Source organism: Aulostomus chinensis, chromosome 11 (genome assembly GCF_037954235.1).
Source record: "Aulostomus chinensis isolate RoL2024-O1b breed Wild chromosome 11, RoL_Achi_v1.0, whole genome shotgun sequence".
Lineage (NCBI taxonomy): Eukaryota > Metazoa > Chordata > Actinopteri > Syngnathiformes > Aulostomidae > Aulostomus > Aulostomus chinensis.
The window spans coordinates 10,978,812-11,050,900 of record NC_141330.1 but is presented as its reverse complement, the minus strand read 5'-3'; the positions used below and the strand labels follow the sequence as shown (position 1 = coordinate 11,050,900).

At 42.6% G+C, this 72,089-nt stretch overlaps 2 protein-coding genes across 5 annotated transcripts in view; both read left to right on the top strand.

Annotated features, from left to right (window-relative positions):
• The window catches only part of adar (adenosine deaminase RNA specific), an 18,239-nt gene extending 1,692 nt beyond the window's left edge, over positions 1–16,547 (top strand). Inside the window, exons 1-16 of one of the 3 annotated variants that reach the window (XM_086218408.1) lie at positions 900–1,312; positions 5,552–7,284; positions 7,618–7,925; positions 8,122–8,317; positions 8,610–8,812; positions 9,583–9,718; positions 9,796–10,073; positions 10,421–10,577; positions 10,759–10,927; positions 11,094–11,187; positions 11,279–11,395; positions 11,565–11,692; positions 11,787–11,969; positions 12,538–12,650; positions 12,775–12,902; positions 13,714–16,547. In XM_086218408.1, coding sequence (XP_086074534.1) covers positions 5,689–7,284; positions 7,618–7,925; positions 8,122–8,317; positions 8,610–8,812; positions 9,583–9,718; positions 9,796–10,073; positions 10,421–10,577; positions 10,759–10,927; positions 11,094–11,187; positions 11,279–11,395; positions 11,565–11,692; positions 11,787–11,969; positions 12,538–12,650; positions 12,775–12,902; positions 13,714–14,038 — 4,131 coding nt within the window. In that variant the 5' untranslated portion in view covers positions 900–1,312; positions 5,552–5,688 and the 3' untranslated portion in view covers positions 14,039–16,547. Of the gene's footprint in view, positions 1–899; positions 1,313–5,551; positions 7,285–7,617; positions 7,926–8,121; positions 8,318–8,609; positions 8,813–9,582; positions 9,719–9,795; positions 10,074–10,420; positions 10,578–10,758; positions 10,928–11,093; positions 11,188–11,278; positions 11,396–11,564; positions 11,693–11,786; positions 11,970–12,537; positions 12,651–12,774; positions 12,903–13,713 lie in introns of those variants that run through there. The other 2 variants (XM_086218409.1, XM_086218407.1) reach the window with 2 other exon arrangements.
• Positions 16,548–26,040: 9,493 nt separating this feature from the next.
• kcnn3 (potassium intermediate/small conductance calcium-activated channel, subfamily N, member 3) lies at positions 26,041–71,297 on the top strand. 2 transcript variants are annotated; one of them, XM_086218406.1, is made up of 10 exons: positions 26,041–26,519; positions 27,129–28,285; positions 41,127–41,222; positions 51,083–51,379; positions 52,340–52,461; positions 54,732–54,873; positions 59,884–59,994; positions 67,575–67,702; positions 69,382–69,451; positions 70,087–71,297. In XM_086218406.1, the coding sequence occupies exons 2-10, from the start codon at positions 27,155–27,157 to the stop codon at positions 70,519–70,521; spliced, it is 2,532 nt and encodes an 843-aa protein (XP_086074532.1). In that variant the 5' UTR covers positions 26,041–26,519; positions 27,129–27,154; the 3' UTR covers positions 70,522–71,297. The 2 variants fall into 2 exon arrangements, with proteins under 2 accessions (XP_086074532.1, XP_086074531.1); XM_086218405.1 differs by having other exon boundaries at positions 26,041–26,526.
• Positions 71,298–72,089: the final 792 nt, after the last annotated feature.

Below are 72,089 nucleotides of genomic sequence, written 5' to 3'. Positions count from 1 at the left end.
TTGACAACAATAATTAAATATTCAAGATTCAAGATTAACTTTATTGTCTCAGAAGTGAGAAATTTGTTTTGGGCCAAGACCCATGCTGCCGCCACACCACACATACAATACAAACATACATCCAATACAGAAATATATCTATTACCAAACAGTACCCCATGGCACAACCACCAAATACAATTCTACAATTCTACAATTTCATTTAGCAGACGCTTTTGTCCAAAGCGACGTACAACACAAGCAAGAATTTAGACCTAATATAAATTAAATATAATTTATATTCAAATATAAATCTATCAGGACAACTCAGTGTCATTTAATAAAATGTAACATTAAAAGCGTACACACCACTGCTTGCTAACTTAGAATGTGTACATTTTAATAAGTTAATCCAGCAACAGGTCCCATGTGGGAACATTGATTGTTGTGTTATTTTTAGGCATTAAAATGTGTGTTGTCCCCTGTCCCGTGATCGTGACCTTGACATTATACAAATATTAAATATTTTTCATCCTTTAACAATCTTGTTACAAGAGCTAAGTGTACCATTTGTATTTTGATAATTACAAAATGTATTACACTACTACCCAACCCCTCCTCCTCCCCATTTTATTTTTAATGTGAGAAATTGATTTGACATGTGATGCCTGGGTGTTCTGAATACAGCGTCCTTGTTGCTCCACAGAAACACAGGCACGTTGTTTGAATTGGGCCGCAGGTTGGCCTCTTGAAGCATGGATATTACTGAAGAGCCACATAAGAGCTTTACTTTCCCCCCCAAATACTTCTCTTTAACAGACCCTATCCATCCCTGTTTCTAGTCTACCCTCGTGTAATGTAGCGTCTTCCGGTCACGTGACGTACATGTGAAACCTATCTTTTTTTTTCCTCACAAATGAAATCGAAACTCACCACGTTCCACGGCCGCCGTTTTCCTTTCTAACCTACCGGACCCAAACATTGGAATTTTCCTTTTTCGCGGTGTAATTGATAAACAACGTGTCCTCCAGAGCCGTGTACAGCATTTATAAGCGGGATAACTTTCATGACTCGAGTGTTTGGCATCGTGTAAGCTGTGGGAAAGACACCTCTCCGACAACTGCGCGGTTTGGATAGACGTTTGGAGCCTCCTCACTTATTATTAAGTTAGATCTGCTTTATAACGACTAGTCCGCATACGTTATAAACCCAGCGACTTTCGTTACGTTTGCAACTTGTTTTTCATTTTTATGATCGTCTCATCAGTGACGCTCCAGGAGCAGCAACAATAGAACTTCCCTCTTTTTTTCCCCCGCTGCTCGCCTTAAACTAGGTGAGGTGTACAATACTCCCCTGTGTAAGCAACAGATGGATTGTAATGTCTTGCATGAGCATGTCAAATATGTATTGCACCATATTTTGGTAGTGCATTTTTAAACTTATCTTGGCTTGGTTGAGAGACAAGTAGAAAATTCACAGTGACAAATTTGGGGTCACATATAACATAAATTTGTGGATAGGTGTTCCAGAACTGGCATGACAGCAGCTGATTCATCACTTTTCTTATGGTTTGTCTTGCCTGTTTCAAAACAGGCATGGTTTTAATGAAAGCAGGGTCAGAAAAACACGAGAGTTGTTGTTTTGGCTGTCAACTGTTGCCTTTCATCAGGGTCAAGATGATTCAGCTCCAGTCCTGTTCAGCCCCTGGGCTGCTGGCTCTGTCTTCCCTTATTACCATGATGGACCAACACATGGTGTTCTCTGTTAATGTGGCAACACTCAGGCCTGCTCTGACATATGAGTGATGCTGACTGAGCAAGAGGTGATGAAACCTGACTCAGTATTGGGTGACTCCTTGTTGACAGTCTCTCTGATACAGACATTATAAAGTGTTGTCAGATATGACATTTGAGGCAGAAACAGTGCTCTACTATATAGGGATTATTGGACTTGGTGATTTTGATTTTGCATTTCCTCTAAATGTGTATTTCTGTCTTGACCCTTGTAGCGTTGCTTGGAGGGAGAAATTATCTTACATCAGAAAACCTTGGTAACTCAGGAACCATGGGTTTGATTCCACATCTTATCACTGACAGGTGGCCCTTTTGTCCTTCTAACTGTCCTTTTTGTCTGCATCACTGTCTCACTTTCCCCCTCTGCCATGCATCCACATCCAGTAATAATTTGTAAGGCCAGAAATAAAACAGAATAGTCACAAGAAGGCCTGAATTATTAATCACCATCCTTTTACCCAGGGATTACATTTCAGGGTGACTGGGAGAGACGGTATGTCACCCTGGAGTATCCTTGTAGGCTTGCTTGGAGGTATACACAACAATGTTGACAATGTCAGTGTACATTAACAGAGCTGATGCTTGCCAATAGTGTTCCATAATTTTCCTAGTTGGTGTGACATGCACAAAAATGGGAGAATTTGACAGATAATGTTATGTGATGTTATAATTAATGTTATGTTTAATTTTCACTGAAATCCCCCCCCCCCCCCAAAAAAAACAAACAAAAAGATTTCATTCTGCTGGAGTATATGTATGTTCCTGCACTGTAAATAAAAATGAGTTCTAGGCTGGGAACATCTCAGTAGCACCACAGTCCCTCAATGTCTCTGAAGAGTGTTGGGCACCACTGTTTTCGTACTTATCATGATGCTGATGTATGGTGGGCATTTCTGATTTAATTGAATCTAAGTTACATTTTTGACTTCCAGTGACTATGAAAACAAGATGAAAAGGATTCTATGTCACATTGTATTTCATAGTGCTGCTCTTGTTTGTGATGGTAGGACATGGAGATTACCATTGGTCAACAAATTATGCTGTTCAGAAACACAGTTTTGAGTGAATTACCGGTAATTGAATAACAACAAGCAAAGAAGCATGATGCTTCTGAGGCAAATCAGTAATTTTGTTATATAATCATGATATATTTGTGATAGCAATGTCTCTTTTCAACCAACTAAGATCATTTTCTGACTTTATTTCCTTGAAACACATTTGCAAACAGTCTTAATATACTAATCTTGCCACAAGTAGAGAGCAAACAAATAGGTTAAATGCAAATATTTATGATCACACACAGTTGTGGGAGTTTGCTAGGATGTTACTTTTTGTTCCTGTTCCGAGGAGCAGTGTGTTGTTGGAGTAAAACTTAATAGACAGACTTCACCCACACACCTTCCATTGTAAGATGAAAAATAGACAACAGCCCACTTTGTTGAAAACCTGCTGTTGTGTTCACTTTACACAACGTTGTAAGATTACAAAATCCTGATGAAAAGAGTTTTTTACGTCTTAATACAGCTGACAAGCAGACATCATGCACTAGAGTGCAAGCGATATGGTAGAAGAAATTAATGAGTGCATTTTTGCTCATCTTCAATTTAGTACTTGATCAACAAAAATATTGTTGGTGTTAATCATCTAAGATTGTGGGATAACAAGATTAATTATATTGCTGAAATGAAATTTTTACCACTAGCTAGCACTGTGCTATATTTTGGTGGTTCTCAGCATGATTTTGTATCTCTCAGTCAGGGGAATATTTAACTCCAGCCCTAAAGTATTAGTGAAAATTCCTGGTCTATTAATTTATTCTGAAGATATTGCAAGTTAAATAATATGTTTATCGATTGTGGAGCCCTAGTTCCGTGGGCTGGCAGAGATATAATCATGTGCAATGTTTCCCACAGAATGAAATTTTACTTGGTGGTGGTGGCCCAGGGGTGAATACACAGGCTTTGCATTCACTCTAATATCCCTTTTATTTGTATTGACTCTATTTGCATTTTTACATTAACATTGCTATCATTTGTTTTTTCTAGCGGTAGAGTCTGGATTGATGAAACATCAGGAGGAGCTCTTTTCGGTCTCTGAAAGTACCTTTCAGTACTCTAGATGAGGAAGAAAACATTAAGCATCAGAGTGTTGACTTAAACTAGAAGCTTTATTCACCAACATGCACAGCCAAGCTATCAAAAACAGGTCACAGCAGCTCAGAGCAAGCGTAGCGGTTAGCTAACTTAGATTGGCGGTGCTACAATTAAAGGAGTGGTAGACGCTGTCTGCTTTTGTTTTTGTTTCTTTTCTTTATGTTTTCTTTTCTTGTTTTTAATTTAACAAAAGAAACACTATATGCAAACAATATGGCATAAATCTGTCTAAATAGTTTTTTGAATCATACTCTGATCATGAACTCCCCTCCTCGCTCCCACTTGCCCTCCCCTGTGAACTGTCACTAAATAGATCAGTGACGTTACATACCCTTTTGTTCTAGCTCACAACTTACATTGACAATAAATTACCAAAAATATAGTCTCTATAGCTAGCTAGCAAAGTGAGCATTTAAGTTTCTTACCTGTCCAAAGAGAGGCTGCTATTTGTGCGTCCATAGCTAAACCTTTTGATTCTTTTAGACTCCTCCAGTGAGCAAATGAATCCTCAAGAATCACTCGCATTGCACCGAACCTTTTATCCGTCTCCCTCTTATCTATTGCTTGTTCTACAAAAGACCTTTTTCTTTTTGAAGTGTTTTCTTCAGGATCCATGCCCGTCCTCCTTGATGCTGCTCATCCAACACCGACCCAACAAGGCGTTGATACCCACTTTAGCTTCCTGGTCTCAGCCTTTTGAATGACAGCTAAGCTGCCCAATCAGGTGCAGTCTGGTTTCGGCTGTTGATGGCCAGCTAAACAGGCCAACCAATCTAACTGGTAATGGTTTTTTATTGGGTCGAGGTGAATTTGGCTCTGCATCCCTTATGCATCAGGGATTTTGATGCTTCCTTTAAAAAAAAAAAAAATCGTTGTTTATTGAATACCATCAAGACATCATGACAAATTCAGGGTTTATAACAAAAAGTACATAGAAATCTGAGAGCTTACTCCACCTTTAAAGTGTTAATGTCTTTGACAACTAAGAATGCTGCTGGGTTGATGGCGTTGCCCATGTTGAGCTGCTTCTACAAACTTATTGTCAACACACACACGCTCTCTTGCTGTGTTTTTCCAAATGTCCTCACTTTAGCAGCGAAGGTTACTTTTCATCCTCCCTCTTAAAGAATGGGAACAAGCAAGCTGTCTTCTTTGCAAAGAAAGTTTTGCTCAGTCTTAAAGCCTTAGATACACTGTTCCTCTTCTTCATTGGTTTAACTGACAGACTAAAAGCCACATTGCCAATTACTAGAACTGATTATACAACACCATGCTTTTTACTGTCTGGTTCACTGTCTTGAGTTAGAACGGGATGCGTAGTTCCAAAAATAGAAAATCTTTATGTGGTAGACAGTGTTTCCATTGTAACAGATGGCCACACATCAATGAATATTAAAGAAACTGTGATATAAGATAATGTCCCCCAAGCTGGTATTGTTAATACTCTTGAGTTATCAAAGGACACTTTGGAGGTCTGCCAGCAGAGCCTCACTGTGTGTTTTAGCTCGAATGCCAGTTTCACCTACACACTGTACTGCTTATCCTTTCTTAAATAATTCAGTTAATCTTATTAGTTATTTCAAGTTTTTGAACATTCTCATTAATTATCCTTTGTTTATATTCTAGGTGCTCTCATCGTGTATCTGGCCTTCCTTGACCTCTAGTCAGGGTCTGCTGCTGGTGGTAGAGGACAGGACTCAAGCATTTATATAAAAGCTGCACAGCCAGCTAACCCGGCCCCCTCCACGCCCAACCCCTGCGCTATGAGCAGAGGTAGAGGAGGGTCTTACAAGGAACACTACCACAGACATCCACCATCCCACTTCCAGGCCAAGGAGAATTACTACAGACCTGGCCCAGCCTCATTCTTCCCTAGAACTGGACCACAGCAACCATTTCACAGTTACTACAACAGCCCTGCCTGTCCTGTAGTGCCCATACACCCCTCATCTCCCTCTCTCGTTCCCTCTGCTCCACCCATACCAGGCCACAGTAAAGTACCCTCTAGTTCTCCTGGCCCTAGCAGCTCACATAACCAGAGTCCTGGTCCCGGTCCTGCTCCTAATTCCTTTCAGTATCAACAGGGACAGTTCCTTAGAGGACAGATCTCTGAAGCTCCACAGTTCAGAGCCAGTCCCAGAGGAGGTGGAGTGGTGCGCTCATCTAGTTCCTCTCATCAGCCCCAGTCAGGCCACAGTAGATATCCAAACCCTAACAGTGGCCATTGGGGTAGAGGGTACTACAACCAGGAGCTAAGTTTTTCATGTCAACCCCACACAAGACCCCCACAAGTTCCCCCAGTCCCTCGCCATTCAACTCAAAACCATTTACAAAATAAGTACTACAACCAATACTCCAACAGACAATGGAGCACACCACCTGATACTCTGTGTAATAGTTTTCAGAGCTTGTCCTGCCGAGTTGGGCCTAACAGTGGAGCAGGCAGGTTTGACATACATTCTGGGCCTAGCAGTGGGACTCATTTCAAATGCTGTAAAGTAAATATCACTTTTAATCCTGATATCCAGGACCAGGTACATAGGGCTTTGGCTGCATTGAAACCAAGTGAGAGTATCTCTGCAAAATTGTTGGCCAAAAAGCTGCGTCTACCTAAAAAGATCGTCAACCAAGCTCTCTACTCTTTGGAGCGCTCACAAAAAGCCTCCAAGCAAGGACTTCACCCTCCTGAGTGGACTCTCTATCAGGAATATCTTGGAGGTCAGCTACATCATAACTGTCTGTCTGCTAGTTTAGACCATTATAAAAAACCTGAACCCAAAATTGAGCTTGAAACGGTAGGATACAGAACACAAGTAAAAGAGGAGGACTCGGACACAGAATCCACATCTTCGTACTGCTCATCTTCAGAGTCATCTGTCTCTGAGGAATCTCAGATACCAGCAAAAGATCAGGACCAGAAGAAACAAAATCCCTCCACAATCACCTCCTCTGATCAGGAACTCAAGCTTTCCACAATGACGGACCAGAAGGAGCTAGTTCTGCGGTACCTCCTGGATTCAGGGGAGGTAACTTCTCTTGTCATTGCTAAAAATTTGGGTCTTAGGAGTTCTAAGCAGGTCAATCCCACCCTCTATGCCCTGGAGAAGCAAGGTGAAGTCATTAAGAACAGTGAAGTCAATCCTCCCACATGGGAGCTCTCAGCCCACCGCAGAGAGAGGATGGAGAGGAGCCTCAAAGCCACACAGAGCATCCCAGCTGAGGGGAGTCGGATGGACGAATCCAGTGGAAATGAGAAGGCTGGTGGGCCTACCTTTGTGCCAGACGTATCATTACCATCAATACCAGGCCTTGAGCCACTTCCATTTGATGAAGGTTGGATGCAAAGTCAGAGTGAAGGGGTGAGTATCAATTGTTTGCTTCCCTTTGTCAATGATAAATAAGGAAAGAAAGGTCTCATTTCACTTGTATTAAATAAGTTTGCTTATAAAATTCTTAAAGGTCACAACAAAAAATTTCACTCTAGCAAGATGCACCTGATATTCACATCTTCACAATTAATGTCTCGATACCAGAAGGAAAATAATTTGATTCTCCTAAATGTGGCAATATTCTGTTTAGTAAAAGAATAAGACTTGAACTGTGTTTTCTCTATTAATACTCTACAAAGGTTACTTGACTTGAACTGTTACCTTACTTTTATTAAAACTTCTGCCTGTCCATCTGCTGTCCAGCCTCTCCCTATTACCTTAAAGAAAGAGGAAGAAACCAGTGAAGGACAGTGGGCCACTGATGATATCCCAGAATTCCTAAATGCCATTCGCAGAGAGACTGATGCTACGAGAGTGGTTGTTGACAAGACCGACACAATGGGAACTGTTGCTGTGTCACTGGCTGCCCCACCTCCCCAGAACCTGTGGGCCAAATTACAGGAGGTGAGGCTGAAGAACCCTGTGAGTGGCCTCATGGAGTATGCCCAGTATCTGGGCCAGAACTGTGAGTTCCAGCTGCTGGACCAGTCGGGACCCTCCCATGACCCAAGGTTAGTATTAAATCAAAAGATCAGATACAGAAAACATTTTGTTTGGTGCAAAAAAATGGCGTAAATTCATCTGTGATGTGTTTGTTCCGGGGAAGAAATATTTTGGTTCTCAATCAGGAAATGAAAATTGCTTTGCTTGTCACAAAACGGATCACAGTGACACTTTTGTATAATACTGCCATCCACCCCCTGCTAGATTCCGTATGCAGGTGATGCTCAACGGAAGGCTGTTTCCAGTGTCTGAAGCCTCCAGTAAGAAGGTCGCAAAAAAAGACGCTGCTGCAGCCACCCTGCGGATACTCATCAAGGAGATGCAGGGAGGTGCAAGCACAGGGGACGAAGTGAACACTGGCAATATGGACCAAGCGATGGACCTGCTCCCAGACACCAGTGTACGTTTGTGCTGCAGTGTGTGAGAATAAGCTGGTTTCAGTATTTCTTGGTTCAAATAAAGATTAATCACAGTATGTTTTATACTTAAGTCAGGCTCTTAATGTTTGATTAGGCTCATCTTCATCATCATCTCACAGAACTTAAGTAGGCTTTGTAGACTCCACTGTCATTAGCTATGGAAGCCTAATAGGTGATTGTTTTTATCTTAGCAGTCTTGGTAAAACAGGAAACTAATCAGCTGCTTTTTAATAATTGAATCATGTCATTTTTGTTCTGTCCGCTGTATATCAGGGGCCAGTTGAAGGTATGGGAGGAATATTTGGTACTGGTAGTGCTGAAGAGATTGGGATGGTGGAAGGACCCCGCCAGCCACTGTCACGCTCTCTACCTGGTGGAAAGAATCCTGTGTCTGTCCTGATGGAATACAGCCAGCGCAGCGGGAACCCCATTGAATTCATCATCACTGGCCAAGCTGGTCCACCACATGACCCTAGGTGCTGACTACTTCACTTCCCTCCGGATCTGTCCTTTTGAATGCTGTGTTCTCCAACTCCATGTGGCTTTCAGAATAAATTTCTTAGTAGTCAGAGATTTTCTCCTTTGGGAAGCAGTTAATCTGCTATTTCTGTTCAGTTTTGCCTCAGCACTGAAGTCAGCTGATAGACACAATACTGTCCTTTCACTCTTTACTACTTTCCATTTTTAATCCATCCCTTGAGGCAGGCAGCTGGCTGGGAACTGAAGTGCATTCTGGTGTTTTTCCACATTTATAGAAAACCTGCATGCACAAACCCAAATCAGTGGGTTTGTTAAATGAACATTAAAACAGAATGATTTGTATATCAATCTTCAGTGCTTAGCCGTGTTGATCTGTCCCTAATCCCACCAGAAATAATGGATTAGTCCTGGACAGCTGTTGATCTAGAACTTTTCTCCTTATGAAATTACCACGGCGATGACTCAACCACTGACATTTTGATTGAATGAGAGGATAATAACCAATAAATTGAGCAGGAGACTGCAGCCCTGGACAAGAGTTTGCCAAAGTAATCTTGAGCCCATGTGGTTCTATCAGCTATAGATGAAGAATGGCTCTTGATGCAGTGCAGGTTCCTTCAATCTTCTAATTTTGTTGAGCATCTTAGATGGTGAAATAACCAAATACCTTCCTTCTCGACAGTCTTGGAGAATGAAATAAAGTTCTCTAGACAGACACAACATGAACTCTTTCCTGTCCTTATAACTTTCTCTGTCTTGTGTTCAGGTTCATGTATCGGGTGAAGGTCGGGGAAAGTTTGTTTGCAGAGGCCTCAGCCCCAAGCAAAAAGGCAGCGCGCCAGCTGGCAGCCGAGGAGGCCGTCAAAGAATTAATGGCTGATGGGAGACTGCAGCTCAACAAGGTGAGAATTGTAGAATAACCCTTGGTGTTTATTTCTGAGGAAAAAACAACGTGTTTTCTTCTCTCTTTGCTCACTAGAGTCTACATCTCATTTTCTCAATCCACCCCCATCTCGTTCTCCAGCCCCAGTTGCCCCTGGGATCCTCTAGCGATAGTGATGGTTCTGGGACAACTTGCCCCTCTTTGCCTCCTCTGACAGCGGATGAGCTAAGAGCAGCACATGAGGCAGGGGTTGGGGATCTTATCAACCACCTGAACAACAATGCAGTGTCAGGCCTACTGGAGTATGCCAGAGCCCGAGGCTTTGCTGCTGAGATCCGTCTGGTGGGCCAGTCTGGGCCACCACATGAGCCCAAGTATGTTTGAGCTGCCCAGGCTCACACAGATCCATTCACTTAACAGCTGCACACTTGATTGCATTACACTGTTGAAGTATGCATGTTTCTAGAAATATCTTTCTTTCTGGTTTCAGAATTGACTTTGTTCCTTCATATTTTACACTTAAGGTCAATAGGGTGCTGCATAAGACCAGAAAGTTTTATACTAAAGGGATTTTCTGATTTAACAAAATAGTGAATGTAAAGCAAGCTGGCATGTTTGTTTTTTTTTATCTGTTTTTCACAAATCAAAACACTGAAAATCCCCTGTATTTGTGTTGGAAAATCTTGTTTTGATTGCCTTTGTCTTTGTCCCTCCAACTCAGGTTCACCTACCAGGCCAAGCTGGGTGGACGCTGGTTTCCTCCAGTTTGCGCTTCCAACAAGAAGCAGGGAAAACAAGAGGCAGCAGATGCTGCTCTTCGAGTTCTGATTGGAGAGGCTGAGAGAGCAGCCCGCACTGGGGAGCTTATCCCAGCTGAGGTACTGACATCTTACTGTTTTCATTTCATTGCTTTTCTGTCACGTATTCTTAGTATGCACCAACATTAGAACAACCTACAGTAATAAAGGCCAGTACACAACTGAGATAAATACTTTTGGCATAGAATGAGACTCAACCTAACTTGATTACCTGTCCTGTCCTGTATACGTCCCTCTCTAGCTTCCAGTCAGCGGCAGCACTTTGCATGACCAAATAGCAATGTTGAGTCACCAGCGGTTCAACTCCCTCACCACACGTATCCAGCACAGCCTTCTGGGTCGCAAGATTCTGGCCACCATCGTCATGAGGAGGGGGGAGGGCCTGGGAACTGTTGTCAGCCTTGGAACTGGTACATCTATGACCCTTAGCTCACCTATTGTGATAACAGGGAGTAGTAAGCACTCAAGTCATTTATATCTGAGCCATGTCAGAAAGCAAAATGGGAGTTAAAAAACAAAAAGAGCAGCTGCATTTTTTTTATTTTTTTTTTTTGCTGACATGTTTTTTCCTGGCAGGAAATCGCTGCGTTAAAGGGGAGGAGCTGAGCCTGAAAGGGGAGACTGTTAATGATTGCCATGCTGAAATAATCTCCAGAAGGGGATTTGTTCGGTAGATATTGATCTTTTTATCAATGTTTTTCCCCAAGTCCTAAATATAGCCTGTGGACATGACTTCAACTCACTGTCTTCTTTCCTCTCAGGTTTCTTTACAATGAGTTGCACAAACACTTTGATGGCACAGATGAAAGTATATTTGAGCCAGCGGAGAAAAATAAACTCCGGATCAAGTCTGACATCACCTTTCACCTCTACATTAGGTGGGAGTTTCAGATGTTTTCTCTCTCCTTGTTCTCCTCTCCTCGTACTCGCCTCTGTTTCAACTCGGTCCATCAGTCAGCTCAATCAATATTTACATCAATAGTGCCTCCTCTTTGATGTGTGTCATGTCAATACCTTACTCGTCTTCTTTTTTTGTCTATTACAAAGCACGGCGCCCTGTGGGGATGGTGCTCTGTTTGATAAATCCTGCAGTGAGACGGGAGATGAAGTGGAGGGCCACCAGCCTCTTTTTGAAAATGGCAAGCAGGGCAAGCTCCGAACAAAAGTGGAGAACGGTCAGACACAAGACTTCATCAATATCATACCTCAGTGTGAATGATTCCTCCTCCTGGTCTTTGAGCTGTGTTTGTGTGTTTGTCATTATCTCAGGTGAGGGTACAATCCCTGTGGAGTCTAGTGCCATTGTGCCCACCTGGGATGGCATCCAGCATGGCGAGAGGCTTCGAACTATGAGCTGCAGTGATAAGATCTTACGTTGGAATGTGTTGGGCCTGCAGGGGGCACTGCTCTCTCATTTCCTGCATCCCATCTACCTGAAGTCCATCACACTGGGTAAATCAGAATGCTGCACTGAGTCATGAGGAACTGTGCAAATATTTGAACACTAAAATACTAAAAAATGTTCCTCAGAGGGGAGACTCCTGACTCCCTCAGAGCCCTAATGGTGTTTGAAACAACCAGGCAAAGGGCAGTCGCACCAAATATTTATCAGGTTTATTGCACTTCCACCGATAAATCCTGACATTACTTTTGTTTCCACACTGCAACTTCAGAACTGTAAGCCTATGAAATTTACAACACTTCCAGTTTAGTCTAAACTGGATTGTTTTTGGTTGCTCTATCAACTTCCTGTGGCAGCCATGTTGGATCATCGATTTGTATACATCTTAAATATCATCTTAAGCGCCTTGATGGATTTGTTTCATATTTCAACAAGACACAGCTCGACATTTGAGAAATATATGCTCTGAAATTGTCACTCTGTTGAACAACAGCTGCTGTAACAGATATTTGGGAAAGTTAACTTGTCAATGAAGTGTGATTGTTTTCCTCTTTTACATTGCTCATAGTCTCAAATGTCTGTCTGCCTCACAACCTGTCTTCTGTTGTGATGTGTCAGGCTATCTGTACAGCCACGGTCACCTGACTCGAGCGGTGTGCTGCAGGCTGGCCAGAGATGGTGAAGCATTCGCCAAGAGTCTCCCTCCTCCCTTCATGCTAAACCACCCTGAGGTACATTACACAACTCATTTCACGTGCTATGTTTGGAATTGCTGATCCACATTACATCATACCCAACTCAATATGCTTGCTTCCCCCCCACCCCCCTCCCCCATACCACCTGGCTGGGCCATAGGTGGGCAGAGTGAGTGTGTATGACTCTACACGCCACACGGGAAAGACCAAGGAGTCCAGTGTGAACTGGAGCTTTCCAGACCAGCACAGTGTGGAGGTGCTGGATGGGACCAAAGGCAAACTTGATGGGTATGTAACTAAACAGAATCGAGCCGCTCCCGTGCATGTTAACATGCACAGTTACAGCCCAGTTGTCATTAACAGAGAAGAATTATTTAAACACTGGCAATATGACACACTTGCTTATATGAAGAAGCAGGACCACTTGTTTCAGTTTGCATACAAAGCTGCAGACTTGAAGTCAAACATTTCTGCAGAAAAAGTAAAAGATAACTGTAAGCTGACAGCATAAGGTTTGGCTCCTCCTCTGTCCAAAACTAAGTGTGTGTTGTACCATGATGACCCACCATGATGACCCACCATGATGACACCTTCCCCTGACTGTTCGCTGTTAGCACATGCACAGAACACTGGGCCAGGTTTGAGCTGACTGAAGCACATACATGCCAAAGGATTGATTCCTCACCGCACTCTAGGTGTGTTATTCCCACTTTAAATGTGTATATCATTTCAGTGTTTTTACATGTATTTGAGTCCAGTTATAATTTGACTTATTAGATGTTGCTTCTTTTACATCCGGTACCTGTACTGACTGTTTGTTACTTCCACCAGAAGATTGTGCAAAACCGCCCAGCCGATCTTGGTAAACCTTGGTGGAGGGGTGTGGTCTGGATTACTTTACGCTAACCTCAGTGACATGAGCTCGACGGAGTAGTGTTTGTATATTTTAGAGTAGATGGCAGGTTAATCCTTTGCCCCAGCAGAAATGAAAATTCTAACTGGTTTATCCAATTGCCAGGTACCATGGCAACATAGGAGGAGGATGTTTTGTATTATTTATCATGTCAACTAAAATGTGCTCCAAATGTCTTTCCTCCAGGAACAAACTGGCAGTGTCCCGCGTGTCCAAGTCCAACCTGTTCTGTCTGTTCCGCTCCTTATGCCAGCGGTGTGAACGCACTGACCTCCTCTCCCTGCCCTCCTATGCTCAGGCCAAATTATCTGCCACATCCTTCCAGTTTGCAAAGCAACAGTTCTTCCAAGCTCTCAGTGTCCACGGTTATGGAGCCTGGATCGGCAAACCACTGGAAGAGAAGAACTTTGAATCAGGAGAGGGTAAAGGGAACACTGGATTTGGTGTCCCGGTGGGACTCGGCGGCAGTCGAAATGGAAGCACACTGGAGTACAAGCAAGAGGAGGCATAGGGCGATACATGGTGACGTACATGGTCGTGTAGTCAATCCAGTACGCATGTGGGGAGCAAGCACAAGGCAGATTAAAAGGGAGGATGTGATGGGTAAAATGGACAATCAAACAAATAAATGCTTAAGCAGTGGCCACAACTGTAACTTCATCCTGATTTTATTATTTTTAAAAGTATCAGAGATATAAAGAGCAATAGTGAGAGGAGGGAGAGGATAGCAAAGATGAGCCTGAAGGGTGAGTTGGGTTGAATGTAGAAAGGGAGCGAGGCAGAATTTCAGGGCTGCAGTACATGAAAACAAATTAGTTTGAAGTCCGTAAATCACCACAAACGCTGCCCAGAGCTCGGTTTTGTCAGCTTGGAAGACAATGATTGTCAGACTATATTTTATAGCTTCTGATTGGTTTCAAATTAAATGCTTTTCAGTGGTAGTGTTTGGTATATTCTGTCATTATGACCTCTGCTAGGGAGGTAATGTTTCAGTGGCGTTTGTCTGTCTTATGGCAGGATTACACAAAAACTGAGGCTGAATTTCTTCAAATTTTGCAGAGGAGTGTAGCATCTGCCAAGGAGGAACCTTCGGATCAACTTTAAGGCACAAACATTTAACACGGCAAAAGGCGTCTCTTCTCTCCCCCCCCCCCCCTTTTTTTTTTTTACCTCAAGTTTGGCTGAGCTCACCTTGGCGAGTCTGCACCCTGGTCTAACAAATTCCACTTATATGTATGTAAGATATTTCTTGCTGGGTTTTTTTTGTTTTTTTTACTTGTTTGGGTTGTATTGTAGACCACGATGGTCTCATGACAGCAAGTCCCATTAATTTGCATTCAAGCTAATATGAGCTGCTATTGCTGCAGTGTTTGTTCATTTTTAGAAGATCTGCCAATTATTTTTTTTTCAGTTTCCTTTATTCTACAGTCCAGTAATACAAGCAGCTGATTTTGGAACACTGGGCAGAAATAATGGGACACCAAGCAGCATCTTTATTTTTTGACAATTCCACTCACTACTTTTGTTAGATGCCATTAGTAAACCTTGGTGTGAGTCTTTGCTTGGTACAGTGTAGCTTACAGTGTATATAAGAAGCTTGCAATGTGCATAACATCCACAAAACAAACATTCATCGTTTAAGATGTCAGAGATAGAGATCTCTCTCTCTCTCTCTCTCTCTCTCTCTCTCTCTCTCTCTCTCTCTCTCTCTCTCTCCCCCCCCCTTTCCGATTTAAATCAGCTATGTAACATTCAAAACCTACTGTGCTCCCCCAGTTATCCATCCATCTACATGTGGTTGCCATGGTTACCATTAGCACAACATAGGTCTGTGCACCTCTTTGATCAGTCCCATAATTTCTCCTCTTTTGTTTTAAAGAATTCACTGATGTCACAACCTCCAAGGAGTACAACATTACTGTCCCTGCGTGTTATTTATTTCTTCGCCTCTGACGCTGAGGTTGCCGGTACTTGGCCATGCTCCACAGTCCACGAGAGCCTCAACTGTCCTGCCTGCGTATCATTTTATATGTGATCTTATCGCCACATTTGTGGTGGAAAGGCTTCAGGGTTGTGTTGCATGGCCAGGTATTGAGGGCTGGTCAGTGGTTTTTTTTTTTGTTGTTTTTTTTGGGGGGGGTCTGAGATTGTGTAGTGTGATTCTTTTTTTTCTTTTCTTTTTTCATTTGGATGATGTAATCTATGCATTAAGTATATACAAATACATTAACACACAGACGTACAGGGGGGTGCAAAACATCTGAGCCGAGATCCAGGAAGAAGATCAGTCACACTTACCTCTCTGAAAGGTTTTATTTTCCTATAGTCCTGTTCTCTCACGACTGCACATTAAAACTGTTCTCAAGGGCATAAACACTGCAAAAGCCATTGCCTTTGGGAAAAAAAAGGAAAAATACCAACACAGCTGACAATATTGAACATCTTTCTTGACTGTAGGTTTTAGTTTTAATTGCACAAACCTCCCTCACATTCTGCGGAGCTCCTTTTTTCCCTGGCCTCCATTGATTAACTCACTTTTAATCAGATGAACTGTATCTGTGAACAGAAGTTTTGTTTCAATCGAAGTGAATTACACCTATAATTTGACAAAGCATTCATCATGTAGATTTTCAATTTTGAAATGTGCATGAATATTTTAAATAACTTTTATTCTTTCATTTTAAAGTATATCAGCAGTGGACTCAGATATTTGGACCCCTCTTTTATGCGCGTGTGTGTGTGTGTGTGTGTGTGTATATATATATATGTATGTATATATAATATATATTTTTATATATATATATATATATATATATATATGTATAATATAAACACATGCTGTATGTGTGTCTGTGTGTATATGTGTAGGTTTAATGTATATATTTTGTAAATCATCTAGAATGGCTTTACTATTATTTCCCAGATGTTTTAATTAAACTGCAAGTGAATATGTTCCTTTGTTTTCTACCACTGAAGTTCGAAAAGGAAAAAAAAAAAGATTAAAATCTGTAGAATTGTTTCAGTAGAGTGTGTATTTGTTTATTCTCATCTTTTATACAATATTCATTCATCACCTGCTTCTCCATTCCAGAGGGCTTCCTTTACCTGGAGGGTGTGTGTGTGTGTGAGAGAGAGAGAGAGCGAGAGAATAGAACCGACTCTGAAATGTCTTTAAGGATCATGGATATTGTGTCTGGGCTGTTTTTGGGATCTCATTTGTGCAGCAGCATCCAAGCGTCTGATTCTTTATTCATGATAAAACTGCAGATCACACTTGTGCAAGAACAATGACTGGAAAGATTGTTCTGAAAGTTTAAGTGAGCCTGAGATAGCAAATTTTTCATGCTGAGGTTCCTTCCCTCAGGGTGGCGTTCAGCTGCAGAGCCAGTTGCAATGCTCTGCAGGATCAGCAGATGGAAATGTGTTCACAGTTTCCAGCCAAGGGCTGTGCCTTTGTGGGGGAGACGGCATGAAATCAGGCCCGGGTGACCTGATATTCCTGATGCATGCAAAAGGAAATCTGCTGGTGGGTTTTCATCAAAACCAATGCAGTGCTAATGTTTATCCCACCCATATATCAGCATGAAATAATGGTGCCTCAAATTAACCACACAGCCATTGGTAAATTGATTGTAGCACAGGATTGTTTGGTCCAAATTAGATTTTATGTTTAGACTGAAAAGAATATTTTTCATATCTTGATTTAACCTTTTTCTAATCTTTAGTCTCTATTTAAAACCTGTAAACACGCATGTCACGTAGAACCCAAAGAGCTCATGCTAAAAAAATCACATGATCAATAAATCATTGATAGTAACTGGTTATCTAAGGAAGGAATTATTACATCAACAAAACAAGATGGAAAAACACTTCACAAATGAAGCAAACAACAGAGGTGAGCTGCAGGTTAATGAAGTAACAAGATAAATCTGTTGACAGGCAGTCAAATCTTGACCAGAGTGAAATTTTGTTGATTAATTCAACCTTTGGCCACTCAGATTGTTCCTCATTACAGCGCTCAGCAAGGTTAATGGTCTTCTCCCGTCACAGCAAGAGAAGACCTCCGCCGCTGATGGCTGCTCGATAAATCGCCTTGGACTGGACTCTGTGCAAGTCCCATTCGAAGAGGTTTGTTCTACTCATTCTCTCATTTATTCAGTTTTACTTTATAGTTAATCAGCTTGTTTTTCACTGAGAACTCCCAGCTCTCCGGGCTCTTAGTTCGACTCTCTCCTCCAGTATGTCCCACAGTCACGACTGAAACTTTAAGGAGTTGCTGCGTCACGACTGTGGAATCAGTCATTTACATCTAAGCTGAGACTCATTTCTATTCTTGAGCCTTTTTTTTTTTTTTTTTTTTTTTGGCCCACTAAACTTTTTGAACTCGTGTCTACAAATCTGTACTCTTGCAATCTCTTCATGTACATTCTTTCCTAATGTTTCCTAATTGAAACCCCAAACATCTGTATCTAAGGTCACTCCAGGACTCTCCCACTTGCTCTTCATCTGTCCGTCTGGGAGCTGTTCAACAATTTGTGAGTTTTGGAAAGGACGCTTTCACATCACCTTCTAATTTTGAACGTTGGAGTGTCCTCACTGTCTGTCCTGAATAGATTCAACAAAAGTGCACTCTTGTATGCATATAGGCTAAAAAGCCTTTTATCCCGCTTTCATTGAGGTTTGAGGTTTTTTTTTGGAAGTAATATGTGTGCGCACAAGAGTCAAAACAAAACTAAAGGTGGTGTCATTGGTGAGTTTTTTGTGTACCGGGCGGAAATACTGTTAAGGCGCTGTAACATCACGGTGCTGGATAATGAAACTGACACTCCGCAGTGTTTCGCAGAGGTCTTAATGGAATGAAACAACTGAACAAGCCATTTGGAGTCGTTGCTCAGTGTGACGCCTCCCTGGGAACAAATAGTGGCATTCTGAGTCTAATTCTGAATTCATTTTTATTTAGTATTGAATTAGATCTGGTCTCATCACTGGTTGATTGTTTCTGTCAGCAGACTGGGCAAAGACCAATTAGTGTCAATCCATGTCTTCATTGGAGGTATGTGTGTGTGTGTGTGTGTGTGTGTGTGTGTGTAACAAGGGAATCCCAATATTAATGACCAAAACACATATATATATTTTTAATGACATTTAAATTTAAAAAAAAAATCTAAAATTGAATTTCATGATTCTGCCAAATGATTTAGCTCCAAACTGTAATTAAGTTTTTACTTTCATTGCCAGTGCACACAGCCGTGTGTTGCCCAGATGATCTCTCATCAATACTGAGAACCTGTTTAAATCAGGACCCCGACCCATCAACTTATCAACTTGGATTCGTACTCTCTCCCAAGTCAAGTGTTTGGAGGAGGTGGGGGTTGACGACTAATGATTGAGAGAGAGGGATAAAGCACGAAGGAGGGAGGGGTGGAGGAACTGGGGATGCATGGAGTGAAATATTAGTTCAGACAGAAGTGCTTAAACGAGCCAATCGATGCTCTCCAAAGAAAATAAATGAGAACAGGGAGGGAGGGAAAATATGAAGGCTGAGCCGGGGAGTGAAACGGCTTAGACGCTATGCTGAAAAAGTACAAGATAATGAGAACCTTTTGAGAAGCTACACATTTATAATGGTCATCAAAGGTGTGACAGGAGGGATGGAGCCTCAGAAGCTTGGAAAAAGTACCACTGGGGATGATAGATCATATTTTCAGTTGTAACAAGCTCATATTTAATTGTGGGTTTGGCCTGAGTTTAAAAAAAAAATACAACATGGGGTCTCGATCGTGGTGCGGTAATGTAAGTGAACAGTGGTGCTGAGCGTAGACTGGGATTGTAGCTGACAGTCGGACTATATTGTTTATACTGACCAACACTTCACTCGCCAAAATGAAATATTGCCAGTGTCTTTACATCCATGATGCCGTTTGTTGGCTCCAATGTGTGAACGAACTTGTAAACAAATTATATTTTACATCATTAATGAATCAGTGGACGGTGGTGGAATATTTCAAAACTAATATGGCATTTTTAAGGTGATGATATTTCAGCAGTTTTAATTTTCATACCCCGAAAAATTGATCTGGCCGAATGGGTTGTAATGACTGCAAACTTAAGGGAAATTCAAGCTCCGAAATGGTCTCACACATCTATGTTGGTGACAGATGATAAAGCCCCGTGGTTCAAGAATGGAATTTAATGAAACATAATTACTGAATAAAAATGATTTTATTCTGCAAAAATTTGGTGTGTCATGTACAGTTTCTAATTTACAGTTTGAGTTTCGGAACCGAACAGAAAAGGAAGTGGGACACAATCGAGATGACGCCCCGAGAAAATGAAGTACATCTTCACAGCTGCCTGTTGGTGGAGCACGATCCTCTGTGGTACAGCGTTTGTACCCTTGGGCACATACATGCTCCTTTTGGGCCTTCAAGAAAGGACACATAGGTATGTTCAGGTCCAGGTCTTGGTCTGGGGCTAGGTCTAGGTCTGGGTCATACATGAGTGTAGCTTGTATCTTGGGGGACAGAATTTGACCCCTGTTGCTGAGAGTGAGGAGACTTTATTTTTAGCTGAAAGTTTGTGCAGGATTATATGATGCAATAGCGTTGTCATGTCTTGCTCTTCACTTAAGGTCACATTTTCTTTTCCACACAGTGCTCATATTTCCCTTATGTCTCTAGTGCTTATGCTCTATGCTATCATTTCATCTTTGTTTTCCTGTGTGTGTGTGTGTGTGTGTGTGTCTGTCTGTCTGTCTGTCTGTCTGTCTGTCTGTCTGTGTGTGGGTTAGCCTCAGAGTTCATCATGTTCTCTCTGGTTCCGTCTGCTCCTGATCAACCACCTGCGTAGCGAAGGCTTTTCCTCAATTAATTCCTTCGTCTTTGCCATGCATCTAGGTCCTTGCCAAGTGGCCTTGTTGCAGTATTTGGTAAATGAATGAGTCTGTTTGGGAAAATGAGAAGTACCGCGAGCATCAAAAGGAATCTATCGCTAATTAATGCTATTTTGCATTTACTCTCTTCCGAAAACTGGCTGAGTCCAAGTCTGACGTCAGAGAGGCTGAGAGACAAAACTTCAGCAGTAGACAAAAATGCATTTGGGCTGCTTGCTAGCTGTGCACTGCACTGGAGGCAGCTTCAGCTTTAGTTCAAACCTTTTTTGAAACTATTTGTGTGGTACTGAGATAAAGGTCAATCTTCTTTGTGCTCTGGCAAGGAGGAAATGTGATCGTTCAACTAAAGGATGAATTTTGGTGGACTTAAGTGTAAAGATACAGAATATTACAAGGAACAAACTCTTCACATTTGGAGGCGATCAAGTTCAAACTGTAGATCCCGGATCCCGAGGACGTTCCAGTTTTTGCCACGTATCAGCAGTATTTATGGACGTGTGGTTTTGAACACCAGTCCTTTAACCCATGTGAAATAGCTGAAAGGATAACGTTAAGGCTTCTGGGAACCATGTTGATCATGTTCTGGATCAGAATCCCCAAAAATCTTTGATGTAATGGTCAATCGCTCTGACGTGTTGAGCACATTTGAGGAAATTTGTTGATTTAAATGCACTTAAATCTTTCATAGGTGCACAATCAGATTCCAAATGTACACCTGAGAAGCAGTTCTGACCCCACAGTGACGTCACCTCAGTAAAGTGACACACACAGTCTGGGGTCATCTCATGAGAGCTCGGGGACAGCTGACTCAGGAAGACCACATTCATCTCAGATACACACAAAAAGCCGCCGCCCCCCCCCCCCCCCCACACACACACACACACACACACCAACTCTGCATTAGCTTTACTAGCATGCTGACATCCTAAAACAGTTAGCTTCTGAACTCTGTTAACGCTTCTAAATATTTGCATCAGGACAGCTGCAGCTGTAAAGCGCTCTTCAAGGCTTCACGCCATCATCCACTGGCTACTGTGCATTAAAAAAGGTCTAAATATGACAGAAAGGAAATCTGAGTTGAAGCCTCAGATTTTTGCCACCATTTCCATGAGCGGAAGAGGAGTTGCCATGAGGAAATCTACAGAGTTGCAGCTTCTCAGTAGTAGAGATCGAAGGATGGTTCCAGACTTTGAATCTTTCAAGTCTCGTGAGGGAAAGAAGGGAAATTGACCTGAATATTAATGTGACAGGAAGTGAGTATGAGTAGAAAACCGGCAGTGTCACTCATCTGCTGACTAGTGTTCTTTAGTCCACAGACAGCTGATCGAGAAAGCAACCACCCAGGGCATCAGTGTGACCACAGCATCCACTCTGCTTTCGTGCTGACGCGGTGAAACCGTAGTTAGCCTCTGAAGTCCTAACACGCACACACACACGCACACACACACACATACACACATATATATACACACTCCCAAATATTAAGAGCACGACAGCTGCACACACTTGTTCACAGCTTCTACAATCAGATATGATCTCATGGAATAAGGCTCGGCATGGAGTATTTTGTCAGTGTGTTAATACAACTTCTGGATGACACAGAGAGAGAGAATAAATGTCAATATGCTGTGTGTGTGTGTGTGCGTGTGTGTGCGCATGTGTGTGTGAGAGTGTCATTAAAAGGACCCTGCTGTTAGGAGGCAAGATGTCTGTACTGCTGGCTCCCCACTTAAAGAAAAAGATGGACAAAAGAGAGAATACCCACAGCTTCAGCTTTCTACAAGCCTTACCATCACACACACACACACACACACCCACACACACGCAAACACACTCACACAAACACACACTCATTCTCTGTATATTTTACCCTCTGTAATCTCCCATTCGCTGAAGCTGATTAGTCTTTTTCAGGCAGTCAAATCAGAGTGCTGTTTGCTGTTCAGGGATCCCTCTGCATACAAACAGGCAATTTTAGACTGGGTTTGCCCACACAGGTTCCAGATCCCTAATGCAATCTGAGCCATCAAGATGTGATGGAGCCAGTGCAGGGCAATGATTAAAGTGTGTCTAATAGAGTAGGACCAGCCCGGTGATCTATTCAAAAGAGAAATTCAGCAATGCAATACACTTACTCATCACCACTCTTGACATTTATCAAACATAAATCTGCTCAAAGAGTGTCTGATTTTAGAGACAGAGAGAGAAAAACCATGTATTTTTTCTTTTTCTCATTGACTGGCTTGTATCACAATGTTGTGGTATTCAGTAGTGGAAAGTTACGAAATATATTAATAGAAGTATTGTGCTTTGTCGTGATTTTAAACGTACGATATAATCCCGCATTATACTTGTACTCAATGACACTCTAGAAAGTCATATTGTACCATCACTACTACCATCTACAACTATAAAATGATACTGTTATGTTGATGCTGTCAATCAATCATTCAAAATTAAAATCTAACGCTCTGTAAGGGGCCATTCTCAACTTCTCCCTTACAATTACTCTACGTTACAGGACAATGTACTTGCAACACCGAGTTTTTACTTAGTTTTGATAGAATTTTAAATAAAGGGCTGGAAATACCTTATCAACATCTTACTGATAATATATAAATGAATAGGCTAACAAGGGGCTCTCCATTGATTTCCATGTTAATATATTTCCTGAGAAATAGATGGAAATGTCCAGAGACTTTGTGAAAACAGACATATCATGACTTGATTGACAGATCTGTGCGAGTATAGAGGTTAGTGGAAACTACAAATGTCAGTCAAGTGCTCTGTAAACACTACAGATATGAGGGAATCTTTGTTATTGGCAGATTTGTATCAGACTAGAGGCTCTAACTACACTTAGAGGTTGTCATAGCGATGCTAACCGCATGGAGTTTCCATTAAATGAGACAAGGATTAAGCTGAAGGACACCTCTCAAATCTGGCTTTTTACAGTACTTAAATGCTGTCCCTGCTATCAGACAGGACAGGGGACCATCCTGAACCCAGTGATAAGTCTGCCTTTTAGTTTCCCTCCTGAAAATCCTTCCTCCTGTCTACTGGAGGATCACGGAGCAAAATGTGTTTGTCTTTTGTTTGGTAGGAAGAAAAAAAATAAAAGATGAATTTGGGCAAAACATGAAATCCATGAGAACAAGTTAAATTATATTTTATTACAACTCTGAATGAGATGTCACCCACTCGATCCTCCAAACATCCTGTCAATTAAATGTCCTCCTCTCTCAAAATGTGAATAAAGAAGGGAACATGTAATTTGTCCATCACACCCTATAAATCAAGCCTGCTTCTAGATTTCAGGGGTTCTTTCTCGGCCTGTGCTCCATCCTTCAGCAATTTTCATGGAAATAGGAGCAGTTGTTCTTCCATGATGTTGGTATAATCTTGACAGATGGATGCCGGTTCAAAGAAAAACTTGTCAATGAATGTAAGAAAAAATATCCAGTATTTGAGCTTCAAACTCAGACGGAGACGGGAAAGAAAAAGACAGAGCCGTATAGATCAGGTGGAAGTTCATTTGTGTACCACAGCGTTGCCATAGAAACTGCCATCCCACTTTATTATTCCACTTTCTATTCTATTATTCACTTTCTTGTTCACATATTTCTCCTGCTATCCGTCTGACGTATGCTGCAGGGCAGGACTGTGGGCTAACCTTTCCATTCAATAGGCCTCATCATTTCTCCTCTCTGTCACTCCCTCCAGGTTTCATTGCCCAAACTCTCCATCTTCCTCTGCTGCCCTCTAACCTCCGTCCACAATATTAAGGCTCGTGGAAGACATAGAGTGTGCCCTCCTACCATTCCTACTTTCAGTCAGACCTAATGTCCCACCTGGCCCCTGGCATCCCCCTTTCCATTTCTTGTGCTCCATTGTATTGTAGTGTGTTTGTTAAATCTCTCTCTCTCTCTCTCTCTCTGTCTCTGTCTCTCTCTCTCTGTCTCCCCAGCTGTGTAGAAGCTGCTGCCAGAACATTAAAGTTCAGCCTAGATTATTATTCTTTACACAATTTAGACAAGCAGGCAACATTAAACAACAGACAAAATAGAGATATTTAGTGTGTGTGTCAGATCAAGACGCCACCGGCTACAAACACACATAAAACTGCACTTTTAAACTCATCAATTTTTGAATAATTATTTATTCATTTGTGATCTATCAAGTGTCAGTAAATAGTGAAAATACCCTCTAAAAATGTCTAAAGATATTTAGTTTACTGCAATATTGAACTGAGCGCATCTTTGTAATTTAATGCCTGGAACCAGAAAATGTAACCTAACTAAAATAAACCCAAGAAACATGATGTTGCCTGCTATTTTCCTTACGCTGTCTCTCCATTTCTGTCGTCTTATCCACAGTCAAGCTGGATAAATGGTTTTGATCTGTAATGGTGCAAATCTGACCCTTGACCTCTCCTCAGGCCTCAATGAAGAATGTGTGCTTGGTGAACCAGCCACTCTTCATCACTGACCCATGCATCAGCATTCCGCCGTGGGCAGGAAGGAACAACACATTACAGTTCCCCACCCCAACTCTCACGGGGAAAAAAGTATAATGTGCCAAATGTTTTCTTTTTCTTTTTCTTCTCTTTTAATGTACACAGAGCATTAACATCATAACAGAACAACAAATGCAAATGGACACATTTAAATGCTCTACTGATATAATATTGAAGGATAAACGAACGGCTTCCCTGCACATTGTCTGAGGTGTTGGCGCACACAAACACTTCTATCAATGATTTGCTTTGCTTTATTGATGCATGTCAGGTTGCATAATCACAGGATGGGCTGACCTGTTATAATGATAGGTTCTAATCCGCTCCCACGTCTGGGCTCATCCGATTAAGGGTGCACATAACGCACGCACAAACCCATAATATTCAGCCCATTACACCAAGAGGAGTAGTCTAATTATGTGGGATTACGCAGTATAGACTCTTTAGACTTACAATTAGAGATTGATTAGTCTGCAGTGAGTCACACACGTCATGCATCCATTTCTTTGGCATGATTTTAATTGCATTCATGATGAAGCTCATATTTTACCAGCTAGTTCCTCATTATAGGTTATCATAGACTACCGTGAGTTATTGCACCATTCAAAGGAGGGAATTCTGCGCAAGATTTCCAAAGCGGATGCGCACAAAGACGCAAGACTTCAATTCTTCTTCTTTTTCAACATCTTCAACACCATGCTGAAGATTTCAATAGATGCAACGCGATCAAAACAACAACAACACCAAAACAGATCTTTACATCACTGTTGAAAGAAACTATTTACGTTTCTGTTGTAGACTCGCCACTTCCTGCGTAACAGGTGAACAACAGAACAAGCCAGTGGCACGTTTTGTGCTGCTACTGCAACCTGCGCTGTGTAGTCATCAACCCTGTTACAATTCCGTAAAATAACACACACACGCACACATGTACATATGCACAAGTATTTTTCTAGAATAAATTCGATATGTGTTAGGCTCCATCTGACAAGCCCTGCCACCTGTTTTCAGCGCTAATTTCGCGTCTCTGCTTCCATCCAATCGGAGGGAACAGCAGGTCGGGAGGCGGAGAAAAGAGGGAGAGAAGTTGGAGGAGAGAGTGAGAGACAGATCCGGGAAGACAGAGAGATGAGGGCTGAGAGGAAACCGGTGTAGTCAGTCACATATTAAATCACCGACTTCACCGCTCATCTCTGCGTTCAGCTTGATGTCGCTGCAGATTTATTTATTTTCTGCATGTGCAGCCACAGGTTGACTGATTTAATCCACTCAACCATGGACTACTCACCTCGAGGCGATTGTAACTGACTGGATCGAAATGGGCATCATCGATAGATCAGTGATTATTGAGAAGGAAACAAACTGATCATACCAAGTGAGACGGGAGCAACATCTGTGTGAGGCGACGCACAGTTCCGAGAGGCGAGCGAGGACCTGTGGAGGGGACCTGTATGAGAGGAGGCGAAGGAAAAACATGATGGGATGGCATTGACAACATGAAAAAGAAAAAGTGTGGAGGTCTATTTTCATCCAGCCAGTGATTCAACACAACCGATCTGGGGGACACGGACTGAGAGAGAAGAGGTAGGAGGTAGGTAGAGACACAGACAGGGAGGAGGGGGCCGGGAAGGTGTCTGGTTATATCATACTAAAAGTAGGTTATTACATTTGATCAATCAAATGCATCCAAAAGCTGCCCCCTAATAGTTCACTGAGCCACACACACAGTTACAACAGATCCACTGGAATTATTATCCCATAGTCTTTGAGACTGATCTCATTTTCATGGTGTAAAGCCAGAGGATTTGCACCTCCTGGCGAACAACACGTAATACAGATGACATTTTATGGCATATATTGCTTGGAGCATTGTGAGAGGAAAGGACACTGGGAATCAGAGAGAGACAGATAGAGGGAGAGCGAGAGAGCGCGAGAGAGGGGCTGACTGGGCAGCTTACTCAAATGTGACTCAAGGATTAACATATTCCCCAATTATGGCCACTTTTCTTCACTCCGCTGCCCCTCTTTGTCACATCTTCAGCATTTAGACTTCATTTGTCCCGTCTTTTGTTTTAACTGTTATCCATCACAATCCCCCCAGTCTTCCTTCATCTACTGTCTGCCCTGTCTTCATGATTGCTATTCCTCCTCTGTGTCTCTTTACAGTTCATCTCTTTCTGTGTGTTCCTCTAGACAGGTGCGTGGCCACAGCCGTGACCATGGAGCCTCCCCCACCTCTGAGCCTGGCTCTGCTTGGAGGGAGTGAGGATGAGGACCAGCGTTTCCTCCTTCCCCTGGGCAGTATATCCCACGCCTCCAGCACTGGCAACCAGCCAGGATCAAACCACTCCAACCACATGGGAGGATCAAGCCTAAATCGTCTAAATGGCAGCAATCCGTCCCCATCCCCTGCCACGCCCAACTTGCCACCGGCAACACTTCCCAAGTTGCCCCTGTCCTCCTCTGGAGCCCAGCCTATGCCCCCACCCATCCCCAATGCCCTGCATCCCACCAGCACCCCGCTGTCCTCTTGTCTAGGGTCACAGCACAGCCTGAGCGGGGACAACTCCCCAATCTACAACGCCCTCTTCTACTCCTCCCACTCGCCATCCATGGAGCGGGAGAGGGACAGGGACAGGGATAGGGACAGGGACAGGGACAGGGACAGAGAGCGTGACAGGGACCGAGAAAGGGGGTGTAAACACAGACAAGCCAGCCCCTTGGTCCACCGAAGGGACAGTAACCCTTTCACGGAGATCGCCATGAGCTCCTGTAAGTACACAGGCGGGGTCATGAAGCCACTGAGCCGCCTCAGTGCGTCCCGCAGGAACCTCATCGAATCAGACAGCAGCAGTGAAACCAAAGAGGGTGGTGTTTCAGCTGTTACTGGGGCAACGGCTGCTGGGGGGCATGACCGACAGCGAGAAGCCCCTCCTACCTCCTTGCTGACCCAGTCCTCTACAAATCAACCCCCACTTCAGAGCCCTCCAGAGATTGTCATCTCATCCAAAGAAGACTCGCCATACCCCAGAGCAGGATATGACATCACCGACTCCACATCCAACCAGATGTCGATCTACCACCAGAACCACGCACTGGTGGAGAGCCGGCGGGCACAGACAGGGAGGGGTGGAAGTCAGGGAGGGGTCGGGTCAGTGGGCACCGGGGCCAGGGGCAGCACATCCAAGGCTCCTAAACGTAAGAACCAAAACATTGGCTATAAACTGGGGCATCGCAGGGCACTGTTTGAGAAGAGGAAGAGGTTGAGTGACTATGCCCTCATCTTCGGAATGTTTGGCATCGTCGTCATGGTGATTGAGACGGAGCTGTCATGGGGCGTGTATACCAAGGTGAGGGGAAAACATTTAAAGGTTCACACCATGGATATTTGCGCAGATTGCTCAGTTACTACCTAGGAAAATTCCTGAAAAATAACCCTGATGATGTCATACTCATATCGCCAGCTTGGAGACAAGAAACAGTGTTAGAGTTCGGAGTTGGCAAGACATGTGGGTGTACAAGGCATAAGCAGTCCAGTGATACTGTAAAGTTGCATGATGAGAAGTGCAGGATCCAGTGTTTCTGTCAAATGTCTCAACATTTAATGCCATAATTCCCAAACCGATTACGCTCATACATAGTGGTATGCACAGTTATGGTCAAGGGGTACTCCAAAGAAAATCTGTAGTGTCCCTTCCTCCCTCTGGTTGGCTCTGGACCGGATTCTACTCCCTTCAAACGCTAAAAGGCACTAAACAATGCAGGGTCTTCCAGCAATGTGCACCCAGTAGGTCTTTCACCATTTCCCTTATGGGTCAGAAAAGATATTTCCCCGTGGTACCTAACATGTTGCCAGACTTTCTCGAATATGGATAAATGTTTCAAACAGTCTTGCAGTACATAATTGAAAGACAAAGCTAGCATTAATGTTCGCGATGCTAGCCTAGCCGCTGTTGGCGCTCGTGCCATCTGTGGAGGTAGACAGTAAACAGCAGGCAGTTGAGTGTTTCAGGTGGTACAGGACTTAAAAAGGTTTTATTCTGACCAATCCGTCTTCCAAAAGTCCTCCTCGGATCTGGAGGTGCAACACTATATTTCTCTTGGTAATCTTCCAGCAGCAGAGATGACTTTTTTGCTCTCCGTTTAGCTTAGCTGCAATCTCGGAATTACTTTGATTAAATACATTTGACTTGATTTAATTATCAACCTGTGTAAAGAGTGACACAGTTGTGGGAGAGGGAGAAGGAAAAGCAGAGGTCACCAGCCACATTTGATGGTAAGTGTTTTCGACCAGGTTCAGCTTTGACTCTTTTTGACAGCTCACTGGCCCAATAATTAGAATTAGCTTTCACTAGAAAACTATTGATTACTATATGCTCCCGCCCAGTTTGACCAGCACCATGCCCATGTTGTTGGAAGGGTTTTGCACTATAATGACCAGGCTTGACAGTCACTGCTTCTGCATGATGTAATGCAATGATACAGAGGACATGGGGGCAGATTATCAGGAGGAGGCCCGGATCTCATTTGTCTGTGTAATGGGAAGTGTAATAAGCCGAATTGGCCCCTGGCTGCTGTTGTGTGTTTATTTTTTGTTGTGTGTGTGTGTATTTGTTTGGCGTGTGTGTGCGTGCGTGTGTGCGTGCTCACCTTCCTGATGCAGAAATACTTCTGTCCTTGTTCCATCCCTACTTCTAGTGTCACAGAGGTTTGGTTTTCTTTAGATATTTAGGCAGAAAAATTACTTCCACACGTTCAGCATGTCAAATAAGGATCAGTGATCATGTGAGGGAAGACGAGGGAACATGTGAGTGCACAGATTTACAGGTATCCTCATAGAATAAGCCAGATGGGTGTGTCTTCGATCTCAGCCTGTCTTTCCAGTATGTTGCCTCTAGTTGACATTTGGTCTTTCTCTGTTAGAAAAATCTGTTCCCCGACAGTGGTGGCGTTTTGCACTCATTACAATATGAAAAAGCATTGTTTAGGAGGCTGTCCCTTTTTATTAATGAAAATTCACGGTTTGAATTTCTCTCCCTCGATTCCATCCTCGCTTCTTTCTTCCTTTCAGCCGACCCATTCTTCTCCCTGAAGGAGACAACCTAACACACTTTACGGTCTCTTTCTCTCTCCCTCTCTGTCTCTTTTCTATTTCAACTCTCTTTGTATGCTTTTCTTTCTTTCTATTATCTCTCTCTCTCTCTCTCTCTCTCTCTCTCTCTCTCTGCTCTCCTCTGCTCTGCTCTTCTGCTCCTCCAGTGGGCGTCAAACTGGGGGAGTGTGATCGGAAGAGAGAAGCGGCTGGGTGAGAAATGAAAGGCAGCAGAGGGAGGGGAAAAAAACGAAAGGCGATAATGAAAAACCTGATTTAGGTTCTTAAGCTACTACCAATACAGTCCGTATCTGATCCACGAAGTATTGCCTATCAATATGAATTGATGGACGTCTGTAAATTTGACTGCAGTGACCACTGTGTTTGCTGTGCTTCCTGAATATTGATAAATCTATACTCATTAAGGTATCTAGTTAAGCAGGAAGTTGAAGATGGAATTTGATCCCCGCACTATCATCTCAGGTTGCACTTTTCTTTTCTTTTTTTTTAAATCCAGGGAGTCCAATATGCTCCAGAGCAGCTAATTTTTAAATGCTGAGTACCAAGGTATTTTTCTTTATGATTACCGACTTGGTTGGACTCCAAAAGATACAGGAGTTCCATCAGACAGTTCAAGCCCTCACTTAGATAATTAAGCAGACTGCTGATCGTTGTGAAAAATGAATAGTGATCATAGAGATGAAAGAGAGAAGCGAGATAAATGAGAAGATGGCAGAGGGAGACGTCAAGAGCTTTATGCAGTTCCTTAAAGCAGTCCGGAGGGAAGCCTTGAATGATTTCTTCCATCGATTATTGATAATCACTCACCCATACGTGCACTGTCCACCCCCACGCACACGCACGCACGCACGCACGTGCGCGCGCACACACACACACACACACACACACACACACACACACACACAAAGCCTAGCTATAAACTTGCACATTGAAAATGGATGCAGCTTCTCAGAGATTCTATATTAAATGTATATAGAAAGTCATACAAAGAAGTCGTGGAGCAGGTTTCTTTACTGATAAAAGGATGTGAGCATGTATGCAGTTCTGTCAGCTGTACATGTATACTGCTGATGCATGTACTCGGGTCACTCCCGCTACTCTTTTTCAGCAGGTCCAGCTGCTCCGCGTTGCTCCCAAAAATAGAGATGAAGAATAAGAATGGCACTGAACAGGGGTGCGTTCAGTGGTGTGTGTTAGCAGACAGAGGAGGACATAGTGTGACTGTGTGTATTATTGCAAGTTTAAAATCCTGTCTGCACATGATGTAGCCTCAGCCAAGATGTTCCATTCATCGCAGTTATTATCTGCTCCATTTAAGTCAAGTTAACAAATCCATGATCAAGGCCACATCTTAGATCAGAAGGATAAGTTGTGGTTGCGGATGAAAAACTATACTGTTTAATCAGCCCTCCAGGCAGCTGCAGCAAATTCATGTACTGTAAATGTCCAATCAGTTGTGCCTCGATAGCTTTTGCATAGAGAATGCTAGATGATGAAATAATTTATGAATGTGAAATAATTTAATTTGCTCTCAGGCAGAATTGTGAGTTCTCACACAAAAAGATAAACTGACCCCTCAAACTGTCATCATAACTTTTCTTGAGACCTGTTACACTATATTTATAACATTTACTGTGGCCATCCTTCATGATCAGTTACACAGGTTCAGTGTCACCAACCCCAGACCTTGACCCCTTCGGCAGTGAGAGGACAGTTCTTCCCAAAAACATTTTTATGAGACTCTATTATTGATTTCCTTAGCAACAGGTTAAAGGCGAAAGGTTGGGCAGGGGGCTGTCTGACATGTGTCTCTATCTGAGAATAACTTAGACCTGGGGACACCTGGGACCTTAGCATGTGGCCTGTCACTGTCAAATCAATAGATCATTTCACACTGGTCCACGTGTCTCCTTCGGGCCTCAGCTCCACATCACATTTCAACCCTGCGATGAAACATGGCTATTCTGGGGGAATGCACAGCTGTTGTCACCCTCACCTGTCAATACGCACACTTGACGCCTCGACATACAGATGGCCGTTGAGGGTGTGAGAGGCAGAATGGTGGCTTATCATGAGTGAGCATGCACCCCCTTATTGTCTGTTTCTCACCAACAGGATCGATGATGTCACAGATTAGCAGCAGACTCCCTCTCCTTCCTCTCTTCCATTCTCTCACTAACAGGGTGTGTTTATGTTCTTCCCCTGAGTTTTAAATATGACTCCATTTCCCCAAGGGGGTCATTGCCATCTCAGCACACTTACTTACTTCTCTTCCTCCCCCACCCGCTTATCCATGACATTTCTTGCAGACATTTACTAGACGACCTTTCCTGACCTTTCTATGCTCGGCCACTTACAGTAGATGGGTGCTCTTTTTCAGAAAGAACATGGGGGGATCATTGGGGAATTAAACTCACCAATTGCCTCCATATTCTCTGAAGGAGCCATCAGCCATCTCAGCACTTCTGCACCACTCTACCCCTCCTTCTCTCTCATTCTCATCCTACTCTTTTCCGCCGCTCCACGCTGCCTTCATCTTCTAGATCACAGGCTTCTAAGGGACACTAGTTCCCATAGGTCATGCAACTAACAGGTACAAATATGCTAATTTCTCTTAGTGTAATAAGGCACCCCCTTCCCTCCCTCTCTCTCTTGCTATCTCTCTCTCTCTACATGTGTGTGAGTATGTTCTATACACATGGGTGCGTTAGAGCTTGCATCACCCGCTGGTAACGTAAACATTCACGTCACAGAGTATGTGTTGTCTCCTCTGTGTATGCACAGTTAGCGTTAGCGTAGAGTGTGTGTGTGTCTTTATGTCTCAATGTGTTCAGCTCTGTCATGTTAGTTCTCACGAATGCACCTGATAGCTTGTGTGTGTGTACAAGTGTGTGTTGTGTGTGTGTCTGTGTGTGTGTGTTCACCTTTCCCTTTGTCTGAATTTAATTGAGTGTGTAGGGCCGTAATGGTGTGTGTCAATGTGCAGTAGAGTGTGTGTGAACTAGGTATTTCTCATGCTGTGGGGACATAAATGTGTTTACACAGTCACTCTGTGGGGGGTGTCCCTTCTGGGGACTAAAAGCAAGTCCCTGATGATGTCAAGTGTTACATTTTAGGATGAGGACTTGTGAGGTTAAGATAAGATAAGGTGGAGATCAGGGTGAGGGTTTTGGCAATGCAACAGGTGGTGTGGGGTTGAATAAGTCTCTGGGAAATATCTGTAATGTCCTCTGAAGTAATGGAAACATAACTGTGTGTGTGTGTGTGTGTGTGTGTGTGTGTGTGTGTGTGTGTGTGTGTGTGTGTGTGTGTGTGTGTGTGTGTGTGTGTTTATCCCGGTAAGGTGACAGTCACTCCTCTGCCTACTGCCTGTTTCCCTGGAGACTGATTGCAGGAAGGCATCGTTCTGACAGGGAGAGACCCCCAAGACTAGCTCATTACAACACACTTGCACAAACACACACACACAAAGACACACGCACATTCATATTCATTACCAACACATGTAGTGAGCGTCTTATCACTATGAGAGTAATTTGTTGTTAAGCGACGTGTACTTGCTCTCACATCAGTGTCAATAAGGTTGAGGTGGTACAAGTGGGGAAAACCTCATCTAGATACAACCTCTGTGTGTGTGTGTGTGTGTGTGTGTGTGTGTGTGTGTGTGTGTGTGTGTGTGTGTGTGTGTTTGGCTGACTGCTCACTGAAGAGGCTGAAAAAGCTCATTATCTTTGCATGCTGTCCACCAAGTCATTGATCAATACACACTGATCACACACATACGCAGCTGGACAAGAAAAAGCAGGAACTAAACACATTTACATACAAACAATTAAACAGTAAAACATTTAACAGCAAAAACATTTACCGTATTTTTCTCCAACAAGTACTATGGCTACTTTTCAGGGTTGTACCTACAATAACCTCCTGCTTTACTGCTCTTGTAGTCTGATTTCACAACTCCTCCCTCATTCCAGTAGTGACTTAAATGCTTGATGCACAAAAATGTCAAATATTACTAATCAAATGTTTAGGATCCTTAAGAGCAGTTCTCAAAATGGGCCTGTACTCATAGTACTGGCACGTCTACCTCCAGTCTGTGGTATACGGTGACTTTTTCCTTAATACAAGCATAGCCGTAGGTATTGTGGGGCCATTCATCTTGGGTGACAGTACTGCACTTATACACATTCGCAGTCCAGTAACATTCATAATACTTGTATGGCAGCATTTACCAGGACAAAGAGCACCACTGGAGTCTCATACAACAGGGTGGGTTAATGGTTCAGCGAGGATACCAGAGTGCTCATAAACCTAATGGTCTGAAGCTGTTAAAAAGCTTGGTGGTTCTGGTATTGATACTCCTGAACCTCTTCCTGATGGTAGGAGGGAAAGCTGAGGCTCTGCTGAGGAAGGAACCCAGGATGTTCCCTGTTGTTCTCACCATCCTCTTGAGATGTTCCTTATTTGAAGCTGTTCAGGTTCTCTCATCAATTTGTACTTTGTTACTTACTGACACCTTCTGATGTCTGACATGGTCCATTTGAATGTCCAGTGAGTGAAAGATGATCCGGACAGAACTGAGAGCTTGGACAGGTTAGCAACTATGCTAGCTTGCACCCCTAGCATCCTGGCACAGCAGTGTACACCCTTGGGCTCAGGGACCAAGGACAAGCTCAACAGATACTGTGTCCTGAATCAAGTTTCCTGAAATAAACAGTGTGTTTTCTCTCTCTCTCTCTCTCTCTCTCTCTCTCTCTCTCTCTCTCTCTCTGCACTCCCCACATCTTCATGTTGCTGAAGGACGTGGGCGGTCCTCTCAACTTTTCATGTTTCTCATCCTTATGAAGAAAACTATGATACATAAAAGCCAAATTAACTGTTACATAAAAGTTGTATCTGTATTTTTCTGATCAGGTAAAAGTCAGGTCTTTGAAAGCGGGGTGGGAAAAAAAAGCTGGTGTTTTGTACTTGGAAAAAAAAATCGAATTATTATTCCAGCAGATTTTGCAATTGCACAGTAATTCACATAATATTGGACATTCATTGAACTATATTCTTGTGTCATTATTTACATTTCAGTTGAAAACTATAGTAAAATGATGTGTGGTTATCGATTTTTATGGGGATCTCTGCCAAACACGTGTTTTCTGAGAATATGATTTATATCCTGGGATATCTCTGCAGCACCACAGTACTTTATTTTGACACATTCTGCCTTTTGCTAATACCATATTGATTAATTGTTCATCCTCATCTCAATTACAATTATCTCAGCTCATCTTGATTTTGAATAATGTACGATTATCTGCCCAGCGTGGCCTCTAAATATTTCTCTCTCTCTCTCTGGGGCTACTCTGGAGCTCTGGAGCTAAGAGTGAGAAAGTCAGAGAGGAAGTAACCTCAAGTAAATCACATTTCAGCACAGACACCAGTGTGACTGTGTGTTTACACAGATATGCTGCAGAATTCCAACTCTGCATTTTCCTCATTAGTACAACAATGCAAGCTTCCTTTGCACCTAGTTTGCTTCAGTGAGTACAAATGAGATGTTAGCAGGAGAGAGAGAGAGAGAGAGAGAGAGAGAGAGAGAGACAGACTGAGACAGAAAAGGAGAGTGCCAGCAAATAAAGACCAGAAGACAAGCAGAGCTTTGGGCAAGCTGATAGAAATCAGTGCAAAGCCAAATCAAGATGGTATTTTGTGCTGTGGCCCATAACCACACCAATATGAACAACAGCCGCTTAACATTAGTCGCATACGTGTGTGTGTGTGTGTGTGTGTGTGTGTGTGTGTGTGTGTGTGTGTGTTTTGTAGGGTAATTTTTTTTAAAGTGACTTAAGTAAACGTGAATGTGTGTGCATGCAGTCACATGCGAGCGCGCGTGCGTGTGTGTGTGTGTGTGTGTGTGTAGTATAAATGTAAAAGCCGGTTTCATATTCAATCAACTCAGATAGTGAATATTCAGCAGTGCAGGGTGTTGTTGAGGATTAACTAACTAGATTTTGTGTGTGTGTGTGTGTGTGTGTGTGTGTGTGTGTGTGTGTGTGTGTGTTCGAGTGTGAGTGTGTGGTTGTCTGATGTTAAATTTACACTATTAAGGCCATGAAGCATCTACAGAAACCCTAAATAGACACACTAACGCACTCTATTTTCCAGGACGCTGACTTGCAATATATATTCATGAACCTCAAATGCAATGAAGATTCTGCTTAATAACACTGTGAGGAAAAGGCTGTTTGTTACGTGTTTAAACTAAGAGCACCCTCGAAGATTAAGAGTGTGTTGGACAATGACTATTGAACAGCCAAAACATTACGCCCCAAACATGCAATCTGAGAAGCTGCAGCCTTTAAATCAGTGTTCATCATGTGACCGTGGTTGAAAAGTTTCTTCATTTATTACATTTTGTGGAGTGAAATTGAGTCGTCCAGTAGATGCACAGGAACATTTAGGTAGCAGTCACGGTTGTAGCTTCTAATAAAGTGAAGATAACTGCCTGCTAAGCTCTAAGGGTTTTGTTAATCAACCAAAGTTTCCTCATGGTACGTTAAATATAAGTGTCAGATACAACCTTATACACACACATATGCACACCTAGATTTTCTTCTCAACACATGATTCATTAAGCAGTGAATATTACTGATTTAATTTAATTTTGCCATTCTTGCTTGATGTAAAGTTTGCAAGCGTTTTCTGGCTCATCCACTATAGTTTGCACTTGTTGGTGGATTCAACATCCTGAATAAAAAGTGGCTTTCATAACATTTACATTTCCCATGAAATAATATTTTTTAGGTTTGAAGGGTTACAAGGGTTTTTGTTTTTTGATTTTATTTTTAGGTTGTTTTTTTTTAACATTTTTTAAAGTGTAAACTACCACACAACCACATCCTGACGGAGCTGCAGTGGGTAGGTTTTTATAAGAAGACATTTTCCTTAATCTTCACTTTATTATACCCTACAATTCTACAATTCTGACTAAATGAAACTAGTTTAATTCCTAAGCCTAAAGAAATGAGTAAATCTGTGTGTCTGGTCTCTTTGACTGTTTCCTCCTGACGTTAATCTGTATGCAGCATCTATTAGTGCTAAAATATTCGACAAGCGTGAATATCTTTTGGAATAAGTTCAATTAAACACCTGCACAGACCAGGATTAGGCCCACACAGCCAGTAAATGAGGTAAATAGGTGTTTAACATTTAAACAAAGAAAAGAAAAATAACCTTGGCCATATGCTTGCCTGTGTGTAAACATCCGCACTGACAAGTTATTTAATATGGCCTTTATGAAATTTTCCCAGGTCATAATAATGGGTGAGTATTGAGTGTGTTTGTCTCGTGGCAGAGGAGGACTCACACACACCTACCTGAAGTGAACCCCCTTCTCAGCTGCCATCAATCCACACACTCCAGAGGCTCTTCAGCCTGCCTCCTCTTGTCCTTGTGGCTCTAGTCATGGGTTGTGTGTGCATCACCGAGCATGGAAACGCTGGTCTGACATTTTCAGTCTTGATACAAAGACCTGGGCTTTAGCTGTGGGCCAACTGATCCAATCATTAACTCTCTTGCCTCACTGTATGGAAGAGAGTGGGATCTTTCAGCATCAAGCTTGATTTTGACATTCCTTCCCGAACTGAAAGATTGCCTCTATTGTGGATCAAGGTGGCTTTCATCCTCTAACCTCTCAGAAATCAGTTGTTACGTCATATCAACTGTTTGATCTTCCAGAGCAGCATTCGATTAGTACCAGAGGGAGGGGGTAGGGGGCCTTCCTTTTCCGAAGTTCAGCTACTCTGCAGCAGTCCTAACAGTCTGGGTACCACCCCCCAAAACTTCCTGCTCCCCCTAAACAGCAGGGATCTTTTCTAGTGGCTGGCAGGAGGTCAGATATTATCGAGCTCCGTGTCTCTTGTGTCTGGTTGGAGGAATGACTTTCTTCTATTAAAGACGACCTTTAAAGCTTAATTAGTAATCATAACAGCTTGAGTGTCTCTTTAAAAATCAATGTTTAAAAAAGGGCTAGAACTTATATGCATATCTGCTGTAACCTTCAGTGAGATCTTTGGGCTCCAGATATGAACAGCCATGTTGGCTGGGTCAAAATTAGTTTGTTCAGTCTTTGCTCAGATTGCTAATATTTGAAAGAAAAAAAAAAGAAGAAACAGAATTGGACTTCAACTTAACAGAACTTAGTTAAACCCTTGTGTTCCCCTAGTATTCACCGGCCCTTCTGGTGCTCCATCTGGATTTGGGTGGACAGTCCTCAGTCCGGTCCATCTGAACCTCTTTGCTCTCCTCACTGTTGCTCCTTCTTCAATCGCAGCCCGTGACGTCATGAGGAGTACAGTGTAGTTGTGGCGGCTGAATCCTTCCCTCACTGAAGTGAGTAGGAAGTAACCGGATCCAAACAGGACCAGAACGCCCTTCCATCAAGGAGTAGTTCTACATCGATAAGGCCTCTATTGCTTTATGCTTCACTTACAACGAAGACTTTCCAAGCCAGTGGAGGTTTTCAGATTCACCGGCAATGTTCCATATACGGTCAAACATTCGTTCATTCTGGCATGTGCTGAATTCTTTAAACTCTCCCATAAGACCTCAGGCCTGATCTCCTTTAGTACTGACACATGGATCTCCTGGAGTATAAATACTGGAGTATTTCCTCTCCCCTGACTCTGAATTGTAACCCAGCAGTCTAATGCAATGTATCAAAATATGCATAAGCTAGCCTCTACATAGAAATATGAATTTGTAGATAAAGAACATACCACACCCACACCACGGGCACATTTTGAGTTTTCGTATTCTGATGAAGAGTTGGCAGAAAATACACTGAGAGCTTACACAATATTATCGTTTCAACAGTGTTTCAATATTCCAAGTGGGGGCATGTTTATTTAATTTACATACACAATGTCACAGATACTTTATGTTCCTCTTCATTTTCAGACACCTGGGTCCATTTAAATACATAATAGACACAGTAATACCACTTAAATGGTGAATTGAATTGCATGATCAACATTGTGTTGTTGTGAGCACTATAAATAGTCGGATTCATGCGTGAAGGCTGTGTGTGTTGACAGGCTTTGCCAGGTGTTTTGGAGAGGGGTGACGTTCACCTCTAACCCACCTGTGGCTCGCATGCTGATGCACTTCTTCGTCTCTTTCTTAAAGTCTATTTATTTTTTTTTAGTGGCTGGGAGATATATCATCTTCCCTCGGTTTATTGTGTTTTTTTGAACAGGTTATGTTGCGGCCTCTAAATTGATCAAATGAGAGGGAAAAGTTCTGTCTCGCAACCTAGAAATAAAAACATTTAGAGAAGTTCTACTGTATCTCCTGGCCTCAAAAGCGACATGTAGTGATTTTTTTTTTTTTTTTAAATTTCTGTGGCCAGCAGACTGCTTCATAGTTCAGACTTCAGCGGTAACTGAATTGATTGCTTTAATCACTTTTTGCCTCTGAACACATTTCTTGTTGTCAGGGTTACTGCTGCTGAGACCGCAAAACAAAATAGCACTCCTCCTCTTCCTTCTCCTCCTCCTCCTCCTCCTCCTCCTCTCAAATTCTGTCACCATCATTCCAGTGTCACAGTCAGGGAAAGCATGAGTGTGGTGATTTATTATTTTCTTCCTTTGCTGTCCTTGAGGTTATCGCGTCTGAAACAATGAATGAACAGCTACAGCGGTTCATTGAGGGCTGCTGGTGGGAGTGGACGTGAGGCTTGTGCATGTGCAAGCAGTTACACACCAACTGGGTTTTACACAACACCACATCGAGCTTCACAAATCTGATAAAAATCATGCAAAGGAATAAATCTTTTTAAGGCCTCCCCCCCCCCCCCCAAGTTTCTCATTGATAAAATAAGATGAGATAAGATGAGATGGATGGAGCATCAAGTTTGAAACATTGATTCATACACAGTAATATATAAGTGCACCAGCAGTATAAAGGGGGGGGGGGGGGAATACAAAAAAGATAGACATGTGTAAATATGTAAATTTACCACAGCGGATTAAATATACCAAGTGTTCGGTATTGCACAGGTATGTAAAATATTGCATTACCTGACGTGGCTCTTTCATGAATTCCACTGAACCAGAGGTGTTAGTATTTCGTGTTCTTCCTTTAACTTCACATCAAGCATTCTGTGTTAGAAGAACAAGCAGTAAAATGTACTGTTGTGTTGTATAAAATATCCGTCTGTATGACAACAGTATGACGAGGCGAAAGTAAAGCAGCAGAAGAGTGAAGGAGAAGTGTAATGAGGTTCGTGCGTCAGGATGCACGTATGCCGTGGCCTCTCACCACAGAGAGAAAGAAACGGAGCTTGAATCATTCGTGTTTTGTTTTTTTTAGTTCCACTCATGCTCAAGTAATGCTGCTGTGTTACCTGCGCTTTAACTGTGATAGACGTGTCCTGATGCTGAATTTAAAGTTAGTACAACAGGTATGCAGTTAGTGCTCCGCACGTCCTAATTAGAGGAATCGCATTTCACACATAATGCGAATGAGTGCAGTGGCGTTTTGACACTTGACTTCATTTTGTATTTTAAACACGACGCTGCAACTCACCAGGGAAACTCTAGAAATTATACATCATTACTCTGCATCACTACTCTTGTGTATATTCCATTTGGATAACGCAGATGAGATTGTGTGTTTGTGTGTGTGTTTTTGCGTGTCTCGCGAGCTCTAGTGTGTTTTGCCGTGCTCTGAGTGTGTGAGGTGAGGGGGTTAAAGAAGCCACTGAAGTGCTATGAGTTGTATTGATTGGAAGTTCCCCAGTGCATTGATTATAAGCCCTATGAAACCAGACAAGCAGAAGATTCAAAGCTCTACTGCAGAGTCAAATTGATGGTTGAAATAATTCTGCTCAGCCTTTGAAGTCTGTTCAGTAAATGTTGGTTTTTGTTGCCTATGCTGCTGCTGCTGTGGTACACCTTACTTAGCGGAGTAACTCGCAACCCGGAGTTGGGTTCTTTTAATTGTTCTCTTCTTTTTGCTTATTTGAATTCTTCTTATAATCCGAAAAAAGGTTGTAATGTCATGTTTTCTGTCTTTCTCTGCAGAGCTCCATGTATTCTCTGGCCCTGAAGTGTCTGATCAGCCTGTCGACGGTTATACTGCTGGGCCTCATCATAGCTTATCATGCACGGGAAGTTCAGGTAAAACCCATCAACATTTACTTTGGTTTACACATATTTTAGCAGACGTTACATTAAAACACAAAGGAGAAGTTTGATAAGAGAGACGGAGACGATTGAATTTATATCATTCATTTGTGTGAGATAAGTATGGAGCTTGAGCCAGGAGGCGATTAGCGTAGCTTAGCATAAAGAGTTGAAGCTGCTAGTCTGGCTTTATCCAGAGAAAATCTGCCTACCAGCAAATGAAAATCTCACTAATTAAAATCTTAATAACTAATCTGTGCAAAAACTGTTAAGAGTGAAGATGTGAGTTGGACCATTTCAAGATTGTCAGTGTTAGAGATGCAATGTCGAGGCTACTGACAGTCTTGAGCTCTATAGAGCTAAAGAGCTCTGTTCATAGTATGAACATGACGTTGTCGTCCCGGCTCCTGATATTGCAGGACCCAGGTGTGTGTCATCTCCAGCCAATTAATGGCATTAATGAGAGTCTTAGGAGAATTGACGAAACCGTCTGCGTGGGTTTTGAGCAGTGGATACACACAGAATCTTAAACACGCATGCAGCTAATAACAGCCCCATCATTCAATATATGCGCATACACAAACATACACACACCTCTTGAGGGGCTGAAACAATCAATCAGGAATGCTTTCACGCTTCACGATATCCGTTTTGCTGTTTGTCATTTCACTAATATAATAGTTGCATGGTCATTTAGCCGGGCTTTTCATCTGAAGCCATTTGCAATCGACGCACATTGACTGTTTATGGGAGCCTTGCAGGAATCAGACCCAACGAGTGCCCCCACACCAGCTATTACTCCTGCTAGTTAAACCACGGTGCCACAGTCGTCCATCTGACCTCAGTTTAATGTTGGAACTTCTTCTTTGATTACATCATAGCTGGGATTATTTTGGAAATGTCTCTTATAGTTGCAGCAGGTCTGTGATGGGAATTCTGATGTGAGGTTGAGGCTTTTTTCTGTCCAGATCAATAGCTAGATGGCAGTTACTTATTCACTGTCATACGCCGGGACTGATAGACTGGTAATGAGTCTTTAATGGGCAGCCGGTGTGCACTGAAATTCACAACAACAAAGAGCACAATCAGTGCATGTGCACACATGCGTTCATTGAGAACCCTCACAAGTTTGATGTCACATCCACATATGGAGTCAGTCATCCACCCACGCTCTCCGCGGCTGCTGCACGAGACGCCAGCGCTCATACTGATAGAAGTAGAGATCGGGAGTACAGTAGCTACAGCTACGCGGACAGAGCCAGAGAAATAAAATAAGGTCTTTGGTTAATCTCTTTGAGAAATAATTCTGTTTGATTTAATGAAGTTTGGGGAAGGGTGCTCTGAAGGTATGGGTGTGATGCAAACCTAGGTGATGGGGGGTGAGAGGGGATGATGTTGAGATTTAACCCACAATGCTCCTGTACTGGTGTTTCAGCCCAAAGCAGCTGAAAGATGAAAAATTATTGCAAGAAATTACCTTTTTTTTTTCTTCTTAGTTTTGACTGTATTTTGTATCAATAATGAGCCTTTTACTCCTCCAAACACATCAGGTAATAAGGCGTTGTGGTCTGATGATTAAACCGTTTAGCAAATGTATCAAATCAAATCAAATCAGAGCAAAGCGAAGAACAAAAACAACTACAGGCAAACTACAATAAGCGGAACTAAGAAGTTGGTCCGTAAACTATAATGGAGACTTGTACATTTATATTTTTCCCTTATTTTCAAACATGTAGTCATCAAGTTTTGAGCTTATTCATATCCTGTCGGATCATTTGATTATTTTATTCATTCATTAGTTTGCTAGCAGGATATCGCAAAAACTAAACAGATGACATTTGATGTGTTGTATTAGAAGGAGCAAATAATGAACTTTTGGAGGTGATCTGGATCAAACTGTAGAGAACGCTCTAGGACACTGACAGGATATTAGCGAGTCCATGTGAAATATTAGACGTTGCAGTTTACAAATATCTTTCTTTTTTTGCCAGTTGGGAGGAAGTTATAAGAATGGATTTTGATAATTCTGTCCTCATATTCTGAATTGTTTTTTTTTCTTCATTTCTGTGCAGTAAATGCTGTTTAAAACCTGAAGCAACCCTATAACTCATTGTATCTTTTTTTAAGTATCATAAACTAAAAGATTCTTGGGGGGGGGGGGTATCTCTGCTGATGCTGATGCTGATGCTGATGCTGATGCTGATGCTGATGCTGATGCTGATGCGACTCCTCTCAAAGAAATCTCTACTTTGTTCCAGAACCATTTTTGTTTTTCTCTTCTTTTGTTCTTTTGTGTGTGCATGGAATATTTCAAGGGACGCTAACCTGCCATGGACAAGCCTGGCCAAATTTAATACAACATGTTGCTACATACACATGAACAGAAATGCATGTCCATTTTTTATTTCTGGGGTTTTGCATGCTTGAGCCACTTCTTGGCTAAAAGGGATGTGTGAAATCCTGGAGTGTTGTTGTGGCATTAGAGTGTTGCGTATGTGAGCTGTCGGCTACCCCTGAGAGCGTTCACCTGGATGTCTTTCAAACATGCATATTAACTGAACCATTCAATACACCCTAACGCACTGAGCTCATTTGCTTCCCTGCATAAGCAGCATCGCAAGTGTCAGTTTGTCACCGCTTTTTATTGTGAAACCAACACACACACACACACACACACACTCACATACACATACACATACACACACACACACACACACACACACACACACACACACACACACACACACCATGGAAGTCATGTGTGCAAAATGAAAGGCATTGTTCAATAAAGATCTCAGTCTCAGATTATGACACATTCTGCTGGAGAGTTTTTGCCCAGAACGTAACAGGATATTACACACACACGCGCACACACACACACGCACACACACGCGCACACACGCACGCACACACACATACACACAAATATTAATACACATTTGTGCAGAGGGTTTGAGAGGCAGAGATGCTCGAGATCAGAGTGATGTTATAAGGTTTAGCTGGCATTCATACCACCTCTCTCTCTCCTTCTCCCTCTCTCATTCTGTCTCTCTCCTTCTCTCTCTCCCCCTCACTCTCTCTCCTCCTGCTTTCATCTTTCCCCACTTTTTGTTTACCGCCATCAGTGCTCTTCTTTCTTTCTTTCTTTCTTTCTTTCTTTCTTTCTTCCTTTCTTTCTTTCTCCATCTGCTTCTCCGTCATTATCAGATTAGATCTGTCTCCCTTCTCCTCCACTGAGCTTCAATTCAATTTTGTTGTTGGGTTTCTTGTCCTTTCATCCTGACTCGTCTCCTCACTTGTTACTCAGCATTCAACTTCTCACCTATTCACCCTTTTCCTGTTGTACTTTAACACTCGCCTCATTTTCTCGCCTTCTAAAAAACCCTCGCAGTCTTTTTTTCACCCTTTTATCTTGTCCCCTTTTCACACTGTTTCACTGCCATATTCCTCTCTCTCATCTCTCCCCTCGGCTCTCCTCTGTTGGACATTTCTCTCTTCCTCCTCCTCTCCCTCCATCTTCGCTGTCTCTTCTAATCTGTCGGAGGACAGGCTGAACCAAATGTGCTCAGCATGAAACAAGGAAAAACTATCAATCTAGACTACAGATTGATTCATCAGTAATCATCACAGATTGCAAATCTCTCCCTTTCATTCACTTGACATCAAAAGAGAATTTAGGTTCTTATTAACTGTTTCTCCGTGATGAGCTCGCTAGAAGAAGAGACATAATTGTTCTCTGATTAAAGTAACTGGGAACAAACTCCGACATGCAGGAACACGAAGCTGAGGTGTGTTTCTCTTTTTTGCTAGCGTTACTGTGTAAAGTGACAGGGAGGTGACACAAGGAATGTTTTACTTCGAGTGAGAACATGGCAGGTTTTTGTTGTGTTCAGTCAGCCGAGCCTCATTGACACTCCCGGGTTTGTATCCTTGGAGTCCAGTAGGCTGCAGCAAGAATCCAGACAAATGCACTGATTTTACTTTAATTTTCAATAATGTGTATAAACTAGCACAAATGAACTTCTCTAAATTGTTCTACTGTGAGATTCTTCCCATATGTTTAGTTGTCTGTCATTGTTCCAACTTTTTTTTGGTCCTTGAGTGGCTTCTGATTCAAAGCTCTCAGACTTTGAAAACCCCGTAGGTTATCAGCATATGGGAGGAGTGTAAAGACCTTCAAATGTTTGGAAATCCAAAAGTACCCTAACATGTTACTTTTATCAGTAAATAATGCTGTAATGTAACAAATGGGAATCGCAGTGATCTTGTAATTTAATTAGTCACTTTTGAAAGTAACATTGACTGGCAATCTCGGTAATATTCTTCATTTGTACGATTCAGTAAATCCAGCCATGCCATTCTCCAGAGTTTGTCAGATTACATAATTCCTTACATTCATTTAAATAGGAAGCAATAATTTATTATTAGCAGTATATACATAATTCATTATTTACTTCTAAATAGCAAGAATTACACATGTAGGTAAGAGATCAGCTGCTCCGCGAGGTTGCAGCCTACTTAAGCTACAGCGCCTGTTCAGGAACCAGACGTCAGGTGGAGAGTTGTGAGTGATTGACTAATCTGTGCAACCACACACCATCAGTCTGAGTTCATGGGACTGACGCCGGACGAGCCGGTGATGAATCAAGAAAAACGCCCTGAAGAAAGCTATTAGTATGGATCGCGGTTTCCAACTGGTCATGTGATAAATGATTAATAAATGCAAAAAAACAGGCTTATTTAGGAAGCTTACATGTCGTAGGGACGTCGGTATGTATACAGTATATGTGTGTGCATGTGTGTGTGTGTGTATTTGTGACAAACACATATGCACATCAATTGAATAAGGCCACACACTCACTCCACTTCAACACTTCAAGTGGTAGTACGTTGAATTTTAATACCCAATTATATAATACCAGTATAATACAATTTTAATATAATCATAACCACCACTTGTCGAACTCCTAATTATAGTAAAGTATATTGTCACCCAAAAAGTGGATTTTGTCTTTCAAGTACTCATGAATAAGCCTGCAAATAGGCCCCTGCATCACTTCATTCTGACTACAGATTGCAGAGAGAGTCAGCCACGTCGATTTACCTTGAAGCTAATAGCGCTACATGGCTCGAACAACCGCAAAACTGTACAAAATACATGTTTGGGATGAAGTATTGCTTCAACCTGCACACCAAGTGTTCACCGTAAAATGTAATTTAAATATTTAGATACAGGGACTTGCTTTTTGTCCCCATTAGAAAGATGAGTCACCACTCATGTGTCTCCTGTTTTGAGTACACACGCGCACCCGCACACACACACACACACACACACACACACACACACACACAATAACTTTTACAAACCCAGCAAAAAGAAACACCATACTCTTGAGTCAAACGATTCATTTTAGTCCATAAACCTTCAAGAAATCCAGACTTGAAAGGCAGAAAATCCAATTGTTGTTCAAATGAATCAAATAGAGAGTTAACATGTGTGTGAGAAAGCAATATTTCCCCCAGTCCATTAGTGCACTTTAACCATTAGTGAGCAGTTTTATACAGTTGATTTGGAGGATTTTAGAAGCAGACGATTGATCAAGAAGACACCAGCTTGGCACTCACAGCCTCTCACGGGCTGGCAGATGGCTTTAGGGAAATAAAGTAAGCAGCAATCTTCCCAAAAGTGTTGTCTCCTTTAACCATGAAGTCCCTGAAATGTCTGTGGCTTGAATGGTCATTTAATGATGTCTGCACTCTCTGCATAATGTACGTTCATCCTGAGAACTGTAATGGAAATGCAAGTGATGTCAAAAACATAGACGATAAACAAGAAGCATTTCACCCACTTGTTTTCAAGGAATGTTGAATTATCGGATGCCATTTGTGGCTCACTTTCTTCTCACCTTTATAAGGAATAATTCATCTTTCATATTGGCATTAAATGAAGGAAATTCCTCATCTCAAAACACCACTGCTGGAATATTGTCTTCACTCTCAGTTGCTGTTTTTAGACTTCCTGGTGGCAAATTTGGCAACATCGCTCATGCACGCAGCTAAACCGTGAACCTTGCCTCATCTTTCACACGAACCAACACTTCCTTTTCACTTCCCTGACACCCTCCCTCCATCCTCCCCTCTCTGCCTCTCTTGGCTGCGTAGAAACAACCACGGGGGTGTTCCCTCAGAGCTGCAATTAGATTCAACGCTCTGCATATTCACATACATCTGGGTGAACCTGCTTGTGTGAGTGTGTTTGGCTTGCCCCAGTTATTTTCTGTCTGTTCGGGGGGATTTCCATGCAAAAGATCTCCCAGAGGTGTGTGTAAAAGTATGCGTGCATGCTTTTCAGTCTTCTGTCCCTGCTCTTTTCACCATCTCCTTCATTAATTAGAACCGTCTCTGTAGCAGACTGATGTTTAGTCTTTTTCCCTCCTATGGGAAATACCGACTTGAGGCTTATTTGCTTGTGCCTACCTTCTTTTTTTTTTTTTTTTTTTAAAGAGTCTGGACTCCATTTGACAAGGCTGGCTGGATGTGTGTGTGCAAAATTGTCCCAGCATGTCTGGCTTGGCTGGCCAGTGCTGCATCTGGCTCTATGATGAGAGACATCTGCAATCAGGGACTTAACACGATTACTAAGGTACAATGGCCAGAGGGACTGGAAGGAGTTGAGGCATGGATGGATGTCTGAAGGGAAAAGGGTGACACACACTTACAGATGTGGCGGTGGTAGGGTAGTGGAGCAGGATGCTAGAGGGTGGAGTGTGTCCTCTCAGACCTCACACCTTCACCTGTTAAGATGCCTCAACCTATCTTTGCATTTTCACACATTTCTCAATTTTTTTTGTGGCCCTCCTCTCCCGCTGGCCTACTTTGTTTTGTTCTCTCTTGTTTTGCCCTCCTTCTGTCCTGTCTGCTTTCCATTCCTCGTCCCCTACCCTCTGTCCTCTGCCTTGCGCTGCCATGTATTGTTAGAATTGTTAGAAAACCACTGACATGTATTTGTTCCTTGTTCCATTTATTTATCTTCTCGTTCTCCTACATCTTCCTCCTTGTTCAGACTCTGTCACACGCACAAGTTCACCCACCTGTGCCCTGGTCATGTAGGGCCAGTGACTCTCACTCATTCCCATTGACAGATTACCCTCCTAATGGAATTTAATTATTTATCCCTTCCTTGTGGTGATTTAGCCAGGAAAAGACCGACAGCAGGAGCGCAAGGGAGGACACGACAGGAAGGGAGGCTGCTCATTTCCTCCAGTGGCAAGAAACTGGATCACCTCAATTTTGATTCAGAGAGAAGTCATTGAGAGAAAAGAAGAAAGAGGATTGTAGAAGGAGGAAGAGAGGAGAATTCGAGGGAAACAGCTGGGGAAACAGCTTAGTCTGTGCAAACTGAGTCATTTTTGGGGTATGGGATACTTCTCTAAACATGACACCTTAACCTGGTACAAAAACAAAACCAGACCTTTACCATGATGTTGTTACAACTATCACCTACATTGATTTGCTTTTGTTGTGCAACATGCATAAAGTTATAAATGTTAAATGTTGCACATAACTTTTAATAGAATGTCATAGGAATGTTTCATGAGAACATGTTGAGAATATGCTACCTGGGCAGAGTAGGAAACAATCGCACCTATGTAAATAAACCTCACATCAGTTTTCTGAATGAAGTTTGCTCTCCAACCACACACACACGCACACACACACACACACACACACACACACACACACACACACAAACACACACACACACCTTTCAATAATTTTTCCTGTGTCTCCTCCTGTCTTCTTGGCTCATCGCTAAACATGTTCCTGTCTTTTTTTATTCTTTCGGTCTCTCCTTCCTGCTCTCTCTCTCTCTCTCTCTCTCTCTCTCTCTCTCTCTCTCCCTCTCTCTCGCGCTGGGGATCCTAATTAAGCTTGGCTGCTCTTTGATGTTGTCGCCGTGGCAACAGTCACCATGACGAGGCTAGGTCTGCACACTCTCTCTCAAACTCACTCAGGCATACACAAATACACACAAGTACACGCACATAGGCATGAAGCCACTCACACATGTGTACATGAAATCGAAGAATAGCCAGCATTTGACCTTGGTTCATATAAATGGCTCACACAATGATGTGTGTGTGTGTATGTGTGTGTGTGTGTGTGTGTGTGTGTGTGTGTGTGTGTGTGTGTGTGTGTGTGTGTGTGTGTGTGTGTGTAATGGCCACAGATGAGTTTGTGTACATATGTTGGCTACATGTGTGCAAACATGGAACAACAAGGAAAAGAGATTCACCCTGCTGAGCCAGATATGGATAATGATGATGTGTGTTTGTGTGAGCGCGTGTGTTTGTCTGTGTGTGTGGTTGTGTGGTTTTTGTTACCTTTTAGAGAACTTTTCTGGTATGAACACTAATCTTAGGAGGAGCCCGTGTCCACGTGGGGACCAAAGACCGGACCAAATGCAGCGCAACATAATTTCTAAATTCCTGGCTAAAGTCAAAGTTGAGGTGTGAATTAAAGTTAAATTAAGGTTAGAGTTAGGCATCAATTGGTTTGGATTAGGATTAAGATTAGGGCTTGGTTTTGGATGTCTACATGAATGGAAGCCAGTGGAATGTCCTTAAAAAGCTAGCTGCACAAACCTATGTGTGTGCGTGCGTGCGTGCGGGCCAATAGGCAGTTGAAGAGGTGGCAGCATGTTGGTCCGTCTTCATCATGTCCAGTTTAGCTCCACCACGGAGCAGCTGTCGCGCCTGCTTGTTCTGACATTTAACCCGTTATTTGTTTTGTTTTCCTAAATAAATGTTTGTGGGAGCTGAAAGCCCTTGAGATGAATCATATGGTAAAGAGCAATTGTGAGCACTGGCTCTCTCTGGAAGCGGTGCAGCAGCTGGTAAACGGCAGCAGGGTTGCTCCTCATTTTACTCACTTTATTCAGGTCTTTTTTAACCCTTTGTGCTTTGCTGCTCGCTCTCTTTTAACCTTTTACCTGCGCAGCAACAATGTCCATCTCAACATTGTGTGTCTATGATTGATCCACCAGCTCTTTTACTGCACAGGAATATGGTGCACAAAGATTATAACAACAAGTTTCACATGTTAGGTGAATTTATTTCTTGGGGAAGGAATACAGTTTTTATAGTTTTTACAGTATGCAAATTTTTGAAAGTTCTCTCTGCTAAGAACACGGTGACTCAAAAAGCTAAAATGACCTAAAGAGATTTTGCAAAGTCCCTTCCCTGATCAGCCCTATATTTATCTCTTCATTTCCTCTGCACTTCATCCATCTCTTTCTACCGCCTTCTCCTCCCCCTCACCCCCCAGTTCCTGTCAGCACCGTTGGGAGGAGGGACCCAGTAATGAAACCTGCTCTTAGCACTTCCCTATAACAACAGCTTTGGAAAGAATATCAAGACTAACCACAGCGATTAGTAATGCAAAACATCCAAATATTGAGGACAAAACTACAATTAAAGCAGCATTGTTGGGAACAATGAAGAACAAGAAGCTAGCGGAAGAGCTCTCAGAAACAAATATATTGGAGCCTGCTTTTGCGTAACCGCCACCACTTGGGATGACTCTGCATATTTTAGTTACATCTTAGTAAGAAAAGAGAACATGAGTCAAAGAGACTGAATAGATTTCTGATTAGAAAGATGGTGTTTTACATCTCAGGAAAAGAGGCATTTACACTAAATTGCCGCTGGCTCCTTTAATCAAAGATCAGTCAGCTGTACTGATGAGTGGTCGCTGCCGGCAGACTGTGATGATGAAAAGTTTGCATAGCGACAAATTAAAAGTCCAACTCCTCTCCTCACTTAACTCTCCTCATGTCCTTCCTGTCCCTGCAGCTGTTTGTCATCGACAACGGAGCGGACGACTGGCGCATCGCCATGACGATGGAAAGGGTTCTGCTGATCGCGTTGGAGCTGTTGGTGTCTGCGGTGCATCCAGTGCCTGGGGACTTTAAGTTTCAGTGGCGTGCACGACTGGCCTTCTCGTATACACCGTCGCAGGTTGAGGCGGACCTGGACATGGTGCTGAGCGTGCCCATGTTCCTGCGCCTCTACCTCATTGCCAGAGTCATGCTTCTGCACAGCAAACTCTTTACCGACGCCTCATCCAGGAGTATAGGTGCCCTAAATAAGGTCTGTGCAGCATGAATTTAAGAGTGTGTCTATCAAAGGTATAGCTGCAAAGAGGTGAGGGAGATGGGAAGGTTTAAGGTCAAGAGCCCTTGAATTCAAATTAAATCTCTGTGTGAGATAGTCTGTGTTAACCATCCATCTATTTCAAGTCCTTCCTTCTGCTCCATCCACCTAGTCATCCTGTTTCGTTCCCTTTCTCTTTGTTATCGCTGTGCATAGTGATTTGGTGGATCCTTCATAATGCAAAATGAGATGGAGGGCTTGAAATGGGATCAAGTTATTACATACATCTGAAATGGGGCATGAAATAAAAAGACTAGAATGAGATTGCAGCACAAGTGCGGAGAAATGTGTACAAGCTATGCAATAAATGATTGGCTTGTAATGACTTTGCAGGAAAAACATTCATGTAGAATCTGAAGGAAGAAGACAAGTAGTGTTTGGTGGGAAATATGCAAAGGACGTGAGGAGGACAGCAGGAGAGATGGAGTGGATTTTAGATGAGCGTTTTATCAGCTTTGTGAGTGTATCTGTGATGGCAGAGTTCTGACCCCCAGGCTACAGTGACAGCGAGGGGAGGTGAAGCATACCGCTCCCTCATGACAACTCATTTATCAGCTGCTTAACCCTTCCAACCTGCCTGATGTTGATGACGCGCCTCTTATTGACAAATGAGCCGTGGAAATAAACAACAGTTAAACAGGCCAATTACAAAGAAGAAGAAAAAAAAAAGGTGATCCGAGTCAGCCTGTTGCCTCGACTCCTGTTAGACCGGAGCTTCTCCTGACTGCAGCCGCTATCACAAGCCTGTCAGAAAAAGGCGAATTAGTAAAAACATCAAGAGTACAGGATGAGGATTCAGAGCTGCAAAATGTTTCTTACCGTGTCATTTATCAGCATTGCTATATTTAGCATGTGCATACCTGTGTATGTGTGTGTGTATGTGTGTGTTTATTGCAGGTGCATTTTAATACACGGTTTGTAATGAAAACCCTCATGACTATCTGCCCTGGGACGGTGCTGCTGGTCTTCAGCATCTCTCTGTGGATCATCGCTGCCTGGACTGTGCGAGTGTGTGAGAGGTTAGTAGCAGCCTCATCTGGATGTGTGTGTTCCTAAGAAAGGCTGGCAGACTTGAATTAAGTTAGCATCATTTGTCTTTTTGAGGCTTTCTCACCTGTGACACTTAATTTGATTGGAATTTGTTATAACTGTTTGTCCACTTTTGCTTGTGTAAGTCAGCAATATTCCTGCCAGAGAAGCAACAAACATTATCTTAAGTAACACGATGAAGCTCTGTACTCTCGTCCTGGAAGAGAAAAAGGGGTTTTGAGATTATAAAAGATATGTGGGAGGATATCTGGAACAATAAAAACCAAAACAATCTGTTACTGATCCAGGGCATTACAACTCGGGCATTTATGGCATTACGTCTCCACCACCTCTTCATTTTGCCCTAAATGCAAAACAAACACTGGCAGCCGCACAACATGCATTTGGTGTTGCCCCAAATTACAAAAGTAAAGGGAACTTTCCTGTGTGAAATTAAGAACACATTGAACTGAAGTCAAACTGCCTCCAGCATCGTTCCTCCTTCTCCCTCCACGACTAGTGCGCATCATAGATTTAACATTTTTACATTCTGAGCAAGGAAAATTGCATTATTTCCCTGTAAAGCTTTCAGATCTCTGGATGTGGCAGGATGATGTGTCTTTTAATCGACAGCCAACTTTACTGAAATGTGAAAACCCTTTTTTTTTTAGAATGTCGTGAAAGTGAATATATCTACCTTTTTATCTTGAGAGTTTATATTGAGCTCTTGAGATTTAATATGGCGTCGACATTGGACCGTTTTGGTCTTTGTTTTCTTCTTTTTCTCCTTTATTGTCTGATCAGTTTTTACATTTCTGTTTTTCTTATTGTACCATTCAAAATACATTTTTATTTAAAAGTGTTCATTAAATGAAATTCAGTATTGTACTGTGAGAAACGTATTCCTTCAGTGCCGGCATTTTTCCTCCTCAAGAAGCGTAAAAGTATTCAAACATTTACTTTTGTCCATAACACTGTTCTGCAGTTGTACGTAGATATAGAGACTTTCAATAAAATATGTAAACAACTGTTAATCTCTGAATCTAATGGAAATAATATGTAACTATTTTATACATAGATATGATATAATAACTTCCCAGACAACAAATCATGAATAGGTTTTAAAATGCATGTAAATTTATTGACAACGCACGTTAAATTTCATGGTTCATTCTTGATATGGGAAATAGTTAAATGGCAGAAGTTAAAGTCGAGGAAAAGTATTCTGTATCCCTGTATCGTGTTAATATTCTGATATTTGTCTTTTAGCTCCTTACCATTCCAGTAAAATTATTCTAAACCATCCATCGCAGGTGTACCCAGACTAAAATGAAAGTTATTTTTCCACCAATGGGAGTACATAATGTCTTTTGTCTCCCATGAAGACATGAAAGTTTTTCCCCAACGGTCACAACCAGCAGGTCTGTGGGCCCCGGAAAAAGTTAATAGAAAGTTATGGGTTTTTAGGAGGAATAAATCCTGTTAACGTTATTCTACATATAGAGGCAGAGGAGAATAGGCTCTACGTATAAATCATCGACTGCGACTGTGAACAGCTGTAACCACAGCGGGTGATTTAATTAAAGTACATATTTTAATCCAGAAGACAGATATTCATACATTAAATAACCACTGACGTCTCTGAACGCTGGTACAAACTGTGACTAAGATTCCATCTAAAGAGTGATCACTGTGATGCATCCTGATGTGCAGAGTCAAAAGTGACCATCCCTATAGGAAGATAATCAAGGATGTATAGGAAATTGTCAGTGAGTTAATAAGCGTGATTAAAAGCATCATTGCCCTGCAGCCAGGAAGCTGTTGTTTCATCCATATCCGTTTATTTCACCATTAAGGCCATAAGAAAAAGGGTAAATTTCATGTAACTGCTTTGAAATGTATACAATTGAGAATTTGGAGAGACTCTCCCTCTGAGGGAAGAGAATAGAGAGCTCAGTGCGAATCCCTTTTGCTAACTTTCAAGGCTAAAATACACGTGTTCTTTTTCCTGCTGAATAGTTTTTGAGACAGCAACTTTGTCTCAGATCAGCAGCAGGTAGGTTGCTATGGTAACAGTGTTGTGCGTAGGGCAGAAATAATGGAGACGAGAGGTGCAGTTATGTGTTATGTTTTGTGTTCGAGGAATACAAAGGACATGTGGTGGTTGAACATTCATGTTTTATTTGTTTTTATATATTTATTTTTATATATTTTACTAGAGACTGACTCAATACTTGGAAATATTTGGTGTTTCCTCCAGGTACCATGATGCCCAGGATGTCACCAGTAACTTCCTGGGAGCCATGTGGCTCATCTCCATCACTTTCTTGTCCATCGGATATGGAGACATGGTTCCTCATACCTACTGTGGCAAAGGAGTGTGTCTGCTCACTGGAATCATGGTCAGTACATTTCCTCCCCCTCGCTCTGTCTCTCTCTCTCTCTCTCCACTGCTCTCCCTCCCCCTGGTGGTGTCCTCGCCATGTTCAAAGGTCACCAGATTAGAGAACATCCTGTCATTTGCTAGAGAAATTCTGCCATTTGTGTAATATGGGCAATCCTCCCTGATTTAGACTGCATCTGTGCTTCTGTGTGTTTTGGGTTTGTAGGCGTGCAAACAAGAGCCCATTAGTGGTTTGTGTGTGTGTGTGTGTGTGTGTGTGTGTGTGTGTGTGTGTGTGTGTGTGTGTGTGTGTGTGTGTGTGTGTGTGTGTGTCTTTGTCCATGTTATTCCCGTGTCTGTCCTCATTGCATAATGAAGGTCCCACCTTTCAGGGTGCAATGTCCTCCCACTCTTCATTTTGCTTTCTCTCTTTTCTGTCTTGTTTTTATTCTGTTCCTCCTTCTCTTTCTCTTTTTCCACTTATCCCATTTTCTTTCGTCTCCGTCCATCTCTCCTTCCTTGAGGCCATTTGTTTATTTCTTTTCACCGTCCATCTGTTGGTATCAGTGCTGACGCTGTCAACTGTTCCCCTGTTTGCTTCACTTCGCAGGTGCTCTTCCTTCCTCAAACTTTCTCTCTCTTTCTCTCTCTCTCTCTCTCTCTCTCTGCGCTGCCGTCTGTCTTCGAACATTTGTCACCTGTCTATGAATTCTGAATGATCGGAAGCAATTAGTGTCTGAACAAATGTAAGAAAATGAGATTTAGCTCTGCAGCAAAATGTCATGTAATTTCAGATGAACGTGTTAATAAGTTCTGTGTCTCTTGCTGATTTTTATAAGGTCAGGAAAGGATTCAAAATTAACACGTTACCTGGAATTACACCTGGAGGACATGTGCCTAATGTTTACTATAGCTGAAGGGTTGAGGGCTGTGAGTAATAAGACTGTGTGCTGCTAAAAGGCTTGAAGTCACTCCAGAGTAGGAGCTCACCTGGATTGAGGATAATATATTTCTCTGATGGCCTATGTTACATAACAATATTACTTCTTTTGAATTGCAAACTGATGTAATGCATCAAATTTCTTAGCCAAGACTCCTTGGGCTGTGCGTGTCAAAGCAGCATTTTTCCAAACCCGTGGAATTGTCCTTGATGAGAAATTTTATAGTTGTGTTTTTTTTAATAAAGCGATGTCACGGATCTCCTTTGCATGTCACTTTTATGTGTTTGACAACTAAATGAATTCATGATTTAAGGTTTTATTTATGGAGTAGCCTTCTTGAACCTGTTGAGGAAAGTGACAAATAAAGATGAAGTCTTCACAGAAAATATCTTTAAACTTTTAAATAGAATAATGAAACAGCCTATTATTGTGTGCTGAGAAATCATTGTGTAACTCCTGGAGGGACATCGAGATGATCGGCTGCTACAGCATTTTATTTCCTTCATCACTGTTGTGACAATGATTGGCCATCAAGACAGGGATGTCTGAAAGTTAACCTGACATCAGTCTCAACCGTCGTGGCCCACTGCTGAGCTGACGTGTTTTAATTGAAACTTTTTTATTCTAAATGAGCTTATTTGCCGTCTTCCTTAAAGCCCCAACCAGGAGGTAGAAACCCTTCTCTCTGTGTGTGCATTAAGGAGCTGAGACCCAGAGCTGACAGCTCGTGGCTTAGCACCAAGAATGGTAGTGGATAGGATGTGTTGGCATATTTCGCCCAAATGTCACTAAAAAGATAATGTCCAGGGCCTTTATTTGAAGTCATCTTCCTCACCCCTGCTGACTGATCAGTAGTAGCAGTCGTTCTTCTAGATGTCAAAGTCCTGAGGTGCTGCGTCAATTTAGTGCGCTGAGCAGTTTTGACAGAGTTGTACAGTAGTTCTACGTTTCTGATTCTAAACATGTCGTAATCTGAGATTATATCATCGTGAATGCAATGTAAAACCCTTTACCGCAGGTGCTGTTTCAGAGTGAGTAGTACTGGATTCATGTTTATGCTAACCTGCCCATCCTCTACCTGTCATTGTGCTCAGCTAACTAGCAGTTAGCTGGAGTCTGTGGGTCTGAGCTCCCATAGAGATGAAAAGGTTATCTATCTTCTCGTCCAGCTGTGGGGAGGATGAGAAAGTTGGTGCACTCTTTTCAGATGGCTGGTGCATTTATGTTCACTTTAATCTTCCTCTGATGTGTTCTTGTGGTGTTTTGTTATCTGGCGCTGTCATGCCAGTGTACAGCCTGAGGTCACATAGATAATTTGGGCACTTGACATCCCCAAAACCGAGCAGCACAACCTGTATATATTTGCCAACTCTTTTACTCACTTAATTTTTCATTAAATGAGTAAATGAATGTTTAGACGGCGTTGTAGGAGAAATACTCAAATAGGTGTTTTAGGTGACGGCTTCAAATGTAATGTGAACACAACAGGGCTTGGATACAGAACGTCCCGAGTCCATTGCTACAGACTGCATCCTCCACACAACACTGGCACGGAGCTTGACATACACTCTTAGTATGACTCCCACACACACACTCTCCTCCCCTGTCTCTCTCTCTCTCTCTCTCTCTCACACACACACACACACACACACACACACACACACACACACACACACACACAAAAACACTCGCGCAACACTCATCAGTGTTTCAGAGTGGTTTATTTTGATCTTCAGAGGAGGAGGATTGATGCAGATAAAGAGAAAGATGAGGAAGACCAGGTGCAGCAGGTCATGGGAAAACAGTCGTGGGGGGGGGCAGGTTGAGGGTAGAGAACAGGATTTGATTTTTGTAGCTGAGAGTTACAGTAATGAATTTCTATAGGGAAAAAAATTCTTGCACTTGTTACTATGGCAACACATGAAGACCAACAATGTTGGAATATACCACTGCCCTGAGGCTACCTGGGGGAGTGCCAGGTGTTAGTGTGTAGCTGTGTGTGTTCGTGTGTTCCCGTGGTTAAGGACATGGCGGTCGACAAACACAGCCCGTTTCAAGGCTGTTCAAATCTGCTGCACCTAAATGTTATTGTCTCAAACAACAGGCGCATCAGGTAATGCAATGCAAGTTGATATTTGCATGCTTTCTTTCATTCATGCAGACATGAATTTGGGTTTTTTTGTTTCTTAGAGCTCAAGCAGGTCAGCAGGTTAGAGACTGGTGGCCTGTATTTTTTTTGTCCTTTTTTTTTTTTAGCTTTATGTGATATTATTTTCGCGTGTTCTGAGTGTTCAGTTGTGTTCCTGCCTAACGACATTTTTTTTTTCTTTCTTTTTGCATGTAACTAAAGCGGCACAGTTGTGTATGTAGAGTCTGTTGCACCGAGACACAGATCCCACCTCCCCTCTCTGGCTGTAAGGTGGATCTCTGCGCTGTAGCGAGGGAAACACCCAGGCATATGAAACAAATCACAGCGGCAGGGCCATCATCAGCTGTGTCAGTCTGTGGAGATTGCAAGGGGAACCCTGCTGGAGTCAAATGGAAGCAGGCGCAGGCATGCATGTGTGCGCGCACACACACACTCTCTCACACACACACGCGCGCGCGCGAGCGAACACACACCCACCAACTCTCATAAACACTTTGCAAACTCATATGCACAATACCCGCCTTGACAAACCAATCAGCACCCCTCTGTTTCTGACAGAAAAGGGCAAATTTAAGCACAAGCGCGCGCACACACACACACAAACACACGCACACACTGTGTAGCACTTGAACGTGCTGTACTGTAACAATTCATCAAGGGCTCTTTTCCCTAAAGCATACACGAATGCTTTAAGGGGTTTCCATTGGCTCCCATCATATATTATTCATGCTTTTTGAATAAACACAAATAGAGTGCATGAGTGTATAGACGTGGGCACTAATGCCTGTTTGTGCATTACATCTTAGTGAGCCCAGCCAAAGTTATTCTTGGCAAACCTATCTATGAAGTCCTGGCTATTTCTAACAGGTTTCAGAATGTTGCACGCTCCTTCCCTCGCTCCGTAACTCGCTAGGTTTCTCTCCTCATATCCTTTTTATTCTTTCTCTCACCCACTGTGAGAGCAGGAAGGAAGAGCACTCATACATTTTCATTAAACACTCTTAATCTTAATTCATTACTGATCAGGAGATATGTGACCTCATTAACATTGCCTTCTCTCCTCCTATTCCATACACACACACTTGCTTCCTGCATTCACCCGTCTCTCCAAGCCAGCTTCCTTTCCCTTCCCATTTGTATGCACTCACAGTTCTTTGCTCTCTTTATCTTTTCTCTTTCCCTCTCCTCCTTTCCTCTCGGTGCCTGCCCCTTCACAGGACCCTGTGAGCGCTCAACAGCCCCCATTGAAAACAGTTTCTAATCTGAAAGTTAACTAATTCTGTGCTCCTCTCCCTGTTCCTGCTTCTCTTCTCCTCTCAAGCATGTCTCTGTCTCTCTCTCTCTCTCTCTCACTCTCTCTCTGTCTTTTTCTGTGTCTCTCTCTGTCTCTTTCTCTCTGTTTGTCTCTCTCTGTCTGTCTGTCTCTCTCTTTCTCTTTCTCTCTCTCTCTCTCTCTCTCTGGTTGAGAAACTTGGGTCACATTGGAAGTCAGACAAACCAGACCCCCATTTTTTTCACTTCTGTCAGGCCTCTAGGAAGATTGACACCGTGTAATTCAGATTGACAGCATCTAATTAAATGAAATTAGGTGGTGTCAATCTTTGATGGTTTTATATCTTTACGGGGCTTAGTTTTTTTTGAGCTACATATAGAGGCAATATAGAGGGGATCTCACACCAGATGGATTGCAAGTGAAAATAGACTTGGCTTGCCTCTCAACGTGAAGAAATGTGGATCTGGAACAGACTTCTCCTTCTTAATCCTCTCTCCTCTTTCCTATTCACTTCTCCTTCTGTTGTGCACTCCCTTCATCATATCTGCTCCCATCACTCATCAGGGGCTAATTCACCTGGACAAAAGCCACCAACTTACCAATTCCTCCCCCTTACTGACTGACTCAATGCTCTCTTCTCTCCTCACCCCCTCCCTCCTCTCTCAGGGTGCTGGCTGTACGGCTCTGGTGGTTGCCGTGGTAGCCAGGAAGCTGGAACTGACCAAGGCTGAGAAACACGTACACAACTTCATGATGGACACGCAGCTCACCAAGAGGGTGTGTAAGGCTCCTGTGGTGTGTTTGGATGTGAATGAGCAGGCCAAGAATTACTGTAAAGCAGGACTATCATTTGTCAAGAGAAGTACACATTCACTGCACGCAACCATGTTTGTAGTTTATATTCGTATTGTAACCATCAGAGATTTGGCACCATATTCTGGGACTCTTGAAGGGTGGAGATAAGGTTGCAGAGAGCTGCGCCTCCTTTGACCTCCTCAAGTCTACACCACACTATCACTCCGTATTGTTGTGACAGAGTTTTGTTATTGGAGAGTGAGGGCAGTAAAAGGTTATCTCTTTCAAACTCTCGCTGTTCACTTCTGCTCCTTCACTTACTGTCTCTCTCTCCTCTCTCTCTTTCTTTCAGTCACTGATCTTTTTCCTCCCACATGGCTATTTCTTTCTCTCTCTCTCTCTCTCTCTCTCTCTTCTCTCGCTCTCTCCCTCACTCCCTTCCTCCTCCGACGTTTGTCCCGCTTACTGTAAATCCCTCACTGTCTCTCTACTTCAATCTGTCACCTTCTCTCCTCTCCTTCCTCCTTTGCCCTCCTTTCCTCGCCCACCTCCTTTCCTCCATCGCTCACTCCCACCCTCCTCTACTTCTTTTCAATTTTTCATACAGTTGAAAGACCCAAGTTTTAAAAATAGCTCCCATATCAAATATGTAGGGTACATTATGGCAGCAGGGTATCTGGGTGACTGAATGAAGAGGGACGATCAATAATTTCAATGTGGATAAGATATCGACAGACGAGACAAATAGACTCTGGAGCATCGTTGCTCTTGTTAGATTTTCCTAGCAGTTTATGTCCAGGTGGACAGTCGGAGTCGGTTTTCACAAGACATTTGACACCTTGAACAGTGTCTGAATATTTGCATGAACAGACTACTCATTGACTGGAATGACCAGATAAAGCAGTGATGTATATAAAAGTAGGTCAGTTGAGTTTGCATTCTTCTATTTGAACATGAAGTCATATTTAGAGGTTCGCTCTATTTTAACACGCACTAGCATTGCCTGCAGAGGCTTCCTTTCACCATGAAATAACATCCACGGAAGGAATTTTATTTATTTATTTATTTATCTGCCAGAAAATTACCATTAGATTCTTCGCTTTTGTCATATTTGTAGCACTTGGAATCGCATCGTCAATTTCCATCTCGTTTTCATGCACTCCTTTGTTGAGAGAGCATGAAAACAACAAAACCCGGTTATGGCTTGGTCGAAGGTGTTCTGGAGCTGGCTATTATAACAGCTGGTGATTGTGACAGTAAATATACTATACTGGTTTCCAGTCCAACACTCGTATGGGTGGATCTTTATGTATTTCTTTGAAATTAGCTGAGTCACTCCACCATCTCCCCACAGATCTGTCTCCCCTGGGGCTCATGTTGAACAAATGGGCTGAATCAGAAAATACTGGACTCAGGAAATGCCTTAATTTACCGTAAAAACGTGTACTAATTTCAAGCCTAAGTTGATTGTTAAAAATGAATTAATTCTTGACTAATTTGCCTCTGCCTTTATTTACCAATGACTATACAAAATAAATGAATAAATAACAAGAAATTAAATGGGTTGATAAATGTGCAGGGTCGTTACAAAGGTAAAGGTTTGGTGATAGGTATGGTTAAAAAATTGTACATTTATTAAAGTAATTAATGGTTCGATTCATTTAAATATGATTGTGTTCCATTTACTTGTGTATCAATTCATTTAATTTTTTAAATTCATTCATATTTAATTTTGATGCCTTAGGTCCTTCACACTAACCCTGGTTATGAGTCCCTAATCTAAAGGTTGCAGATTTTTCCATCCATCCATCCATTTTCTACCATTTATCCTGTTAAGGGTCACCAGTGGGGGGCTGGAGCCTATCCCAGCAACCTTTGGGCGAGAGGCGGGGTTCACCCTGGACAGGTCACCAGTCCATCACAGGGCCAACACATAGAGACAGACAACCATTCACACTCACAGTCACACCTACGGTCAATTTAGAGTATCAATCAGCCTCGTCCCCTCTTGATGTCTTTGGACTGTGGGAGGAAGCTGGAGTACCAGAGAGAACCCACACAGGAACAGGGAGAACATGCAGACTCACACAGAAAGATCCTGTGCTGGAGCCGGGACTCAAACCTGGAACCTTCTTGCTGTGAGGCGACAGTGCTGACCACTGCACCACCGTGCTGCCCCCATTATTATCTATATATTTTATTTTTAAATAAAGATTCAAATTTATATGCATTTGATATGACTAAGTGTGGTGTTAGCCATTCTAAAAAAAAAAAAAATACCATTGTCAGTAGACGCAGTAATGGCTCTCTGTTCAACAAAATATGGGTGACATTTCCTTCAAAGGGTCTTGGGGTCTTTATGCCGTAGTAATGGTCTCCTGCTGTCTATAATTAATAGAGGCTCATGATTGAAGCTGTTGTATGCACATTGATTAACATGGCTGGGGCTATTTTCCACCTGATCATCAGAACGAGAGAATACGGCCGCTCAAGGCTTTATGAATAATGAAACAAAAGAATCTCCTGCCATCATTGTATTTGTGTACGCACACGTGTTACTACACAGAAACAAACACTTCTACCCCAGTGAAATGGTGTTTGCGTCCCTTTTTTGAAGGATTAACAAGAATGTCAGTTAAATGCCAATTAGTGGAGCCCTCGTTCAGCGGACCGTGCTGCTGACAACGTCCTGGTTTCATGTGTGGATTTTCACCACGACTACAGAACATTTTCAAGCAAAAAGATTTTTGCACCTCATTTCATGCCGTTTGATTTTATCGTGACATCAGAAATCTACAGTAGATGAACTCAACAGGAAGTTGAAATCTTACAGTGCAGATATTTTGCCTAAGAACCTTATCAGAGAGGAACATTGTGCAGCGCATGCTTAATTTAAGTCCACTGAAGTATTCTCTTTTGTTTCATTGGATTATAATTAATAATAGTTAACATCGACCCTAAGTCGATGGTGTGTGAGATTCTAACTGCTCATGTTTGATGTCAGGACTTGTCTCGATGCAGTGTGTTCAAGGTGGGTTTAAAAGGCTGGCACTTTTTTCTGAGCGTTGCTGGCAGTCCATCTGGTCAGCGCATCTCCCTGAACACACGGTGCTCTTGATGCTGGAAAAAGCAGGACTCTCTTCACTGCAGGCGCTAAGCTAAGTGGTGTCTCCCTCCTTTTGATGGCACTATGACATCAATGAAATGCACTACACTCATTGAAGCAGTAAAGCCAATTGACCGTGTGTAGTTGGCACTACCCGTGTCTATGGTCAGTTTTTTTCTATTTCAACCTTTTTTTTAAAAAAAAATGGTTGCAGGGTTGAAAGTGTTAGGTCTTTCCCATTAATTTGCAATTTCCACCTCCACTCTGGACTGTACCATAAGGTTGTTTTTTTCAAAGCACTTTTCCCTATGGCACATTCAGCACTTTGCCCTGTCTGAATATTCAGAGTGCACTGTGGGCTCGGGCCAAGGAAGAGGTGCTGCAATGCCTTCCAATGTTTACACCGCCAGCCAAACAGGAACAGTCTAATCCCTGGAGATTTCAACTAAGCTAGCTCCAACTCCAAAGCGTTAAAAATAGCTCCTCCTCCAACAGACGAATTATGAAGGCGCAACGAAGGCGACCACCATTAGTTTGACACTGCAAACATCTCTTTGATCTTTTCTTTTTTACCAATTTAACTTGAGTGTAGTCTTCTCTTTTATGTAAAACCATTCAGTGGGTGGTGTTTACCTGTAATGAACTCATTCATGAGACTATACCAAAAAAAATGGCCAAAACCACCAGTGGAGGGGGTTTAATTTTAGCGAAATGTTGCATAACCCTTTATTGATTTAAAGTCACCGCTCCTGCTTTTTTAAGTTGCGCTGGTGATGTTTTGATGTTTGTGCGCATGTCAGCATTTCCTTTTGTGTGCGAGACTTTTGTGGCTGTGAGAGGAAGGTCAGAACACGTAAGGTCACGTGTTCCCTTTTGCATCATGGATGAGTTGGGAGGCTGTTGTTGCGGTAATTGGCCTGTTTGTTTATGTGTTGTGCTCTCTTAGAAATCACCATTGTATCTCTAGTGCCACAGCACCTAATTACTAATTGCATACACGGGTCATTACGGCTCTCCTGAGCTGGAAGGGTCGAGCGTCTCAGCGTTTCCTCTGCTGTCACTACGTTTTACGACATGGGGGGAAATAATCAAGGGTTTGTTCTTTTTTTCTGGTTTAGGCAATAGTTATTTTAGTGCTCAAAGAATGAATTATATTGTCCTGCATCCACACTCACTAAAAGGTTTCTTTTTATGTTTCTATTTGGGCTGATTGATATATTCACAGTACGTCATCACATGCCCACCATGAGTCATGGGAACTCCTTGTATTAACAGATTTCTCATGTACCTGCCATAAGGTGTTCTGCGTAGGGGAGCAGCAGAACAGATCTTTGACCCAAACCAACCATATGGTCCCAACACAGACACCCAAGAACAAGCCATATGGTCCTAGAATGTCTGCTGCTGCTCTCGTTTGGTTCCTTGTGGAGTAATTTTAGCTGTAATCTTTGACACTGAGGTTTTTTTTTTTTCCTTTTAATTGTTGTCAATGGGGTTTCGGTCTTATAACTCCCATTAGTGGAAAAATAAAGGGGCTAGTGGGTGAAATAAGCTGTAGTTTGCCATCTAGTATTAATTAAACGGTCTAAAGCAGTGCAACAGACTCTCACTGCACTGCTGGACAGATGTTGAGTGCTAATATGAAATAGACCAAAGTGAGTTACCCCAACCAACACGGGATCCATCAACTGATGAACAGGATTTAAATTTCATTTGCCTTTGAAGGGGCGTAAAAGGTGTTTTTATGAAATGGTTAAAATAAGAGAAACAGTGATTCTTACAAACATAATCCAGATCATTTGTTTGCCGGTTTCATAAAATACCATGGAACATGCTGCTACAATAGCTTTCCTCCCTCTAATAACTTGACGTTTACGAAGCCTCTTCAGGATCTTTGCAGCTGTCTGTAGTTCTGCTTGCAACATGGATGGTTGTTCTATAATTGATAAAGAGTCCTGCTGGTGTCAGTTGAGAAAAATAAAGGAGGATCTCCCCTGGGTTTACGATTCCATCTGTATGGTGTAGGATCTGTGTTTTTAAATTCATATTCTGCATGCATGAATGGGCAAACTGTCCACTTAGATCGGCAATCAATGGTTATTGCATTCTGTTGGAGCCATTAATGTGTTTTGGGTTTTATCATGAAAAACTATGAATATTGCTATGAATTATTAAAATGCCAAATGTGAGAAATATGAAATGAATTATTACTGATGATTACATTGACAAGAGATGATATGGTTTATCCTGGTTATGATTATTGTAGCCTAAGTGGAATGATTTCAAATCTGTACTTCCCCTTTAAGAGCAATTTACCTGTGGGATTTTCCTATAAGGGGAAGTAAATTGGGTGGGAGAGTGGGACCAGAAAATCAAACAGTTACCCACCGTTTACACGATGGATGGTTTTTTTGTTTGAATTGCAAGTTGGCAATTAAATGATTGAGTCATTGTTATGGAGCAACTCCCTTTATTATGTGCGCGTAGACCAAGCTTTTCCCGGAGTGAATGTGGCTTTTCTGAAATTGGTTGCCACTATAAATTCCTTATTTCTCAAATTTTGCAATCGGTGGTCATGGATTTATAATCTGTGCCCACAATTCTGCAAACACGTGCACATGCATTTGCAAACCACAACCAAACAAGTTTACTCGCGAATACATCGTCTGCCAAATAAATGCAATGTACGAGGTCAGATTTGATATGCTTTTGTGTCCTGAATCAGACATTACAGTGTAATTTACAGAGTGGAACCAGTGGCTAAAAAGCTTTGAAATGAAAATCTATGTGCACAGGTTACTAATCAGTGTGCACGGATGCCTAATTCATACAGACCATACACACATTCAAGTGTACAGATTTGCACACGTCTTGGGTCACAGAGTTTACTTCACACCCCAAATAACCTTTGTATTTGTGAAGTAATTGTTGACAAGTTTATGAGATTTACATACTGAATTTTGATATTTTCTCTGTAAATTGAACCATTGCTACACTTCTAATGGGGGTGGGCAACGTGGCTCAGAGGCAGAGTGGCCGCCTAGCAACCGAAGGGTTGCTGATTCGATCCTCACTTCCCCAGTGACCATGGCGAAGTATCCTTGAGCAAGACACTGAACCCTGATGGCGCTGCGACGGCCCGGCAACCCGTCCAGATGTGCCCTGCCTCTCGTCCAATGTCAGCTGGGATAGGCTCCAGCCACACACACCCCCCACTACCCTGAACAGATGGATGGATGGATACATTTCTAATGCTAATGTTAATGAGCAGGGAAAGTAAGTTTGCTCTGTCACTTAGGGTCTTGAATGGGCCTCTTATGTTGTTTTGACTTCCTCTGTCTCATTGAAAATCCACATTTAAGACCCGGATACACACACTTTTCATCTGTGGTTTCAAGTGTATGCGATTGTAGGTGCGTGCGTGCGTGCGTGCGTACGTGGGTGCGTGCGTGTGTGCGCGTATGTGTGTGTGTGTGTGTGTGTGTGTGTGTGTGTGTGTGTGTGTGTGTGTGTGTGTGGGCGTACACAGTACGTGTGTGAGCAGTCCTTGACTGCGGTGGATGGGTGCTGATTAGCCAAGCTGCTGGGGTCCTTTGTGCTCCTCAGACGGGGGTATAATTGTTCTTTGTTCAGTGCTCAACATCTCTTTGAAGTCTCTCATTCAATTTATGTCCTTACAGATTCTCTCTGTCTTTACCCTTCTCTATGCTATCCACCCGCGCGTTCTTTAATGCTTGTCAGACCCCTGTGTTGTAATTACATAGCAACCTATAGGGATAGGCACCATTTGTCTTTATATTTGTGGTGGCTTACCTATACATTTAGCTGTGTGTGAAGTTAAAGTGACGAAATCTCAGTTCTTCCTCTCAGAAATCAACTTGAGAGCTTTTCCAAGACTTCTGAATCAGCATTACAAACTACATGCAGGTGAAGAATCAGTGATAGGGAAAAAATAACCATCAGCCCCTCTGTAAATAAGCATCATTATGTAGGCTATTGCTCCAATGTCTCTCTTTTGCAGGTATGAATATCTTACGAGCTGTTTCTTTCAGTTGTTGTTGTCAGAAAATAGAAGTTGAGTAGTTTTAATGAACTGCTGTGCTAAATTACACCCAACCAGCCAAAATAATGTGTCCCATTGGAGTCTTAAGAAGTATGTGAGGGGGAGACTCCTGATGCTTCTTGTTGCCAAATCTCCCTGAGGATAGAGCTGTTTATGCGTGACCGCAAAGTATTGGCAAGCAAGGCAGCATGTGTGTGTGTGTGTGTGTGTGTGTGTGTGGTAAGAGAGAATGAGGGCAGCCTCTAAGAACATGGAGATGGTTCAATGTTTTTGTTCTTTGCATATAGACAATAGAGAAAAGAGGGCTGGACAAACCTGTTGCCAGTGGCTACCTGTTGCTAACAACGTGTGTGTGTGTGTGTGCGTGTGTGTGTGTGTGTCGTCTGGGAGTAGATAAAGAACGCGGCGGCAAACGTGCTGAGAGAGACCTGGCTCATCTACAAGCACACAAAGCTGATGAAGAAGATCGACCACTCCAGAGTCCGCAAACACCAGCGGAAGTTCCTCCAGGCGATACATCAGTGAGACCACAACTGACGCACGCACACACACACACACACACACACACACACTCACAAAGTCGCTAACACACACACAAAAACTTACAAACATACACACGCACGCAACAGTGACGCCTTTGAAATCATCTGTACTTTCTATCCACCCACAAGTTGAATCAACGCTGATAATCAGATAAAGTGCATGAATACCCACACATGCACACACACAAACACACACACACACACACACACACACACACACACACACACACACACACACACATAGAAAATGAATCATCATAAAGGACTGGTTCACTCCAGGCAAATACAGTCCTAGATAATCAGTGCCTTATGTCCTATTAAAGACATTTGATGTACTGAAGACTGTTGGTGATAACACAAATCACAGAACTGCACAGTTTGTAATTAAAGATGCCCTTCAACATTATTTAGGTACACAAAAAAATCTGGTACAATTGTGTCTGACATTATATTTACCACATTAAAGTCATCAAAACGTGTCATAGTCTTTTAGACAGCATGAATATACCTTTAGCTTTACCTTTTATGGAAAACTGGACCAGGATCAGCTTCCAAAATACGTTGATGTCGCAAATCCCGTGAGTAGAAGAACCTGCTAAAATCAGATATTCGCCGAACACAGCACGCACACCACTCTACACTGTCGAGCTCAAACATTCAGCTGTGGGAATAAGAAGAGAAACAATTTTTTGACTGCAGGGGGGATTTTAAATTCTCCCACATTGTTGTTTAATTTGAATGGTCACAAGTGTGCTTGTCTTGTTAAAGGCTGTTAAAAGGATTTGTGCATTTCTTCTGTCTACCATCCAAATTAAGTGGCATCTTTTTTCTTTTAATCTTTAAGAATTCTGTCATGACATGGGAAAAAAAAATAACAAGTGCCCTCCAACCCCGAGTAAATAGACCTAAGACACTTTAAATTGTGACATGGAAAGGTTCCTCCTGTGAGGCTAACAATGTGACCACGGCAACAGAGTCATTTCACGGGGATATGAGCACATTTTCTGGGTCGAACTTGTTAGTGGAACAGTGAGACAAGTTCAGGAGGAAGTGCAGCCTCATAAAGTCAGTCTGCACTTCATTATAATGCAGAAGGCCACAGGGTTTGTTTTATGAAAACACAGATTAGACCTTAAGTTCACTAATTATTGCGCTGTGTTTTGAGAGTTAGCCAAGTCCTGTTTAATTGGGTTGCAGTAAGATTATTTATTTTATCTCATTTTATTCCCCTTAGTTTATCTCCCTGCAGGCCTCATTACCCTTAAGGTTTCTTAATATTAAATATACCCTATTTATTACTCAGGAGCTTAAAGTCTCAGTCTTATTTCAACAAAAATAAAGTCCTCTGCTTGAGAAAAATACAATGTTTTAGAGAGCACAGGGTGCTCACTGTTTGTACATTCAAATCCAGTGACACTCTGCAGGTATAAATGAAACTGAACCGGGCAAGGTGACCGCTCCACACTGTTGTTGTCTGGACCCAGAGGGATTAGCTCTCTGGACTGTGTTTACGGGGTTTCAACTTTGTGTGATTGTGCATTTAAATGTGCATGCGTGTGTGTGTGTGTGTGTGTGTGTGTGTGTGTGTGTGTGTGTGTGTGTGTGTGTGTGTGTGTGTGTGTGTGTGTGTGTGTGTGTGTGTGTGTGTCTATTTGCAGATTACGCAGTGTGAAAATGGAGCAGCGGAAACTCAGCGATCAAGCCAACACACTAGTGGACCTCTCAAAGGTGAGACACACACAAATATACAGTTTAGTTATTCATAATTCAATGAGTATTAGCATACCTAAACATACTGAAATATACCATAGCGTTCCTCTGTTTCCATGTGGACCTGCCCGTTTCGTTCTCCTAGCAACCGGAACAAGGGATGACTGAGTGAGAGAGTGAGGAGGAAAGAAGGGAGGGAGGGAGTGCTCGTGTTTTTCTGTTACTGTGTGGGTGTCTGAGTGAGAATGTGAGTGCGCACACGTGTGAGTTTGTGTGTGTGCATGTGTGTCCATGTGTGTGTGTGTGTGTCTCTCTTTCATTCTCACTCTCTCTCCACTCTCTTATTCTCTTTCTTCACAATGTTACAACACCCACATAGAGACTTCCCTCCAGCCTCCTCTTCATTCCAGCTCCTACTCCCTTTTGGAAATTTTTTTCTATTGCTCAGTGTCTTACTCACTGCTCTCGAGCCTCGGGCTTGCCCTCTTTTTACTTTTACTCCTTCTGCTGTCTCTCCTCATTCCACTCCAAATAATATTCTTCAAACATGCTTTAAGAAAGCAACTCTAATAATGCTCCTGTTCTTGTGTTTGTAATCTGTCTCCCTTCTTTAAAGAGTCATCTCCTCTCTTCTCGTGTCTTGGCTCTCGTAGATGCAGAGCGTCATGTATGAACTCATGTCAGAGCTCAATGACCGCAGCGAGGACCTGGAGCGCCAGATGCTGTCCCTGGAGCAGCGAGTGGAGCAGCTCACCGCTGGCTTCAATGCCCTGCCTGCACATCTCTCTGCCACCCTCAGCGCTCAGCATGCCGCCCTGGTCCACCTGCTCCGAGAGCGAGATGTTAGGGATGGTAGAGAAGGAGGAGGAGCAGGGGGAGGAGGAGGAGGTGCTGTGGTCCCACTTTCCCCGGCAAATTCATTGACCTCTGCTCCAGCTGCAGTGTCTCCAGTTCAGGTCCCGACTCCAGCGCCCCCTTCAGTCCAGGTTGCTTCTCTAGCCTTGGAATCCCCTCTGTCACCCCGACCACTGAGTCCAGAGGGGAGCTTGGAAGTAAGCAACCCCAACACCTGCACCTCTAGCTGCTGAAGACAGTTCTGGAGACCAGGAGAGGACAAATATGGAAAGAACACAGGCAGAGAGGAGGAGTTTCGCTCTCTCTCTCTACAGACTAAATGAGAGGCAGGAGGGAGAAGGAGAGAAATGTGAGGTGATCCTCTGAAATTAATGCTCTGCGAGGGAGAGATGAAGACGGGACAATGTGGAGATGTAATGGGATTAAGATTGAGGGCTTGTATGAGTGATGAGCCATGTTAGGGACTTTGGGGCGCCTTCCTTTTGAGAGCAAAGGAGAAGAAAAATTTAGACAAAATGAAGACTCAAAAAGGTGTGAGGGGGAGGAAGGATGTCAAGAGAGTGAAAAATGATGGTAGAGAGGATGAAGAGGGGGGAAGGAAAGAGGAGGAGAAATAACGAGGAATAATTACATGAACTCAGAGCTCCTTAATGGAATCCACTCCCAAAAAAACTGAAAAGCCTTTACTCTCTCTCTCCCTCTCTCTCTCTCTCTCTCTCTCCGTCTCTCTCCCTCTCTCTCTCTCTCTCCCTCTCTCCCTCTCTCCCATTCTGTCTCCGTTCATCAGGAATTAATGACCATGACTTTTTATCCTTATGATGTATTTTCTAACTGAATGCTAATTGTGTGTTAACAAGCATCCCTTTAACAGAAGGTTCGATCAATATGACCACGACAAAAGAAAAAAAAACTAGTGGCATGCACTGCACAGACACACGCACACGCACACACACACACACACACACACACACACACACACACACACACACACACACACAAATAACTCACAGTTTATCAAGTTGTCATCCGTGCAGCACAGCACAAACACAGACACACAATTCTTCACGACGTAGGCCCTATTTACACCCACATGAAAAGATGAGTGCACCAGCCCATGAGAGAATACTATAGCCTATACTGCCAATATTCAACGCACTGTCAATCTGCACAGAGCACTGCCAAGACGCATTGTAAAAGACGCTCAACCAAATGACTCGAGCTACTTTACAGTGCATAGTTGTGACACTTGAGCTATTAGTTGTGACGGTTCACTGAACTACACAAATTACAATCCAAGTTGAAATAAGCAGTTATGATAGCAGTAACATGAGTCATCTTAACCTCTGCTTCTGATGATGAAGACAGGAGCAGATGAAAAAAACAACAACAGTAAATTTATTACTGCATTGTTACTGCACATTGTTCATGGAGTGACCTAAAGCAACATTATGCAGCTTTTTTGGGGGGGGGAGTGTTTGAAACTTGTGCAACATCATTTTGATGGAACGCAGACTTGAAGAAGAAGAGTTGCTGATGCTTTAATTCCTCCTCCGAGCTCCGTACGTTCGTTTCGGCACTCTGTGATTTGACCTTACTAGCCACAAAAGTCCTGCTGGCTTGTCGTGCTGCTTTCAGGTACTAGAGTCTAGCTCAGAATTCTCAGCACAAACAAGACAGGCTGTTTAAGGAGGGAGTGAAAAAGAGAAAAACAAGACACTTAAGCCAATCAGTCTGTGTAACAGTGGCCATTAGCAACTACATTGTACACGTAAACAACTGCTGTGGGACAAGATCAAATGTC

Coding starts and splice junctions, on each gene's coding strand:
- kcnn3 (XM_086218406.1), top strand. CDS start 27,155: ATGGAGCCTCCCCCACCTCTGAGCCTGGCTCTGCTTGGAGGGAGTGAG. Junction 51,380..52,339: donor GTATAGGTGCCCTAAATAAG/GTCTGTGCAGCA, acceptor TGTTTATTGCAG/GTGCATTTTAATACACGGTT. Junction 54,874..59,883: donor GTCTGCTCACTGGAATCATG/GTCAGTACATTT, acceptor CTCCTCTCTCAG/GGTGCTGGCTGTACGGCTCT.